Source organism: Ruditapes philippinarum, unplaced genomic scaffold (assembly GCF_026571515.1).
Source record: "Ruditapes philippinarum isolate M1 unplaced genomic scaffold, ASM2657151v2 ctg253_1_1_1_1, whole genome shotgun sequence".
In the NCBI taxonomy this organism is placed as follows: domain Eukaryota; kingdom Metazoa; phylum Mollusca; class Bivalvia; order Venerida; family Veneridae; genus Ruditapes; species Ruditapes philippinarum.
Genome location: NW_026860756.1, coordinates 74,565 through 125,514, shown reverse-complemented (window position 1 = coordinate 125,514; position 50,950 = coordinate 74,565). Strand labels below are relative to the sequence as shown.

General features: G+C 33.7%; 3 protein-coding genes across 5 annotated transcripts in view; 2 read left to right on the top strand and 1 right to left on the bottom strand.

The window, feature by feature from the left end:
- The window catches only part of LOC132713290 (hydroxylysine kinase-like), a 7,253-nt gene extending 2,214 nt beyond the window's left edge, over nucleotides 1-5,039 (top strand). For both annotated transcript variants that reach the window (XM_060695809.1, XM_060695808.1), the window contains exons 2-7: nucleotides 253-390; nucleotides 1,278-1,434; nucleotides 2,288-2,404; nucleotides 2,905-3,044; nucleotides 4,031-4,205; nucleotides 4,470-5,039. In XM_060695809.1, coding sequence (XP_060551792.1) covers nucleotides 268-390; nucleotides 1,278-1,434; nucleotides 2,288-2,404; nucleotides 2,905-3,044; nucleotides 4,031-4,205; nucleotides 4,470-4,930 — 1,173 coding nt within the window. In that variant the 5' untranslated portion in view covers nucleotides 253-267 and the 3' untranslated portion in view covers nucleotides 4,931-5,039. The remainder of the gene's footprint in view (nucleotides 1-252; nucleotides 391-1,277; nucleotides 1,435-2,287; nucleotides 2,405-2,904; nucleotides 3,045-4,030; nucleotides 4,206-4,469) is intronic.
- A 4,658-nt stretch (nucleotides 5,040-9,697) lies between these two features.
- Nucleotides 9,698-20,177, bottom strand: LOC132713302 (uncharacterized). Of its 2 annotated transcripts, none has more exons than XM_060695829.1 (3): nucleotides 20,063-20,177; nucleotides 11,398-11,498; nucleotides 9,698-11,082 (listed from the first exon to the last, which is right to left on the bottom strand). In XM_060695829.1, the coding sequence occupies exons 1-3, from the start codon at nucleotides 20,119-20,121 to the stop codon at nucleotides 10,394-10,396; spliced, it is 849 nt and encodes a 282-aa protein (XP_060551812.1). In that variant the 5' UTR covers nucleotides 20,122-20,177; the 3' UTR covers nucleotides 9,698-10,393. The 2 variants fall into 2 exon arrangements, with proteins under 2 accessions (XP_060551812.1, XP_060551811.1); XM_060695828.1 differs by lacking the exon at nucleotides 20,063-20,177 and adding an exon at nucleotides 15,863-16,022.
- Nucleotides 20,178-21,738: 1,561 nt separating this feature from the next.
- LOC132713289 (WD repeat-containing protein 1-A-like) lies at nucleotides 21,739-49,953 on the top strand. The gene is made up of 16 exons (XM_060695807.1): nucleotides 21,739-21,883; nucleotides 24,411-24,556; nucleotides 24,838-24,928; nucleotides 25,417-25,564; nucleotides 30,941-31,121; nucleotides 32,439-32,516; nucleotides 33,070-33,150; nucleotides 34,543-34,634; nucleotides 37,504-37,645; nucleotides 40,382-40,465; nucleotides 42,287-42,438; nucleotides 43,353-43,437; nucleotides 43,873-43,983; nucleotides 44,270-44,446; nucleotides 45,250-45,403; nucleotides 46,853-49,953. Exons 1-16 carry the CDS (start codon nucleotides 21,862-21,864, stop codon nucleotides 46,957-46,959), a joined length of 1,851 nt encoding a protein of 616 aa, XP_060551790.1. The 5' UTR covers nucleotides 21,739-21,861; the 3' UTR covers nucleotides 46,960-49,953.
- The last annotated feature ends 997 nt before the right edge of the window (nucleotides 49,954-50,950 follow it).

Genomic DNA, 50,950 nt, shown 5'->3' with positions numbered 1-50,950 from the left:
ATCATTAACTCTATAACATTATATCATTTTACAGGTTTCATAGCACATGTTTTAATGAAATCTGATCATGTCTTATTAATATACAAGCTGCTGAGCGAAAACTCATAAAACGTCCCGGAGTACTATAGAAAAGAGACAATGCCCCTGTATTGTTGCCTTGGAATCACCTTCATTCGTGATTTGCTGCATTTGTAGGTATTCTGCATATTTTTCTCTTAAACATTTATAATAAAAACGTCATTTTTGTTTTAGATTCGTGTTGAAATAATGACTGAATCAAACAACAACGAATCATCCAATATAAAGCTACAGGATCCAGACGAGGAACTGAAACCACGTGTGTCTAAAAATGCAATCCCCGAACTTGTACACAGACTGTATGGATTGAAGGTGAGTTAAACGAAAAAATGTAAATTATAGAAATAGCTGCTGCAGTAAAAGTATACTCTCATGACGTCGCTTGTTTTCTACGTAATATTATGAGGTAATACATTCATAAGAACAATAATAAATAGAGGATATTCAAGTTTTTTCTATAAATACATGATTTATTTTCATCGAGTGGTATGAAAATAAATATTTCATGAGTGGCGGTAGCCACGAGTGAAATATGGTAATTTTCATGCCACAAGATGAAAATAAATCATGTATTAATAGAAAAAACTTGAATTTTCTGTTTATTATGTACATTTTTCTCTTTTTTGCGATAAAATTTGAAAAACTTTCCCTTAAATTTTGTGTACTGGTAGAATTTAAAAGAAAGTAGTCCGGCAAGACACCAGTGAAAATACGGAAAATATGTTTCACTGCAGTGAAAAATAAATTTTTACAGTGAAAATACGGAAAATGAAAATACGCATTTTATTTCATCAATATTTCTCAATATTTCATTTATAAGTATATAATAAATTCAATACTCGTACACAGCTAGCTTCAAAAGTTTTATTAGACCCGGCTGGCGCCTCGTCCAATAAAGGTTTGACAACTGTGAACGAGTCCAATAGAATCAGTATTGTTCTCAACAATGTATGCTAATATCCTTATTTCGCACCACATATTTTTACATTTTGAAAAAGGTTTGTTACTTTTAGTACAATAAGGATTTGATATGACTTTTTTGGACTTTGAAAATGAAAACGAGACTAGACGGAGTGCATTAATGATTTGATTTGGATTTTATGATTCGGGCATTTATACGGTATGATTTTATTCATCCCGTTTAATAAATTTAGTATTACATCTACACTCATTCAATATATTTTAAATACATATCATAGGTAAAGGATATAAAAGAGTTACCAAGCTATGACGACCTGAACTTTTTCGTGTTAGCAGACGACAAATTTGAAAACAAGAACATTCAATCGGTGAACAAGGATGGATATGTCCTAAAAGTTCTAAACTCACTGCAGTCATCAAGTCCCGGCATCATAGGTTAGTACAGACTGGATATTGTTAATACAGCAAAAATTTTAATGCTGGTATTTGTATCAATACATGAGCCGCGTCACCATTAAACCAACATAACGCGTTTGCGACCAGCATGGATCCAGACAAGCCTGCGCATCCGCGCAGTCTGATCAGGATCCATGCTGTTCGCTTACAAACCCTATAACAAGTAGAGAAACTGATGGCGAACAGCATGGATCCTGATCAGACTGCGCGGATGCGCAGGCTTGTCTGGATCCATGCTGGTCGCAAACGCATTACGTTGGTTTTGTCGTGACGCGGCTCACATAACCTTTCAAGCAATAACAATATCTTATTAGAAGTAAAATGAAGCAAATACGAGTTTTCATATTGATATTGTTTCTATGTCTTGCTGCAGACGTTTTTCCTTTCGGATAGGGGACATAACTCATTGTTTCATTCAGTTAAAAATTTTGTATAAAAATTGGATTATAAAGAAAACTTGAACATAATATGAGACACCCTCGAGTTCTCTTCCTAGAGGTTTCCAACACAGTTGTTTGCATATGTGGAAATAATCTCAGAATCGCTTAAACCGAGGATCCAAATGTTCTTAGACAGACACCTTAACCTCTAGATGATTACTTTATATATTTAACATATAGAATGTCGTCCGTGTACATTTTGTACGGCATTTGATGCATTAATTTTCATAATAAAGTTGTGATCCATAATTACTTATACATTTCATCTACTATACTGAGGTAGTATATTCATATGACACAACTTGATTAGATTAGGTTAGATTCAAGCGATTTTGATTATTTTGTATAGCTATTTTTTATGTATTGAAATTTATCTAATGATATCTCAACAGATGCCCAGCATGCATTGTGTCAATATGTTCGAGAACGAGGGGTGGCCACTCAAGTACAGATACCAAATAATGATGGAAAAGATTGGAGTTTGGAGACGTTTCAAGATAGTGAAAATAGTGGGTGAAATAATATATTTCCATCATCATCATCATCACCATCACCACCATCATCGTCGTCGTTGTCGTTATCATCGTCGTCGTCGTTATGATGATGATGATGGCGATGATGATGATTATAATTATTATTATATCACGAAAAGGGAGTGGTCTACTCATGTTACGTGGTGGCGCACACGAAGTCTTTCTTCACAGGCAAAACCGGAAAGTTGCCACATATTCTTTACAGTGTCGGTTTAACCTAACGAAATACATATTTAAAGCACTTTTTTCATATTAATATTGGCTGTTAATAAAGAACTACATGTATGCATATGTATAAGGATGCCACGGTATCCTGGCGGTATCATGGCGTATAATGTCCGATTTTCAATCAATGTCGACGAAAGATTTCTTTAGTTCGTTTCTTCCTCTCAACAAAGTTCTTAATTTTTTTAAATAAAAGATGAATAAAAAAATAATCTTGTAAAAAGATGATTTTAATCATTTATAATTTGCAGCGCCATCTACAAAGCATGGACCTTATTTAGTTAGACTGGTGACATTCGTTCCGGGTAAAATATTCCATCAAACTCCATATGTACCTGGATCATTCTACAATATTGGCTTGTTTGTGGGAAGACTCCATAAAGCCATGACAGTAAGTAACTTTTGTAGATATTGCATTAAAGCTGCACGCCTCCAGATGAGCCAAAATATTTCAAGAAATTCAATATTTAGAAAAATGTATTAAGATCTTAAGAAAAGTAAAAAGATTCAATATTTAATTAATTATTTACATGTTATGTGCGATTAATGACTGATTTTGCAGTATCAATCACTATAATTCTACTGCGTTACTAACGCAGTAAGAGGTATTTATGTATATTTTGACCTCTTTTTGGTAATTTACGTGGATTGTAAGTGCCGTTTGCAATGTGTAAATTACTTTCTTTGTTCACTTCACAGTATTTTACTTTTAAATACATTTTCAAAATTTTCATGAAAATTAGCATGAATCTGGAGGCATGCTGCTTTAAGCAAATATTAGCCATTATTTGAACGATATTGGTTGAAAAAATACTCCATTTTTGCGGTTGCATAGCGATGCCAAAACCAGTGGTACAAATCGTAGGTGAAGACATAAAACTTAAATTAATATCTAAATCAATATCTCCATAATAAGTTGCAATACATATTCATTCAAATGGTGCATGTTATATAACCTAAGTTTATTTACATGTGCATTATATACATATGCAAGACAGATTTTTTTTATTTTGACAGATTATATGGCCTATTTTAAACGGTTGCAGTTTCATATCACTCAATCCGCTAGACGAGGGTTATATAGCTAACAGCCGTTTTTATAATCGGTCATATAACCTGTCGGATTTTACTATATTGCATTTTTTTTCTTTGAGGAAAAATAGAAAATGAGTTTGCATCAGTTATATGTACATGTGTATAAAAATATATACGTCCCAATTGTCCAATGAAAATTGCCGTAACAAACGTGCTGTACTTATTATAATACACTAACCGTAATATACCTCGACAATTATTCATAATAATACTTTTCCGAAGTTTGACGGAAAGGGCCGAGAAGACACGATTGCTAACTATTCTTATATACATGTGTTGTAGGGATTTCATCACAGTTTCTATGACAATTATACAATGATTTGGAGCTTAGAACAAATACCTGTTCTCAAAGACTTTCTTAAAGCGGTCACAAGCGAAGAAGACGTCGTCATTGTTCAAGAAGTTCTTAAAGACTTTGAAGAAAATGTTGTGCCAAATTATGACAAGTTTACGAAAGGTATTGTTTTTTTTTATTAATTTTTTTTTTTTTAAAGAATAAGAGGTCAACTTTTATGCAATTGTCTGTTGATATACAATTACATTTGTTTTTATTATAAACTTACACAACTCCAACTCGTGTTGATGAAATTTCGTCAAGTTTTCTATTACAGATTTTAACTATATTTTTATATGCGATATGGATCAATTATTATGTAATGTGTTGACTAAAATAATTCAAAAATCAGAATTTACAGACTGGAAAGTGCTATGTTAATTTCAGGAGTAATTCATGGGGATCTGAACGAACAGAATGCAATAATGGTCGAGGTACCAGGACAAGAAAATGTACCACTTAATGAACGTGTTCATGACGTCAGTGCCATGCTTGATTTTAATGACGTCACTGATTCATACACCGTGTTTGACGTCGCTATCTGCATTGCTTATATTAGTATTGACTGTCCCGTGGAAAGACAGGCCGATGTGGGTGGCCATTTTCTTGCCGGTTACTATAAGACATGTTCACTCAACGCGCATGAATTTGAAGCCTTAAAAACAATTATTTGTGCGCGTCTGTGTCAGTCTCTTGTTTTTGGAGCGCATTCATACGCCCAACAACCGTGGAACACTTATTTGTTAACTACGGCTAAAGGTGGATGGCCATTGCTTCACAAACTGTGGAAAATACCTACAAACGAACTATATTCAAGATGGACGGAACTAATACAACAATATAAATAAAATGAATGTACAGTATAGATAACTATCATCAGGGTGGGGGCATATATCATATATCCTGTATATATTTGTACCATTCTGTTATAAATGGTATTAAAATAAATTAACTTCACCGTTTTCTTCTTATTCGTATTAGCAATTACAGCTCAAAATTACTTTTTTGAGCGTGTAAGCAGTTCGGATCTTAATTTTGAGACTTGATTTTTTTACTAAAATGCACCTAAGGGCAGTAATGGGCTTGTGGCTAAGGAGTCTGCCTCTCAACCCAGTGATTGTTAGTTCGAGCCTTACTGGGACCAATACCCTGTTTCCTCAGAAAATACTTGTTAGTACTTGTTAGTCCCAGACAGCGTATATATATGCATGTATGAGACTAAAATTCATTTAAGTCTTTAAGTGTGAGAATAGAAAGAGAATATTGCCAATAAATTTCGCATTCACGACCTCTAATTTAGGAGTTAAGTGCTTCAAAAATAGCTATATATAGCGGACCTTTGTACACCTTTACCGGTTATTATTCTATTCTAAAATAATGGTTAATCATTAAATTGTAAAATGTATTATTTCGTTATTGCTTTTTTGCCCTACGCAGATTGCACACGCCCGAAATTCTGCATCCGTTTCTATGGAAATATCGTATTGTAAAACAATACAAGCTTCCTCTTCCAGGTTAGATATACATATACGAATGTATACTTCTTATACTAAAATATATCTATATAATATCTAAATCATCTTTCATGTTTTACAGTGAATAAAGAATAAAGATGTGTTTGATCGGGCTTGTAATTTCTAACAGTATTTATATGCTCCTTGATATTCATCCTCCTTTTAACCCAAGACGTATGGGCTTTCAGGATGGATCTGTTTGTTGGATAAGACCCGGTCCATAAATCCACTGGAGTTAAATACAAATTTCAGATTACAATAACCCGATTTTATTATAAGAAATATAAAAAGAATGTTGTACATTTTAGTTATCGTAATTTTAATATGTAAAATACAGCATATCGTACATTTAATGATATTACAACTTAGAATTATTTAGTCCATTACAAAACCATTGTTAAAGAAGGCAAATTCTTCAAATGTTGAACTGCAGCTGGTCATGTCTTCATATAAGGGTAGAAATTGTGAGTGAAGCTTTGCAAAGTTTAGTTCATCTTCGGTCTGATCGGAAATGTCCATGACGGTATTTTCTTTCTGCATAAAGGTTTCTTCTTCAGTTACTGCACATGTATTCTTTGAATCCGTTAGATCACCTGAAATGAAGGCCGCGTTCAGGACATTACTAGTGTTGTCTGCTGCATTGAAGAAAGCCGAGTCGATTCGATTACGATCCGTAGCCTCGTCGGAGATACCCGAGTTAAGGCGAGCACTGTCGACAGATTTTATATTCAATCGTGTATTTCCGGAAAATGATAGCGACCCATCAATTCTTGTTTGATCATTGATAAATGCAGAATTCAAACACGTTCTTGACTTGACGGGAGTAAAACATGTTATGTTATCAGCTATACATTTCTTTACGAACTTCTTTCTCAATTTCATGGTTTTGTAAAGTTTCAGTAATCCTTTAAGTTTACCCATTGGTTTATGTGTAAGTCGTTTTCTTGTCTCGGAAAGTGCATTGCATTCACAATACATAGGCTTAGAATACAGGACTTTTTCACGTTTCGAAAATTGATCAAGTTCTTTATTGATACATTTTTCACTTGAAATCTCTCGTTGTTCTTCCTTAAGGATTACATAACCATTACCCGCTGCTCCCGTTAATGGTGTCTGTTTATCGAGAGACAGGCAATTAATTAAATTGTGTCGGTCGGCTCCGGTAAGTCCCCTTTTAAATCGTTCACTTTCAACATCAGTAAATTTGTCGTCTGCTGGATCAGGTACTTCCGTTCCATCACCCGGCACGCGGACTAAATCTATATCCATGTCATCGTAAACTAGAGTACTTGATGAAGAATAACTTGTGTTCGCAAATTCGTCTTTGCCTTGAATATATCCCATATCTAAACACTTGCGAGAATCAAAATGTTTCCCCGCAACATTTTCCGGTACAGAAATTGTTCCAGATTCATGGAAGGCACAATCCATTGTATCTACATAATCATCAACATCACTTGTGTTCGAAACCTCGTCGATTTCTACATAGTTCAACTGCCTGACAGCATCACTTAAATATCTTTTAAGAATAGATCGCTTTCCTTTATTTTCGTCAAACAAATTCTCCACCTTTTCTTTTAGATTAGTTTTACGCATATGTTTCCCTAGGACACTATATCGTCCAGGCGTATCCATATGAAATGCTATGTTTGCAAGTTCCATATTTGTATATTTATGATAATAAGAGCGTTGAAACTAAAAAAGATATTCCCTTTTTCACAATAAGATATATTTCGAGGAACTGAACAAGTTCTGTTGTAACTTATGCCTCCGATAAATCTTATATACCAAACTAGCGTCCATATCCGTTTATAATTACATCATTATTTGTGTGAAAGTTATGATTTTCTGATATCTTTCTGATTAAAATGAAAGTTGTAAACGTTTCGTTAACTATCAGTATCAGATCAGGAACGATTGCACGATAACACGTTGACACGAGATAATACACGTGTTAACAATTACAATATGGTGTTAATTGACGCTTATCTAACATAGTGACACTAATATAACTGTTTACATTTGATCTTTTACATGATAAGAATATTAAGTGAAACAAATAGATATACGCTTTTTAATTTTATAATAAAATGATAATATAACTTTAAATGATTATCAAATATTAAAGGACATATAGAGGATATTTGTTTGTTTCAGTGTAAGATCGAAAAATATTTCACCGAGTGAACACCAGATGCAATATTTTCCACGAGTGGCGTAGCCACGAGTGAAAATATAATAGCTGGGGTTCACGAGTGAAATATTTATGAACTACAGTTATCACGTACATTTGTTATTATGATTGACTACATTTCCGCTGAAAAAAACATTCATTAATGATAAATATTTTATTTTTACGCCAAATATAGTTCGGCTACTGTGAAATTATATTTGGTAATCATTACTGTGAAATTATCAGAATATAATTAACCGTTATAATTCAGTAATCTACTGCAAAACATGTAATAAAACGCAATATCTTATGAAATATTTTCATAGAATTCATAAACGGTAAAAACACGTGGATTGATAGAATAGAAAATCCACAGTGTATGAAAAACGTTTTTTCCGTAACGCTACGTTAAATTTTCCATGCTGTTGTGATCTGTTCTGTTATAATTTTTTTGTTATTTTATTAAAACATAATTTACTAAGTACATAATATACATAAATGTTCGGGAACAAAATATCATGTTATTATTGACCATTTAGCAGTGATTTCGTGCATGTGCCATCCACTCTGAAGGAAATAATACAAAGAAAGTATTATTTTTCAAAAATGAATAAATTAATTGGTTAACTATAGGTAACAGATATATCATTTTATAAAATCTCGTGGCAATAAATTATTTCTCTCTTTCACGTTGTGTAATTGAACTTGAGAAGTTTAAAATTATATTTTGTCTATTAACTAAAGTACACCAGATGAAATTCCGGGTTTGATCTCTCAAAATCAGCGTGTTTCTAAATAATGTACTTTTTGGAATTTGTATGTGAGGAAAATATTCTGTTCTTATATCAAATAGATTTACGATATTGAATATACGAGAATCATTATTTGGATAAATAATTTATTGCTTGTTTTCAGGTTTTACACTTCAAGATTAATGCATTATATTAAAGATTGGACCATGCATATGGACAGCACCGGTACATGTATGTATTACAAATATGGCTATAATATAAGCCGCAAAACCCATGCTCTGGGAAACCACCAACTGTTAGATAATGCATGGGGTCCTGCATTATTAAGGTGGTTTATAGAATGTGCCAATACAATGCAATAATACTGCCAAATGGTACTTTTTTATGATATATGATCATAAAATACATCCGTTCCGTCTGCTGATGGTCTGTTCTGTTCGCAGTTCTGTCAGTACATATTTTGAAATTTTCCCTAAAATTGATGAATTTTGTCGTTTTGTTTATATTAAAAGATGGACATGTTCACTTATGATATTTTTTGTGGTATTTTTTTTTTTCGTTAGAAAGATCTTTTTAGTAAAACACTAAATATTTTGTGAAAATTTTTTTTTAAATGCTAAAGACTTAGAAATTCTTTGGGAAAAGGGGGTAAACAAAAAGCAAAGCTTGGGTTTGTATCAGGTCCCAGCCCAGTAAGGTCCGTCTTATCAACTAGTCATCTAGTTCAAGGAAATTTTAGTGTAAAATTTCAAGATATTAAAAGAATACACCAAATTAACCATAATTACAAGTATTGTAACTGGGAGAGGTATTAACCGGTCAAGGTTATCGGGTTTTAAAACGTAACTGATTTTCTTTAAAATTTTTTTTTAAAACCGGACAATAAAAAAAATAAATCTTCACGGAATAAGATATTTTATTAAAATTGGATATGAGCTTATGTAAGTATGCTAATAAATTTTATTCATTTCTTATTTGAGTGTGCAAGATAATCATTTGCCTGTCCAAAACGTCAATATTTTTTTTCTCAACACCTTCTTTTCTGAAAGAAAAACTTGTGAATTTGGTTGACGAAAATAAATGTAAATGGTCTGTACTTTAAAGATATTTATATCAGAATATTAGAAAAAAAAAACGAGCATTCCACGCGTGTTTCACAAGACCATTTTTTTGCGTTAGAGCTTACTGCTGAGCAGAAAAACGTTCAACTTATGCAACGGCTAATCCGGAACGGAGTCATACAAATGACGCGTTGACGGTTGGCTCAAAAATTTAGGGTTTTTTTCTTTTAAAGAAAATTCATACATAAACAAACAAAACAAAACTGGAAGAGAAAAAATGGCGAAGCAACACTCCTTAAGTACAGTACAGTGTGCAAGAACAATAACTCGACATTGCTTTTTTTAGATTTATTCCCCTTTATCAGATTTACTCGGGTTGGGGATCCAGAGCATAACTCCAAAAGTTCTCGAGTGATTTTTTTTTTTCAAACTTAATACACTGGCATAAATAAAACAAAATAAATAAACAACATATATACATTTGTATTCATGAAAATATGTGTTTAGATATTTTACACAGTTAACGTTTTCCGGAAATTTCTATTATAGCTAAGCGTTATAATATGGTACGTCGTATAATTTAAGACATTTGTTTATGTGTTTGATTTAAAATCTAACACAAATTAGCGTTTCATATCAAATTCTGAATAAATAATCAGCATTGAATTCTATCAAAGTTTGTTTTGTGCGGTATGATTTTATCAGATATTCACCTCCTTGAGCAAGATACGTTTTAAAGACAATGTAATAAATAGCATTTCTGAGATATAGTCCAAATATTTATATTTAAATTCATCCATTACTTTAATCTTCACTCCTTCCATTCACCCCATGAGTACTTGTAAACTCTGAGATCTGATTCGTCGTAGTCCTCCAAAATATTGAGAAGTGAAGTGCGCACCACTGTTGATCTGCGTAACTTTCTGACGCATCTAGCTGGGCAGCACTGGTAATCTTTGTTGGCTCGAGAAAATGACATGCGCATTAACACGCTTTTGCGCATGGAAACTGGCGTTTCGAAATAACGCTTTATCGGTGTGGGAATTCGACTGTGACCAGCGTTGCAAACACATGACGCAGGACATCTTACATTGTCGTCTGCTTCCTCAATATCACCATTCCAGCGATTCCCGGAAGTGCCTGCAACCGGAAGTATATCTAAATTAATGTTGTCGTCTGTTTCTGAATCAGACTTGAAGCCAGATCTCCTGATAGCAGACTTATTGTAAGATTCACAGTATTGTAATGCAGGTTTTGTTAATGTAACTCGTTGTTGGTGTTCATTTTCAACAGATGATGATTTGAACCGTTTTCGTGGTTGCTCCGAGTAATCAAAGGGAAATTTCCGTTTTTCACCGCGATTATTAACCGTGTTCGTGTAGCGATATTTCTTTTGCCGTTTATACTTTCGTGTCTCATTTTCGTTTTCTTCAAACTTCCTTTTAACACCTTTTGCATTTTTGTGGGGATTTTCACCGTAACGACAGGGACTGGCCAGACCTATAAAGATTTAAAGTGCGATATATTATATCGTTATAAAAAGTATACAATATACATAAATAATATGAATATATTGTGATGAAACTCTAAGTCCTTCTATTTTTTTCCAAAATGATGCATTTAGAAAAAATTGTATGATGATTTTATTTATTCTTTTTTAAATCAGTTAAAAAACAAATAAGAGAATCGCTTTATCTTGCAATATCTTCAGAAGCATTATTCGCCCATTCTTAAAGATTTATCGCAGTTTACCATGATTGTACTTCCTGTCGTTCGATATAAACAAAGATATATATCAATGTCTAGAAAACTTACCTGGTATAACTCGAGCAGAATCTGAATGTTTAGTATAATTTCTTTGTCCAGCTGATGTTGATGGGGACTCAGAATGAGTAATGGCAGCTACAATGTCGGTTCTTTAATAGATAAAAAAAATAATATCGTTAAAACGAATTTTTATTAAACGAGCTGAATAAAATTACATTATGCGAGCCTCTGGCAAGCATAATATTATGATATTCAATGAGGTCAATAAAGTTAGTAATGAACCTAGAAATATTATATTTATCACACATCCAAAATAAGAACTGTGAAGATCTACAGTAAAAAAAAATAATTTATTGACGCGTATATAGCGTAACGCAAATATTTAGCGCATCTTCACGCTATGTTTGTATAACGCAAATGACGACAAATTAAAATATTTTCACGGTCCTATTTTACGGTACGGGTATGTGCTTAATGCTTATGTTAATGTTTTATCTCTTTTAAAATAAACGCAATTAAAAAGATGTATAACAAGTACGCAATAGTTAAATATGGACAGAAAATCAGCATAACAATGCTATTTAGGAGCACATTTGTCTCGGAGCACATTTGTCTTACGTAAGACCGATGCGGTCGCATTTGTCCCGCGATCTCAAATGTCTACCCCAAAAAAACTAATTTGTGTGATCAAGTTTTATAAGGGACAAGAAAGCACATTTGTCTCATGTGTTTAAGGGACAAGAAAGCACATTTGTCTCGTGTCATTTTCTCTGAATAATTTGTCACATATTTTCCAACGGCAACATTTCTTTTTAGAATCGATGATCGCCCTTTTTTGTCATGTCAAGTGTAATCATCATAGGTTTGCTACTGTTTTTAATGAAATCTTAAACTTAAAACCTATTAATTCTAAGATATCTTATTCAAGAAATTTGATTGGCTGAACCTTAAGGTGAACACTGAAACATACGGAATCCCGTTCAAGATTTACAATGGTGAAAGCGCGATGGCACGAAGGTACGATGATGAAAACGCGATTTTACGATGGTGAAAACACGATGGTATGAACATGAAACTACTATTGTACGTGGTGAAACAACGATGGTACAATTGTTAATTTTTAATGTTGCTGTTTTGCACTTTCTTTAGGGATTGCTATTATATCTATTTTATCTTTTTTTCCGCGTCTCGCCGGAATCGACGCGAGACAAGAAAATCCTTCGTAAATAGTTTTCCCTTTATATTCTATATACAACTGACATTTTTCAAAGAGCTACAAAACATAGCTAAATCCATTTTAGAGAACAAATCCTTATGCCATTTGAAGAGAAGAGATATGACAAAACTGATATAAAATGATGAGGAAAGTAGGGGTCATGTTTCTTTTAAGAAGAATTTCTAGCGTCACACTTGTTACTGTAAAGTTACTTCAAAAGTTTTGCTATGAGGTAGAATTAAGAACCACCAATATTAAAATTGAAATTCCTTGCCTTTGGCTTTAACTGCTGTAGGTTTGACACTCAGTCGGGCGTCGAACTATTCATGCGAGCCAGCCCGTCCAGGGTCCTAATGCGGAATACCTATCCTCGTGCGCACGTAATAGTTATCGCGTGCGCACGCAATAAATACCCCTTTAGAACGAAATATATCGCGTGCGCATAAATAAGAAAATCCTATGTCCCCTTTATGCCACCATAGATACTATACCTTGTTGTTGCTTATATTTCTTATATTAAATCATTTATAAAACTTTATGCATTGGAAAGAAACGTGTCACAACGAATGGACTCTTTGCATATGTGTTTGGGTTCTGGATATTGTACTGGTAGAAATTTTCATTGTGACATGCAGAACAGGGATATTCCTTAAGTTAATAAATATGACTCAGGACGCGTTTGATTGACCGGAAGTGACATACAAACGGTATTATAAATACAAAAAAACACAGAACAATGACTGTAAGCCGGTAAACGGACGGTCATAATTATTACCTGTTTACAATTTTATGAAAAAATGTGAGACAAATGTGCTTCGAGTGTCCTTAACATTGTGTGTCGAACACATTTGTCTCATTTCCAAATGTCGCAAATATGAATGTTTACGAGCACATCGGTCACATTTCGTGAGACAAATGTGCACCGAGACAAATGTGCTCCTACAATGCTATCTTAAATTTTACATTTAATCAATGATGTTATATTTCCGATCCTTGAAGATCATTCAGCACGACATTATTGTTGTGTATACATGTCATGTGGTACTTTTAGTTCCTTCCTTTTGGCCTTTTTCAACTTGGGTGGTTCCAGTATTCCTACTTGAATACTGACAACTTAATCTAGCCATTTTTGTCAAAGCTATAATGCTGAAATTTCAATAAGTCATCTTCCTTATTTACTTATTTACTTCATGCCATGTTTGTATTATTATTTTTTGTTTTGTTGATTGTTCACTCTTATGCACTTAAGGGCCATGAGTTTTGTTTATAAATAAAAAAAAATGTATAATCACCCTTAGGATATGTTGCCTGCTTTTTAAATTTGTCTTTTGACGTCTTATCTGTGATATGCAGGCTTCATAACTTCAGATCCCCTTTCAAAATTCCATTTTATTTAGTTCCGCCCATTGTTTTCTCGTTTAGGGCACATGCATTCTTTTACTTGGGGACCATACGCCGCTTTTCATGGAATGGCACTAATGTGTCACATTGAAGGTTCCATGATAACCGCCGTATGAACATTTCTAAATTCAAAATTTTCACCACGTTGAATTCTGCATGCTTATGCCTAGGTCACAAATAAAACGGGCGCCGTCCGATTAAACGATTTTTATAAAATCGGCAGATTTTTTGATGTCGTGGACGCCGGGCGATTTTAAATCTGATACCTTGCGTGGTCATGAATGAAACAGTCGTCGGGCGATTTTTGCCGAGTAGATTTTACAGAAAGAATGAACGGATCAGGCGGTCGCCGCCCGATGTCCGTACGGAGCCTGTGCGATTTAAAAGTGAATCGAAAGGTTGCCGCGCGGGCGCCGGGCGACAATGACTTTACATTTAATGACATCTTAGATAAATCAGCTAGTTGTAATTATGCCAGCAAAGAAGTCAGCTGCCAAAGCTAAGGGAAAGGCCAAGGAGTTGGTCCGTGTTGTTGACAACGAGTCACCAACGACCAGTATCGAGGCCGTAGAAGGCGAAAATCAATCAGACATTCGCATGGACATTGAAGAAAAAATTCATGTTTACTAGTATTCAAAAGAAATTCACAAATATATTTTTGAGGCAATTACAACTTCTTCAAGCTGAAATTACAACAAACACAAGCAGCCCGGTCGCCGGATGACAAAACGATGACCGCCCGGTGCCTGTACATGAATCGTCCGGGTACCGGGCGATAATCGTTTGACTACTTGTCTCTATTCTGGCACCGGGCGGGGCCCGGCCGATGTCCGCCCGGACGCCTTTTAAATTGGACGCTGTTTTAGTAGAACAAAAAATCGCCCGATCAAAAAAATCATCGCCCGGTCGCCGCCCGGCGACCGAACGATGTCCGCTCGATGATATTTATACTCAATGACCCCAAAAATTATCGTCCGGCCGCCGTTAGCTTTTAAGTATTACTTAAAACTCGAAGGCGCCCGCCCGATGAGCAAAATTTTCAGCTGCTGCCGTCCGATACTCACTGCCGCCGGACGGACGCCGGCCGATATTGCGATTTTTTGGAGAAACAGACGCCGCCCGGCGGCATTTTCTTATTTGTGACCTAGGCTTAAAGCCGATGCTAGGGGCGTGGACGGTAACTTGCACTTTCCAGTACCGTCCATGAACAGGCTCAATGCAACATTTTAAATTTTGTCGTGTTAGACTTTCTTTAGGGATCCTGTATTTCTCTATTTTATAGACACGTTCATCTTTGGAGTAAAAGTCGTATTTTCCGACACGTGAACGAGGAATGCTCGTGGGTTCTTTTAAATCGTAATATGCTGGCAAATATGTGAAGTTAAATTCTGACAAAAATTGTTTTTTTAACACGATGCTATTTTCTACCTTTCTATGGAATAGCCTTTGCTATGACAAAATTGAAAGAAGCATAACAAGTAATTTCAAAATTGAATAAATCAATCGGGGATCGTAATATTTAGATAAATGTAAAAATGCACTGATGTTGGATGTTAATTATAGGTATAACATTCTTTGCAATATTCATGCGCAATTCAAATTTTATAAAAACAGTTGCATTTTTTTTTATATTTAGAAAATGTGTCGTCACAAACTACATCTCTCTGTTTTTATTACAAAGAAATGTTATTTTACGTCAATATTATAAATTAATTATGTATTCCATGTTATTCATCTTACTTTTGACAGAAATCTTATCAATTTAAAATCAAATCTGCTTCTATACTTATCACGAAACAAATATTGTTAAATGTTTTTCAAAATGTTTTTCAAAATTGAATGAAAATTAAAAGCATATAGATCTATCATCATTTATAAAATACACATTATTCTTACATTGAACGTGAAGTTCCCTTATTTCTTAATAATCCGTCAGATGATTTATCCATAATAATCTTCTGTAAACGATTAATAAAACTTCGTGCAGCTAAACTGTGTTCGTTGTTAAGCGCGTATTGTGACGTCATTACGTCGACGTTACGAAGACTCACGAATATAGACGGCGGAAATCAACGTTCGATTGAATATTGTTTTCGATTAAAAGAAATATTTAGTTGTCAATGCCATTGATAACGTACGAGAATTGAACAAATAATTTTGAGATAAAATATACACAGATTAGTATTGTAGCTGACTTGAACGAATTAGTTGCATTCACATCTGAATAAAATAATCAATTTTACAAAAGCACGAGGAACATGGAGCAGCTTGCAACCTATATACTACCTTGCGCATGATCTGTAAACGTTGACGGGAAACCATATAAGATTATTGTTAGCTGTGTATGAGCACATACATGTATATCACGGATCACATATGTCATGACTGTGACAAGTGAGATCACGTATGTAACACTGCACACAGTCTCATATTTGCTGTCACGATTGTGTATATGTAAATTAAGTTGTGTTTTTTTTTACAAATGTCGAGAATCAAATTTGTCACCTGTATTTTTTGTAACTGAGCTGATCAATGTTAACGGGCAAACGCGCAAAGCGGCACCGGGTATGTGATAAAGATTTGTGTTTTACAAATAAATGCAATAAAATAACGTTAGTACGCAATAGTCAAACATCGAAAATCGGCATAACACCGCTACCTTTAATTTTGTAGACACGTTCAGCTTTGGTGTAAAATCATATTTCCGACACGTGAATAAGGAATGAGCCCACGGGTTCTTTTAAAACCGTAATATACATGTACTGGTAAATAATCATGTTAAGTTAAATTATGATACAACTTATTTTAACTCTATGCTTTTTTTTCTACCACTTAACCATGACAAAATTGAAAGAAGCATACTCTGGTTTTGAAGACAAGTAATTTTCAAATTGAATAAATCAACCGGGGATCATAATTTAACTTAACATGATTATTTACCAGTACATGTATATTACGGTTTTAAAAGAACCCGTGGGCTCATTCCTTATTCACGTGTCGGAAATATGATTTTACACCAAAGCTGAACGTGTCTACAAAATTAAAGGTAGCGGTGTTATGCCGATTTTCGATGTTTGACTATTGCGTACTAACGTTATTTTATTGCATTTATTTGTAAAACACAAATCTTTATCACATACCCGGTGCCGCTTTGCGCGTTTGCCCGTTAACATTGATCAGCTCAGTTACAAAAAATACAGGTGACAAATTTGATTCTCGACATTTGTAAAAAAAAAACACAACTTAATTTACATATACACAACTTATTTTAACTCTATGCTTTTTTTTCTACCACTTAACCATGACAAAATTGAAAGAAGCATACTCTGGTTTCTTGATAAATGTTATAATGCACTGATGATGGGTGTTAATTAAAGCAGCATGCCTCCAGCTTCATGCTTATTTTCATGAAAATTTTGAAAATGCATTTATAAGTAAAATATTGTGAAGTGAACAAAGAAAGTAATTTACACATTGCAAACGGCACTTTCAATCTACATTAATTACCAAAAATAGGTCAAAATATACATAAATGCCTCTTACTGCGATAGTAACGCAGTAGAATTATAGTGATTGATACTGCAAAATCAGTCATTTATCGCACATAACATGTAAATAAAATTAATTAAATATTGAATCTTTTTACCTTTCTTAAGATCTTAATACATTTTGTCTAAAGATTGAATTTCTTGAAATAATTTGGCTCATCTGGAGGCGTGCAGCTTTAAAGGAAGAACATTCATTGCATTGAAATCTTATAAAATAGTCGCGTATTTTGTGCAAATATGCATTCACAAACAAGATCTATCTGTTTTTATTACAAAGAAATGTTATTTTACGACAATATTATAAATTAATTATGTATTTCATGTTACTCATCTAACTATAGATCTATCTGTTTTTTGTTACAAGGAATTGTAATTTTACGTTAATTATTATATTATAACTATGATATAACTTATTACATGTAACTGACTTACTTTTAATGGAAGTCTTTATATTAAAAATCAAATCTGCTTCTGAACTTATCACGAAATAAATATTCTTATTATTTTTTTACAAAATGTTTTGAAAACTTTGTGAAAATCAAAAGCATACATAATCTATGGAATGCCGGTAGGGACATGCCACTTTGCTTATTTGCCAACAACTGAATTGCTTATTTGCTAATTGCTGATTTGCCATTTTGGTTATTTGCTAATTGCTGATTTGCCAATTTGCTTATTTGCTAATTGCTGATTTGCCAATTTGCTTATTTGCCAATTGCTTATTTGCTTATATACATAAATTTGTATGCTATTGTCAGGCGACACGTCCGACTTGCGAAGTTCTTGTTTGATATGACATAACAAGTCTTTGTAGACTTTATTTCAAGGTCATGAACCTATATCATGTTATTATGTTGATAAAGTTTTGTTAATTATAACTTGTGTAAATTATGATCAATCCATCATTACCTTGAATATAGGTAGACAGACAGATGGATACTTTTTATTCAGTTTCGAAAAATATAAATTCAGTTTCAAAAAGTAGTTGTTTTTTAATTATCTTGAGTTTCAGTTTTAGCTCCACTATTCAGAGAATAGGGATGCTATTCTACCCACCAAGGCATTGGTTTTCTTGGTAACTTGTTTTTCTGTCATATCTCTGTTACTTTTGCTGATTTATGCTTACTGCAACTTTGCATAAACTTTGCATAATTACAAGCATGCATACATGAAGAAGCTGTCCCCGTAATATACTGAATGTCAAGGTCACCAATGAATTGTACTACGAAGCCTTTGTTTTTCTGTCATATCTCTGCCACTATTGCTTATATCTAACTGTAACTTCACATAAGCATTAGGTAGCATGCATACACAATATTCAATATTCCATTATACCCTAGGTCATGATCATGGTCATGGTCACCTGATAGCATGTAAAATGTTCAACATGAAGAAATGGAAAAGTGTGACCAAATTTCAAAAACATTGAACAAAAGCAAAATGTTGATGGACACACAGACATAAGTGATCTCAAAATCTTACAGAGCTAAAAACGAAGCCTATTGCTTAAGTGCAAAGACAAACACCCGTGTTTAGCATGCACCAAGTGTATCATTCGTGATACTATGTGTTCCTACCACTAAAATGAAGCCCTCCGTGACAAATCTCCTGAGAATAACGACATTTTATATGCCATAAAATAAGAAATAGTTTTGTTTTCAAGTTCTTTTATTTTCAATCTTTATCCAATAATTTCCAATTATATATGACCAATCAAGTGTTTATTATGCCATCAATCTCTGACTTAAGCTGCACAAACAGATCTATAGCTGCAACACAATACGTACAAACCATTCTCAAGCACAGACGCTGGGGGTAAGATCCTGCCCCCAACGTGATACGCCTCTGTAAACACTATATCAAAACTATTTTAATATTTATTTAAATACTAATTGGACATCTGTTACAACGATAAACCATTAAGTACTTTATTGAGACTTGGTGGTATATGGTATTTTTTCATACCGGTATATGTAAAGATTGTTTGAAAATCATTTTTAACGATGTCAAATTCGTGTTTAAATATTAAAATATTTTAATAGAGTGTTTACAGGGGCACGTATCACGTTGGGGTACAGGATCTGACCCCCAAGCGTCTGTGTTCTCAAGGACATGTCAGCCATCAGTTGTAGACATATATCTGCTTAGGCATCACTGCAACTAAATTCATTGACCAACAGTATTCTTGGAAAAACACTAAATGTACAAGAATACTGTTGGTAAAAGTTAACAGATCTGACTCAACTGGTTGTCTGTAGTCAGATTTTCCATATACTTCCGGCACAGTGTAAACTATTTCTTTTGCAAAAAGCAAATTAGCAATCGGCAAAAAAGCAAATACGTAAACCAGCGGCTAAAAAATAAGCAAATTAGCAATTCAGCAATTGGCAAATAAGCATATTTGTCATTAAGCCTATCAGATATTGGCAAATAAGCAAAACAGCAATTAGCAAATAAGCAATTCAGCAATTGGCAAATAAGCAAATTGGCATGTCCCTACCGGCATTCCATACATAATCAGTTAAAAATAATTATACATTATTCTTACATTGAACGTGAAGTTCCTTTATTTCTTAATAATCCGTCAGATGATTTGTCCATTATCATATGATTATAATCTTCTGTAAACGATTAATAAAAGTTCGTGCAGCTAAACTGTGTTCGTTGTTAAGCGCGTATTGTGACGTCATGACGTCGACGTCACGAAGACTCACGAATATAGATGGCGGAAATCACCGATTAAATTTAGCCATTGATAACGTACGAGTATTAAAATATGTTTGAGATACATTTCACATTTCATGTTTTGCAGAAATAAAATAATACATAAAAAAAAGAAGAAAAATCATTATACCAATATTTTCTTAGAAAAATGAGCTTTTTTCTTGTTATTCTTTTCTAAATTTCATAGCGAAAACTGATCTTCCGCTTAGTATACCAATCTAAGACATATAACTGTGAAAAGTCGCCTCCTTGCTTAAATATGTCATTTTCCTCTTTTCATTAATAAGGAGTCCTTTTTAATTAAAAGAAGAAAATAGCATATCTTCAAAGAAAGAGGCGGACAGCTATCTAGCTGTCCCTTTCTGTATGAGAAGGGGAATTCTGTGATGCGTGCATATGGTCGAACGGTCGAAAATCTCTTTCAAATTTAGAACGTTTTCACATGGAAGCGTCCTTGTGCAAAATCTAATGTCCTATAAAAAAAACTAACTTGAACTTTGAAAGCCTAATACGGACTTTGCCACTTTTATTAAGGAAGAGTTATTAATAAGGATTTAATTATTTTCATAGTACAAATGTAAATATTCTTAGAAGAAACTATAACTCATAATTAGGAGTTTGTAAATTACTTAATATAAGTCCTAGCTAATATATAGAGGATATTGAATGAGTATAAGTTCAATACTGAATTTATTGCACGAGTTGAATAAATTATATTATGCGTAGATCTGGCGAGCATAATATTATTTATTCAACTCGTGCAATAAATTCAGTATTGAACTTATACTCATTCAATATCCTCTATTTATCACACACCGTGAGAATTTTGCGACTCCGTAAATATGGTATTGCACGGCCGTGCATATATTTTGACGTGACGTCATTAGCGTTATACAAACATCGTGTAAAGACGCGCTAAATGTTAGCGTTATAGTACTATAGGCCTGCGCGTCAATGAAAAATGACTCTTTTTCACTTTAAACGGTCTTTATTTTGGGTATGTGATAAATAGAATTTTAAATTCATGTAAGTTCATTACTGAATTTATTGCACTCGTTGACTAAAATAATATTATGCTCGCCAGAGGCTCGCATAATATAATTTATTCAACTTGTGCAATAAATCGTCAAAATATATGCACCACCGTGCAATACCATATTTACGGAGTCGCAAAATCGGCACGGGTGTGTGATAAATAGTATTTATGCAGGTAGACCAAACTCCTCACAGCGGTTACGTCACGCTTTGCTACTTTAACTGTTACTGTACAGATCAGGGGAAGTAACCGCTGCGAGGAGTTTGCAGGTAGACCTGTAACGTTCGTATATCATGTTTGGAAAATTTAGTGTGCCCCGATCTATATTGACTCATATTATCGACCTGCCAAAAAATAACACTGATCATTCTTTAAATTTAAAACGAAAACATCAATGACACAGCCCTAGTATTCTATTCTAAATTAAACCTAACCTTTTTAGGTAATTTTCGGGCCTGTGTTAGACAAATCGAAAGTAGAATGTCCATTTATGGGCATCAATGTCACGCATGCGCATTACAAGTTTACTTCCGTGTTAAGGCCGGTGTACATTTCAAGAGTTTTGAAACTTCAAGTACGACCTAACAATGTCGGATAAGATAAAATTAGGTAAGTACAGCTATTTCAGTGTTATATTTCGAACTATAATATTAGAACTCAAGAATGTCATGCCATGTTACAGAGAAAACTAATTGATTTCTCACGGCTTATAGTTTGTTTCATTAACCGGAAGTAGGAAATCCTCAATCTAATTCCAATTGAAATTCATAGAAAATGCTTTACAAACAGTATCATATAATTAAAAAGTGGTTTAGTCCAATAATGATGTGTAGACCGGAAGAAAAAATTATTGTGGGGCATATATTTAACCAGAAACCGTCGGAAATGTTTTATCTAATTCGTCCTCGAATTCTCTCGACCCACATTGAGAGGTACAGGAAGTACCTGATCCTGAACAAAACGTACACATACTATAGTGTTTCTAAAACATACTTAAATACTTATTTTGTTTATTGGCCGTTTCTTAAAACCCTGTTATTTTTGTTACTCTTTAAAGCTAAATTTTTGTTAATGTCAAAATGTAATCCTCTTCTTTTGTTGTTATAATTTTCGATATCAATATATCATTGTCAAAATTTTAATTCAATGTTATTCACTGTCTGTATAACGTTTTGTGTTCTAAAGGGAATTGTCACTTCCCTTTCCTTGGCTAGCATGAACCCTTAATTTAATTTTCAGAATTTTAAGTTCATCTTCAATAATAAGTTGAATTTTTAATAACCAGAAACATAATGATACATTCCTTAAGAATGTTGTATTTGTGATATGTGAAACAAGTATGTATAACACCACTATAACAGTTAATATCACATATCAGCTTTCACTTAACTAGCTAGAATTTAATTTGATATATGGTCAATATTTAAACTATCGACCTGTATCATTAACTTGTATTCTTTCCAAACTACTGGAACACATTATTTGTCGGCACATCTTGAATCATCTGGATAAATACAAAGCACTTACGTCATTGAATCACGGATTCAGAAGCGGCTTCTCATGTGAATCACAACTAATTGTCACCACTCATGATCTTTTATCCATGTACGATAATAACGCACAAGTAGACACCATCATTTTGGACTTTAGTAAAGCTTTCGATACTGTTCCCCACAAAAAGCTTCTTCATAAACTTCACTCCTTTGGCATCAGAGGAAACTTACATACTTGGATCGCCAACTTCTTGATGCAGCGCAAGATGAGTGTAGTCGTAGAAGGCGAACAATCATCGTCAGTAAATGTGGGCTCTGGAGTCCCACAGGGTACAGTGCTCGGACCATTGCTCTTCTTACTACATATTAACGATCTTCCGGACCATGTAAAATCACAAGTGAGGTTGTTTGCTGATGATTGCTTACTATATCGCCAGATCAAGTCCCAAAAAGACAATCTCCAACTTCAAAAAGACCTAGACAATCTCCAAACCTGGGCATCTACATGGGGGATGAAATTTAACTCAAAAAAATGTTACCTGCTGATGTCGAAGTCAAAATCGATGCATTTCTACAACATTGATAACAACATACTTCAACAAGTTCAAGTCAATCCTTACCTTGGTATCACTTTCTCGTATGACATGAAATGGTCAACACATATTTGTAACATCTGTAAAAGAGCTAACTCATCTATTGGATTCTTAAGAAGGAACTTACGCCATTGTCCTAAACCATGCCGCAAAAATGCCTACCTAGCCCTAGTCCGCTCCAAATTAGAATACGGATGCACTATCTGGGACCCTTATACCAAAAACGAAATTGACAAACTTGAACGTATACAAAGGCAAGCCGCTCGATTTATTACAAATAACTATACTTCTAGGGATCCAGGATGCGTTACATCAATGCTGGAACAATTGGAATTACCAAGCCTCCAAGAGCGCAGAAGACTACACCGGCTTACTTTCATGTACAAGGTAGTGGAAGGGCAAGTACCGGCAATTAACATACGAGAATACCTAACTCCTCAGGGCACTAGACGATCTGTAAGAGCTAAATCATATAAAGACTATATAAGTGATAATATTGTGGAAAAATCTGTGTGTAATAATCAAAAGTGTTACAAACCAGTATATGTAAAAACAGAAAACTACAAAAATTCTTTCTTCATCAGAACAGTGTTAGACTGGAATAAATTAAGTGACTCTCAAGTGTGTTCATCAACAGTCCAACAACTTAAAAACTCTATAAAACTTTGTGACTAGGACACACTCCCTTCACCGTCTTTTAAAGCCAGATTTTGGTCTTTACGACATACCCTCACAGATACAGATACAGATATTTGGCTTAAATTAATTTGGTCACAGACATTATAGTTGTACACAACTAAATACAGTCAGAAATTTTATACTATGAGTATTCTATTTAGCCGTTGAAAAACAAATGTCATTTAGCATGTTTAGTAAGATCTAAACACCAAAAATACAATTAATATTAAAAACATTGTTGTTTTTTTTAATTGAAAAATACAATAATGCTAGAATGAAAAGTAATTAAGTGAAGGTAACTTTGTGTGGTAATACTGTTAGATCATTCAGATATATTTTACCTGATCAAATAACAAACTTTTTCTGCTACAGAAAGCACATTTGCCTCCTTGCCAAAGACAACGAGAGGGTTGCCTGTTGTTTTAAGTGGAGATCCGACAAAGAATTTGAACAAAGGATTAAAACCTGGAAATCTGCTGTATTGTAATGGAAATAATGTATATGTCAGAAATCTGAATGTAAGTATATAGCCTTTGAACTGTTTCTTTACTGTTTACAAGTTCCAGTCTGTGAAAAGTACATTCCTTAACTTTGCTTTGCTTTAATTTTAAGGAATAACTATTTAAATGATTTTGGGGTCTTGTAAATTATATGATGATCACATTATACCAAGATCATGTGACCATTCTTCATGCCCTGAACTCATAAGGCGTCAGTTTGGTTCAACAACTGATATCTCATTGATATCTTGTGATTATAAATTAAGCATGTCAGTTAATTATTTGCTCTATCATTTCAGGATGCCACACAATGTTTGGTGTACTCCGATCATTCTTGTCCAGCTACAGTGGCTAAGTTTGCACCAACTGGGTTTTACATTGCCTCTGGAGGTATTTTACAGAAGACTTTAACTTATGTTTTATATAGATTATGATAACATGCTACTCAAATGAATTAAAGTAAACTGTTCAAAGAGTAATTGCTATCACTTACTTAATTGTTTAAGTTTAAATTAAATGTAATGAAAACCTAAATATCTGTGCAGTCTGAACAGGCTCTATATCATAGCTTGATTATCTTCGTTTTTTTTATCTTGAAAGACCTATAAAGATTATGATTGGAAGTCCAAAAAAATCACTGTGGCTTAGTGCCATGATTCAAAGTGAAAACTACTAACCCCTTCAAAAATGGAAGCTCAACAAGTCCATTAAAAAAATCTACAAGGGTTAGATTTTAATTAAACAACAGTTGCTTTCAGTTTAGCTTTATTATATCTTAAGCCAATGAATTTGAAAGGGTGAAAATGATTAACTAAGATAACATTTTGAATAGAACATTGAATATGCTTGATTTCACATTATTGTTTTTTGCATTTTAGATAATTCAGGGAAAATTAGGATTTGGGACACAACAAACCCAGAAAATATTTTGAAATTTGAGTATCAGCCACTAGGTGGAGCAGTGAAGGATCTGGCATGGGATGGTGAAAGCAAAAGAATGGCTATTGTTGGAGAAGGGAGGGAAAGGTTTATGTTCTTTTCTAAATATTTTGTGCATGTCCATCTTGGTAGATCTAAAGATAGGTAGCTTAAATTAAAGTGTGTGGTCCTGATGTTAGGTCTGTGATTCTACGCAGATGCCTGCTTGTGCCTGAAATAACGTACAGAGGTACACCTGAGATTTTTCTCCTTTAGTATCAAGCTGGAATATTAACTGTGTAGGTGTGACTTAAAATCCATAAAAACAAAACAAACAAAACTGGCATATTTGCAAAAACAACTAAGAAGTGGTTACAGTGTCCAGCAGTGTAGAATTAGCCAGCTGAACATAACATTAACATTATTCATAGAACTGTAATACCTTTACTAACCTGTTAACTTTACACAAATATACTTTATGTGAGTGATTTTTTTCAACATTTTATTGAAGTAAAATTTAACATTTAAGAAGACATGTGATTGGTTGGAGCATAAGCAACTGTCCAAACATACTGTTATTGCTGGATTTTGATTATTATAACAAATAACTTGTACAGTGTTGGATGTCATTAACTTGAATGTTTGATTGTCAGACAGAAATTATGACGATTGCTAACTTGATTGACACACAAACCTGTCAAAATCAATTAGGTCGTGGCAGTCGAGGTCATGAATGACAATGTGAATATATCAATTTATATATCAAGACGTGGAAAAGAATGCAAATGCAAGTAAAATGTTTTATGGTAACATTCTTGCTTTGAGTGTTTTAACCTTAACCTGCTGAATTTCTTATGTGTCAGATCCATATTTTTTAATTATTTAGATATGTCAAGCATGTGTTTAAATAATGTTTGATAATGGTTTAAGAGCATGTTAGATGTTAAACAAGTGAAGAAATAGCACTGAACATGCAGTAATGTGTTGTATGGAACAGAATTAGTGCATTTATTCCATCTTGCTTAATGATATCGGAACTTACATTATGCTTGCTTCTATACTTCTCTATGACAATGAAAACCTGCGTTTTGCTGAATTCAATCATGCCTTATGATTACTGAATGCACTTTCATGTAATTGCAACCTTATGTGTTCCCTACTAAACCATCAAACTCACATATTTTAACATGCTTTATGTTTAATTGCATCTTTTATAAAGGACAACGTATTATGTGTGGTGTTTAAGATAACATTCTTTGCTTGTTCTTGATATTACTATATGTAACATGGTAAGTTTATGTCAGTACCTTTAATTTGCTATAAATCTGCCACTTATATTGTCGACATTATGTCACAATAAATTATTAATTTTGATCAATAATTGGCGAGTTTGATGTGTCTTAGCATTCATATGCTTCAATATATTCACTGATTACAAATATAATGCAGTACATGATCACTGCGCAACGACAACGAAGATGACAACGATAGCGATATTATAGTCGCATGTGACAGTACGCACTAAGCAGTTGGCAGTAAGCATAATGCGAGTTGCAATAATTTGTGTTCATATTATGACAGCAGGTGTCGCTTTGTCGGTACATCCCGTTATTTTCCGGATGATCCCGTATTATGGCACGTCGAGTAAACAAAGTTACGTCCCCTTTATACAGGGACGTATACAGAACAGTGTTAGTTGGAGCCTGACATGTAAAGGGGAAATTTACTGAAAAACAAGAGAACACGATGCGACAGACGAAAAGTGCGTGTTTTTAAAGATTCCGTCAGCATGTGGAAAAAAAATGTTATAGATTTCTCTAATAACTCATCCTACAAGTGGCAACTCACCTCTTATACAATTGTTAACACTTCTTTTTGAGCGTGTGTGATACTTACGGTGGCACAAAGGTTTTATTTATCTCGTGCGCACGAGATACTGTGTCGTGGCCACGGGTTACTAAGTCGTGGCCATGAGATAGTTAAGTCGTGGGAACGAGATACTTTGTTGTGGCCACGAGTTACTAAGTCATGGCTACGAGATAATTAAGTCGTGGGAACGAGATGACTAAGTCGTGGCCACGAGTTACTAAGTCGTGGCCACGAGATAAATAAATCGTTGGAACAAGTTACTATGTCGTGGCCACGAGAAAGTTTAGTCGTGGCCACGATAAAGTTAAGTCGTGCGAACGAGTTAATAACCAATCAAATTACACTATTTATATGAATTTTCCCTACTTTTCCTGTCCGTAAAAGTGCCTTTTATACAAGTTATTGAATGGTCAAAATTTTAGCGTCATTGTGACCCTGATTTCTGACCAAATTGCCTAAAAAATATTAGGTGTCATCTACTGATCTTTTTAGGTTTTATAAACTACGGCTTATTCTTTCTAAATCATTCATCAGACAAGGATTTTACATGTGTCAAGTTTATCTGACCCGTGACCTCAAACATCCTTATAGGATATCTACTGTCCATGGGCAATGTTCCTACCCAATAAAACAAACCAGGACTAAGTCCCTCTCAAGTTATGGTATAAACAATGTTAACAGGCCGTTGTACGAACAAAATGACCAAGTCTATAATAGAATTGTCCCAACAAAGGGCTATAACATTGTCAAAATTAATGTCTGATTTATGGGCCTTATGATCCTAAATACATGTATCAAGTTCAAAGTGAACACTTCAGTATTTTCAAAGATTAATGTTGGACGTAAATCTTTAAACAGAAATTTTCTAAGTTTAGAAAATTATTGTGTAATCTGATTTAATTATCTCTTCTGCAAGACATAGTTATCTCGTTCCCACGACTTAAACGACTTAGTAACTCGTGGCCACGACTTAGTACAGTACAAACTTGATTTTTTTTCTGTTATATAAAATAAGTATAATTTGGCTTCACACAAATATTGTGCTTTAAATCCTTTGCAGTATGAATATACATGTATAGTATTATTACAAAAAATATATGGAAGTTTCTTTTGAAGACATACACAACTTTACTTGACCCGTAATAAGGAAAGCAGATTCCTATACATTATGTGTATGTGTTTTTATTTAAATAAAACATAATTAGTAAGAATTTTATAGATTTCAATAAATTTCTGTGATAAAAATATGTTACTGAAAGATGTGCATAGTATATCATTAAGCACAAATGTATGTGAATGTGGTGGTGTGTGCGGGATGTCTGATCTATAATCAGACACACATTTGCCCAACATTTGAGCCGCGTCAAGACAAACAAACATAATGGGTTTGCGACCAGCATCGATCCAGACCAGCCTGCGCGTCCGCACAGTCTGATCAGGATCCATACTGTTCGCTTCAAGTAGAGAAACCGATAGCGAACAGTATTGATCCTGATCAGACTGCGCGGACGCGAAGGCTGGTCTTGTCGGTTGTCGGCTGGTTATGTTGGTTTTGTCGTGACGCGGCTCATTTGTAATTGACTATGCACATATTACAAAAATAAACAACTTCCTTCTTTCCTCATTATACATGTATGTCTTAATGTGTTACATACCTATTCGCCACTATTAGTGACTCTGAGACATTTATTAAGTTAAAAGGCCAATAACATTTGCTTTTAAATGTCCAAGTCATTCGATAAAGACCTTCGCAGTACCTATAGACAGGTGCTTAACAACTGGATGACAGCATAATATGTTTTTGTAAGGGAGTACACTAAGAAAGACTATTGCATGAAACTGACACGTATATATTCCATTCCAGCTCATGAACGTATATTTGGGGGTAGGTGCAGCCCTTAAGCCAGGGCCTGAATGCGCCACTTAAAGTGTAACTGCCCCATTGAATAACTGTTTACGAGCATATTTTTTCTATAAGACTGTATACATATATAAAATTATATTGCATAATCCTTTAATATTTGTATTTATATTCTTTCAACTGCAATTTACATGTATTAAGCGCTTAGTACGTATTTATATATACATGTACGCAGTATCTATACGGAAAATTCCGATGATAGGCGAATCGTGGAAACATTCCGTTGATATCGATAACAGAGTTCTCGCCCCTTAGCAGTTCACAAATCGCTAGACATAGTTTAAATTGTTTATCATAATGTAAGATAAGATGATCAAACATAATCCACAAAGCCTCAGACACCGAGCTTTATTAAGCATAAACACTGAATAATGGATATAAGCGAAAGCTAATAGTAATCACGCCATGCGAGCTATAAATCAAATAAGTCACATTTTAACAAAATCTATCAGGGAACAAAAAATAGTCAATTTTAAATGACTTCTACATAAAAGTAATACAAAAAAATTAAACCGTAAATGGTTTGTATAGAGCATGAAGAAAGGTAGCTTATACATAAAGGTATATGACGTTAACATTTTAGTATTCCAAATAACTTGTTCCAGTTTAATAGTTATCACTCAATGAAAGAATTGGTCACTACGAAATGTTTGAATGAAATAATGAAAAATGGAATCCAGCATAATGCAAAGTTTAAATATCATAAAGCAAGATGTAATCAAGCATAATGCAAATTTTAATGTCATGTAGCAAGATAGAATTAAGCATAATGCAAGTTCCAATGTCATCAAGCAAGATGGAATTAAGCATAATGCAAGTTCCAATGTCATCAAGCAAGATAGAATAAATGCATTAATTCTGTTCCATAGTGTTGTAAAGGTAGCAAAATGTAAACAAAATAGCATTTTGACTTCTATACAAAATACTAAATCACTATAATTATACCAGTTTCCAACATAAAAAAATCAGCATAAGATAGTTTATGTTTATGGCAAATGAGTTATTTTTGGAAACTGTAACAAGATACCTAAGAAAAAGATTATTTTGTTATTTTGTTTCTTGTACAAGAAAATAATTCACAACTGTAAATGAGTAGTTCCAAAGATTCAAATTAATTTTGAATTTCATGTTCATGTTGTTTTATATACAAGTTAAGTGTTTTAGTCTAGCCCAAGGTATAAGGTCAGAAACAGTTCTCTATATTGTATTATGCTATACTCAGTAGGTTGCTGGATAGAAATCATATTGGGCTGGATACAAATGTAGAAATATGGCGATAAAATATTTAAGGTTAACTTATTTTCCATAAAAAAATGAAAAATGTGCATTGTGGTATAGCTTATGTCATGTAACTCACTTACTAGTAATATGTATATTTCTTTAACATTTAACTTTTTTTCAGTAACTCTTAGCAATCAAATCTACCTATGTTAGTACATGTATGTGACCAAGATCAACAGACATGTACATGATGTGTGATCATAGTCTGCACTGTTTTCTATTTAATAAATACCTATTTTAAATTTTCCCTAAATACGATGAATGAGTTTGTCCAGATTGAAAGATGGACTAGTTTATTTAAGATTTTTAGTTTGGTAAAGGTCAAGTTTGATTTTTTAAAAACTTTGTGAACTCCTGGAGATATGCAGTTTTAACTGTCAAGTATGCACATAATATTTATTTTACTTTTTCAGCTATGCAAAATGCATCCTGTGGGATTCTGGGAGTTCCTGTGGGGATATGAGTGGTCATAATAAATCTGTAAATTCTGTGGCAATCAGACAAGAACGTCCTTTCAAAGCTGTTACAGCCAGTGAAGATTTTACCACCCAGTTTTATAATGGGGTACCATTTAAATATGTGGAATCGAAGAGGGTAGGTTTTTTTCTTACTAGTTTATATGCATCAGTTACTTGTAAACCCTAACAAACCCACATTCGATCACACTTGGGAGTGGCACTGCAAGTTGGAGGAAACCCCTGTCCTCTTCTCTAAGATTTGTACTGATTAAATGTAAAGTGATGTATCTTTGTGGCATTGTGACGTCTTAATCTGGTAATATTTGTAAAGATAAATTTTAGTATGTATGTAATTATTAAGAAACTATAGGTATTTATTCTAGAATCAGTTCTAATTCTATCATGTAAAATGTATTGTTTGTCAATATTGACCTGAGACTCAATAATTTTCGGGAGTTTTGTCATTAGTTTTGTGCAATGAGTGATTCACATGTATCAGTGTCAAGTTCTGCAAAATATGATAAAAAGTCATACAAGAAAAAAATTATTGATTCATACATACATCTACATTTGAAAATAACTGAAAGTCTAACACCTGGTTACCGAGGCTAGTAAGTCAAATGTAATGCTGTAATATTAAGTTATACGGTTATACCATACATAAAAATCTGTATGGTTTAATTTTGAATCTGACAAATTCTGACAAAAGGTCATTGAATATTCAAATGTCTTGGGTAAATATTGCCAAACAATAGCAAATGTTTTTACATGTTTTTAGCTCACCAGAACCGAAGGTTCATGGTGAGCTGTTAGTATCAAAGGTGGATGCTCCGGTGTCCGTTGTCTGTCATCATGCGTCAACAATCGTCTTCTTCTCTGAAACTGCTGGGCAGATTTACTTCAAATTTGGTCTGAAACATCCTTGTGACAGTCACACTTGAATTTGTGCATGTCATTTCAATTGGCCCCTTTTAGGGGTTAGCAGAGCTAAAAATAGAAAAACCTTTAAACATCTTCTACTACAGAACTAATTTATGGATGATCACAAAACTTTGTCTGTAGCATTCTTAGATACTCTTTTGTCAAGTTTGCTCATATTAATTTGATTAGCCCCTTTTAGGGGCCACTAAAGCTAAAAATAGAAAAAAACCTTGAACATCATTTCCTACTGAAATAATTGGTAGATGGTCAGCAAACTTTGTAGCATTCTTTGGTAGTCTTTTATCAAGTTTGCTCATATTAATTTGATTGGCCCCATTTAAGCTAAAGCTTAAAAGCCCCAGGTCATGGCATTTTTTCAAATTATTGTTTAAACATATTCTTAAAGACTATGCTCAAATTTAATATTAGAAATATTGACAATGGATAATTTCCAACACTGGAAAGCACTTGTTTCTGGTAAGCGACTCAAGGCCATCATGGCCCTCTTGTTATAACTAATGACTATTTTCAGGAACATTCAAACTTTGTGCAATGTGTACGCTATCATCCTAAAGGCGATGTGTTCATATCTGTTAGTGCTGATAAGAAGGTAAGTTATTGTATTCACTTCTTATTAACAGCTGAAGTTTTATAACTGGATTTGCCGCTTTAAGGTCCCAAGTTTGAATCTTATAGAGTTAATGAAGTTTAGACTTTTGGTTATTTAATGTCACTTTGAAACTTTGAGAATATATGAGCTGTGTCATGACAAAACCAACATAATGGCTTTGCGACCAGCATGGATTCAGACCAGCCTGCGCATCCGCGCAGTCTGATCAGGATCCATGCTGTTCGCTATCAGTTTCTCTATTTGTAATAGAGTTTGTAAGCGAACAGCATGGATCCTGATCAGACTGTGCGGATGCGCAGGCTGGTCTGGATCCATGCTGGTCGCAAACACATTATGTTGGTTTTGTCGTGACGCGGCTTAATTATAAACAAACATGTAGTCCAAGGTTTATCAAGTGCATATTTTGTAGAAGAAAAATAAGCCATGTGCAAACAGAATTTTCTGAAACTGGTGAGCTGTATTATTTCATGTACAAAATGTTTTGTGTCATGTCCATAGACAATAAAACTGTATTCACTACTTTATTTCAAAGGCATGTGTTTATGATGGGAAGACAGCTGAGTTTCTAGGTGTTCTTGGTGGAGAAACATCACATAATGGTGGAATTTATTCAGTAAGTAATAAATGTTTACTTGTTGATGAAATGGAAGGGAAGCTTTGTTAGCCTTTTAACATTAAACCTGCAGAATTTGTGCAATGGATTTGCCCTGCTTTGTATTTGGAACAGTCTGTTTGAAAATTAAGGGATTTTAATGTAGAATAGAAAAGTTGAGCTAGCAATAATTGTAGCCTAGTCAGACTGTATGGATTTGCAAGCTGGCATAGCTTTATACTAAGGGCAAAGGCTGCTTTAATTTTGTTTTCAGAAAGGTAAGCGTCGCTGCTACTTGTAGAAGGTGAAAGTAATAAACCTGAAACAAATTAGAAACTCCGTTTGAGTACTAAATTAAAAAAAAAAAACGTGACCAGTGAATGTCATGTTATTTGCAGTGCCTGGAAGTTTTCCTCATTTTGATCAAGTCTAAATTAATTTTATAAGTACAGGAAAAAAAGACCTTTTTTTTTTTGGTTTACCACTGTGAGGCATAATTTTATGGGAATTGACCAGGTCTTTAGGTCAAAGGTAAAGGTTCACTTAGAGGTCAGAGTATAATATTTGTCTGGAAGAAAACTTCTACAATGTAACTTCCCACAATTTTTCACCATTGTATGGTGGTGTGTCAAGCACAAAATTTGGGTCCTTTTGATCAGGTGCATGAAATAGAGAAAATTAGAACCCCCCAAAAAAGCCCAACATGGCAAATTGAAAATGTTGCAGGCTCAGTTTGATTGAGCATGTTCATGGACAGTACTGTCAAGTGCAAAGTACCGTCCACGCCCCCTCGCATCGTCTTAAGCAGAATTCAACATTTAACATGAACTGGTACAATTTTGAAACATCTGCAGATGTGCTGAAGTCACACATGGGGTCAAAAGTCAACTGAAAAAAGAAGGGTATACTAAATTTTGTAGTCAAGTCAATATATGCAAGGTTAAGGTCAGTAGGGTCACAAAAGGTGATAAATGTAAAGATTTTGTATGGAGTATATCTTCTATATAATAGTAGGGATCTTAGTATTTCAATGTTCCTGACACAAATGTTCACCATCATTAGATGTGTTGTACATATGAAAACACAAAATCCCTTGGTAAAAGGTCAAGGTCACACTTAGAACTCAAAGGAAAACACTTTGTCTTAATGTGAAATTTCTACTTTCATATAGGGATTGTTGTATATCGTGGCACAAAATGTTCAACATCGTAAGGCAGAGTGTGGTGCTGAATATTCAAATTTCCCTGGCTCAGGTCAAATGCCGAGGTTCAAGGTCAGATAAGAAAATGAAAAAAAAATCTGAGTACTATCTGCATTAATCATTTAGTCAACAGTAGGTATTCAATATTATGAGACTGACCATATGTAACATGCCTGTTTTGTGATAAATTGGCAGTTATGTTTTTATTTCAGGTTGATTTCAATGATGACGGCAGTGAGGTGTTGACAGTTTCTGGAGATAAGACTGCCAGGATTTGGAATGTTGCTTCCAGGGAACTTGTTGTGTAAGTTAACAGGGCTTTTTCTCCCCACAGGTTGAGCATATAGTGGCCGCTTTGTTTGTCTGTCCGTCCTTCCATCCCTCCGCTATTCTTGTCCGGGACATAACTTTGAAACAAAAAGAGATATCAGCATGAAACTTTGTAGGTAGATATATCTCATTGAGTAGATGTGCAGTGCACAAGAACCATAATTCTACCTTGCCTATTTTTATGCCCCCGCCATGTTACCCTGTTCCGTCATTCCGTCCTTCCGTCATTCTGTCATTCCGTCATCATCAGTTTCCGTTCATTATCTTAAGAACGGTTGCACACATTCAACTCAAATTTGACATATGGATATGTCATGAGAAAATACAGGTCAAGTTCGAATTTGGTCATGGTTCGATGATTTTTGGCAGAGTTATGCCCCTTTTACTTTGAAAATAATATGAAATTTCAGTTTCCGTTCATTATCTCCCCAACGGTACAACACATTCAACTCAAACTTGACATATGGATATGTCATGAGAAAATACAGGTCAAGTTCGAATTTGGTCATGGTTCGATGATTTTTGGCAGAGTTATGCCCCTTTTACTTTGAAAATAATATGAAATTTCAGTTTCCGTTCATTATCTCCCCAACAGTACAACACATTCAACTCAAACTTGACATATGGATATGTCATGAGAAAATACAGGTCAAGTTCGAATTTGGTCATGGTTCGATGATTTTTGGCAGAGTTATGCCCCTTTTACTTTGAAAATAATATGAAATTTTCAGTTTCCGTTCATTATCTCCCCAACGGTACAACACATTCAACTCAAACTTGACATATGGATATGTCATGAGAAAATACAGGTCAAGTTTGAATTTGGTCATGGTTCGATGATTTTTGGCAGAGTTATGCCCCTTTTACTTTGAAAACAATATGAAATTTTCAGTTTCCGTTCATTATCTCCCCAATGGTACAACACATTCAACTCAAACTTGACATATGGATGCGTCAAAGGAATGCGCAGGTCAAGTTCAAATTTGGTCATGGTTCAATGATTTTTGGCAGAGTTATGCCCCTTTCACTTTAAAAGTAATATGAAATTTTCAGTTTCTGTTTATTATCTCCCCAATGGTACAACACATTCAACTCAAATTTGACATATGGATATGTTTTTGGAATGCCCAGGCCAAGTTCGAATTTGGTCATGGTTCAATGATTTTTGGCAGAGTTATGCCCCTTTCACTTTGAAAATAATATTAAATTTATAGTTTCTGTTCATTATCTACCCAACAGTGTTACATATTCAACTTAAATTTGACATATGGATATGTCAAAGGAATGGGCAGGTCAAGTTGGAATTTGGTCATGGTTTGATGATTTTTTGGCAGAGTTATGTCCCTTTCACTTTGAAAACAATATAGATACATCTTAGGAATAAGCACTTTATGTTTGAATTTGGTCGTGGTTCAATGATTTTAGACAAACTTATCTTTCCTGAATGTTGGAAAAATTTTGAACTTTCAGTTTCAGCACTCATACTTTAGCCATTATTTTGGCTACAAATATGCAATATGCTATTTTTAAAACGTTAAGACTGAATAATTTCAGTGCCTTGAACATTGTATGAAAATGGTTTGTGTTAACATTGAAAAGTTTTAAGGGCTTTGAACTTAAAATGAAAAAAATAATTAATGCACCATCTGAAATTTTGGCTGCATGCGGGGGCATCCGTGGCATGATGACACATTTCTAGTTTAATTATTGCCCTTTGTTTATTTTTACGCTTTGAACTTTTTCTGGGACATAACTCTAAAACTACAAGAGATATCAACATGGAACTTTGTAGGTAGATAGATCTGATTGAATAGTTCAGTGCAATGCAAAGAACCATAACTCTGCCTTGCCTAATTTTGGAGTTATTGCTCTTTGTTCACTTTTCTGTGTCCAAAACCTACTCGGGAGCATCAACTGGTTCTTGTTTCATAGGATGGGGAAGCAGCCCTGCCTTTAATTTTTGAGGATAATAATACGGTATATTTGCAAAAGGGGAAGAAAAAACTTTGTTGTAAATTCAATTTTTGGGGGAAGCTGCCCTTACACGGCCCCTGCTATAGAAGAAAAGCCCTGGTCAAACTAAAGACACACTTTGTAAACTTAATCTTCCATTTTGTTATGTCTTAGCTTTAGTTCTACTGGCAAGCAGTAAACCCATAATCTGCTAAATTTATATGGATTTGCCCTACTCTGAATTTAGAAGTTTAAGGGATTTGAATATTTTCGTATAAAGCCTTGTCAAGCTGCACAGATGCTCAGGCTGGCCTGGCTCTACTCTTTCACTTTTGGTTCCAGGAGGGGTAAGTGTTAAGCACATAGTTGCCTAATTCTATACCAGTAATCAACCATTGTTGTTCAAGTAACAGGCCATTTCTCTGCAAATAGTGTTTGAATCAGTGGTAAAGGTTGGATTTCATTATACAAATGTACATAGTATCTTCAACCAAATCTATGTTACATTTTGGCATTCCATGATGTGATTTTAAAACTTCAATGCTCTCAGTATAAAAAAGAGCACTTGGTGTAACACTCATTTCCACAAATATTTGAGATATCAAGTGGTTTGAGCAAAATTTATACCTCAAGAGGGTGTTCCAAATTTCTATTTTACTAGGAATTATCAATTAACCTCTCGTCACTATTGTTTCAAACCCCACCAGGAGTCAAACTTTGAACACCCACCAAAGGTTTGCTACAGGTCTTCTTTAATTGTTTAAGAAACATATCTTCCCAGTTTTTACTTTCCCTCTACAAATATACCAATATTAAAATGAGTATAAATAAATTATGTGTTTTATAAAAAACATTCTTATTTATGAATGTGTTGATTTGCTATAATTTAGAGAATTTCCAATGGGAAATGATATAGAGGATATGCAGCTTGGATGTTTGTGGCAAGGGGAACATATTATTACAGTATCTTTAAGTGGATATATCAACTACTTAGACAGAAACAACCCATCAAAACCTAAGAAAATACAAAAGGTATACACTTTATTTTTATAAAACTATTTTGAGAAGGTACTTTTCTTGTCCCGGCATGAGAGGTGTCTGTGTGTGTGTGTGGTGAAGGTCATTTACTTCAAAACAGTTGCCCCTCACTGCTGTTGAATCAAATCCTGCCAAGGCCTTTAGATTCTTTCATGTGAGGAAGCTATCCAGCCAGCTTACAGAACATTGGGGGTTCTACTCAGGTGAAGGCTCGTGCCTGAAATGATGCTCAAAGGTACAACTGAGGTCTTCCTAAACCAAGAAAGTTTAAACACTGTCAGTGTGACTTGAAACTCAACAATAAAACATGTTCTAGTTTAATACCTTATCATTTACTAATGAGAAGAAAGATATTATTATTGTCAGTTGATATTTAAGCATTGATAAATGAAGGGGTCAGTGCAAGATGGTACCTAAGGTTATTTAACATCATTTTGAGAAAAATGACATTTTATGAAATTTCAGTTTTAATTGAAATATTTTAAAATTAATTCACTAATAAGTATTGTTATTAATAAAAAAACATTTGAAACCAAAGTTTTATGTTTTACACAATTTTTAACCATTTTTGTGTCGCCTCTACGGAGTAGTGGCGACATAGGGATCACTTCTCCGTCTTCTGTCTGTCCGTCTGTCCGTCCGTCACAAAACTTGTCCGGACTACTCCTCATAAACTACTGGTGCAATTTCATTCAAACTTTACAGGAATGATCAGTACCAAGTCTAGTTGTGCATATTGTCAGCATTTTCCGGTTCAATGATTTTTGTCAGAGTTATGGCCCTTTAATAATTTTTATTTTTAAAGTTTTTCCGGACTACTTCTCTTATACCATTATGCAATTTCAATGAAACTTCACAGGATTGATTTGTAACTCAAGTCCTTGTGCATATTGCACGGGTTTTCCGGTTGAATGATTTTTGGCCGAGTTATGGCCCTTTGATAAAAAGGTGTTTTTTTCTGTGTGTTGCCAGATACAAAAAAGCTTGTCCGGACTACTCCTCATAAACTACTCAGGCAATTTTATCCAAACTTTACTGGAATGATCAGTACCAAGTCTAGTTGTGCACTGTCCGTCTGTCTGTCACAAAACTTGTCCCAACATGAAATTGGCCATCATGAGGCGACACAGTCATGTGATCACTGATCACTCTTGTATTTAAAGAAAAGTTATATTTATCAAATGTGCTTATGCAAAAACGGTTCTAAATCCTATGGAGTTAGGACCTTTGTAACTTTTAAAACATTTGCATAAAGTATTTTAGCTTAAAAGTTACATATCTTTAAACTTTTCAATCAACTAAAAGGTTATCATATAACCCCTAATGTATTTGCAGATTAATATTAAGCTTAAAAAACTTAAGGCGTATCAAACAAATCATCAATTGTATAGTTTGTATTTGTTACACATTCTTTAGTTGATAAATTGATGAATATTTGATTGATTTATTAATTGATTAATTGACTGACTATAGGAAACAAAAACATTATAAGTTCTAAACATATATTCTTCATAGAAAGAAACAAAACTTTAACATTCAACCTTAACTTACAAATAAAAGTTTTGTTTTCAATAATTCAGAATATATATTCCATGTGCAAACTGCAAACACGGATAACTTTAAAAACAGTTATCAAAAACATTGCGTAAAGGAACTGTAACAAACATATTTTCATTAGACTAAAGTTACAAGTATTATAAAATACATCACCTGTAGCTGTATAGTTTCAATATCTCAGAATATGGTCTCGAAAAATCAAACAAAAGGTACCAGAACATGCCTTTGTCGCTAAAAAGTAAAATATTTATACAATTTATTAACAATAACTTCCCAAAGCATCCTAAATGCTTAAATTTTCCTCTTAATTAATTTTATGGTGATATGAATGTATAGAAAATCTCTAAACAATATCTATAAGACTTAAATGTCTGCATGCAAATTTTAAAAAGGGATAAATATGGTATATATGCAACAAAGGTACTATCTCCATGAACACAAAATTCACATAATAATATTTGTAATAATTTTCACACAAATGAACATTTCTGCAAATTATTTTGACAAGACATAGAATGAAACATTGTTGTAAATTTTCATGCACATATTGACATAAAATCAAAATATAATCACATTTTCATATATTTTTTTCGCCTCAAAACAAGAAAACATGGATAGAATTAATGTAACAAAAGTACCAACTCCACCTCTGGAGTTAGGATCTTTGTTAAGTTCCGCCAAGAACCATTTTCACCTTAAAAACAAAGAAGTGAGTAACAAAGGGAGGTTATTCTAATTCTAAAAAATGTTCTTTAAATCACAAAGGTCCTAACTCAATTTTACCCTTAATTGGAGTTAGGTACCTTCTTGCACTGACCCCTTCAAATGGTTAAGTGTTGGACTGGTGGTCTAGAGGTAAAGGTATTGGCCTCTAATCTTGGATATCTTGTTCTAGCCCTACTTTGATCATGTTTTCTTTATATGACACCAGTTCTAGTTAGTCCCATGAAGTGGTCTTAAAAGTGATTAATATAAATTGTCAGGATTGAACTTAAATAAATATGTTTGAACTTAAACATAAAAATTATATTTCTTTGATCATTTGTTATATTGGAAGACTGCAGATATAAAAGCGAACTGTGCGGACAATAATCAGATGACAGGGATGTGCCAGCTGAGCTTTGTCGGCACTGGCAACAGGCTGTGGGTTAATTTGATTGTTTTATATTTAAGGGTCATAACAAAGCTATAACTGCCATGGCACTGACTGCAGATAGGTCTACTGTGTACACTGGTGACCAGGAAGGAAAAATATATATCCTTTAAAATATGTAGTCAATAATTGCTGAAAATTGGTGTTAAAACAATTTATTGCTTAGCACTGGTTGGTTCCAGGAACGGATTCGGGAGTGTTTCAATAAGCTTATAGCTTCCAACACAATCAAACTAAAATAAATTTGTATAAACTAAACAAAAATTGCTATTATCTGAAATTATTGTAAAGGTTAAAGGGGAGAACTGTGTCCTAGTGTTTAAAGTGTCTGACTGTCCACCCAGGAGTTGTAAAATTAAGTCATACTTTGGTCATAACCATATTTCCTTGTAAGACACCAGTACTGGTTAGTTCCAGGAATTGGATCAAAAATGTTGTAAATTGGTTGGAAATATTCGTTTCACAGAAAAATGTTTATAAACAAGATTGTGTAATTACATGTACTGACAATTTCTATTGAATTTTAGGTGTCCTTTTTTAGCTCACCTGTCACAAAGTGACAGGGTGAGCTTTTGTGATCGCTTTTCTTCCGGCGTCCGTCCGTTGTCCGTCGTCCGTAAACTTTTACTTTAAATGACATCTCCTCATAAACCACTAAGCCAATTTCATCCAAACTTCACAGGAATGTTTCTTTGGTGGTCACCTTTAAAAATTGTTCAAAGAATTTAATTCCATGCAGAACTCTGGTTGCCATGGCAACCAAAAGAAAAAACTTTAAATATCTTCTTCTATAAAACCCAAAGAGCTAGAGCTTAGATATTTGGCATGAAACATCTTCTAGTGAGTGTCTACTAAGTTTGTTCAAATAAAAGCCCTGGGGTCAAAATTGGCCCTGCCCCAGGGGGTCATTGATTTTCCCTATATGCATATAGTAAAAACTTAAAAAATCTTCTTTTAAAGAACCCAAAGAGCTAGAGCTAAGATATTTAGCATGAAACATCTTCTAATGGGTGTGTACCAAGTTTGTTCAAATAAAAGCCCTGGGGGTCAAAATTGGCCCCGCCTCAGGGGGTCATTGATTTTCCCTATATGCATATAGTAAAAACTTAAAAAATCTTCTTTTAAAGAACCCAAAGAGCTAGAGCTAAGATATTTAGCATGAAATATATTCTAATGGATGTCTACCAAGTTTGTTCAAATAAATTCCCTGGGGTCATTGATTTTCCTTATATGTGTATAGCAAAAACTTAAAAAATCTTCTTTGAAAAAAACCAAATAGCTAAAGTTTAGATACTAAGCATGAAACATCTTCTAGTGAGTGTCTACAAAGTTTGTTCAAATAAAAGCCCTGGGGTCAAAATTGGCCCCGCCCCGGGGGTCATTCATTTTCCTTATATGTGTATAACAAAAACTTAAAAATCTTCTTTGAAAAAACCCGAATAGCTAGAGTTTAAATATTAAGCCTGAAACATTTTCTAGTAAGTGTCTACAAAGATTGTTCAAATAAAGCCCAAGGGTTAAAACTGGCCCTGCCCCAGGTGTGTCATTGTTTTTTACTATATGTGTAAAGAAAAAACTTGATCAGCTAGACCTTAGATGTTTAGCATGAAACATCTTCTAATGGGTGTCTACCAAGTTTGTTCAAATAAAAGCCCTGGGGTTTAAACTGGCCCGGCTCCGGGGGCTTATATACAGGTGAGCGACTTCAGGGCCATCATGGCCCTCTTGTTTATAGCATGTGATATAAAATAAAATCTGTATATCATTGAATAACATGGTAATAGCTGTAAAAACAGCTGAGCACTGTGCTGTCAGGTTTTTAATATTCTCATGATAAATAGTTAGAATTTTATCAATCATAACTGGTGTGTACAGTATATTAGATTTTTGGACTATGTTTCTATTTTTCTTAACTTGTCATACATTATTGGGATGTTAAAACTGGCGACTGTGATATTATACAAGGCAAAGGTCACACTAACAAAGTATCTGATATGGTTATTGTCGGGAATTCATTGGTTTCCATCAGTATGGACGATACTTTGAGGATTACAAGCATATCAAGCAATCATTATGAGTGAGTTTATGTTGCATATATATTTGATGCCAATTGTGTAAAAATTGTGTATTGAAATAAATATATTTTTATAAAACCTACAAAGAAGCGGCATTGACTGAATTAAAAATACAAAAAGGCATTTTGTAAATTCGGAATATACGAATATACCTCAAAGTCATTCTTTATCATTCATTTCTCTGTGCTGTGTGTTTTATTTAAACTTATTTTCCATTTTAAAATAATATAAACCTTGACCTTGCTAAATTTATATAATAGATGTCCTGCTTTGAATTTGGAACTTTCCATTGATACTCAAATTGATTTGAATAATCAAGTTTAATCTGATATATTGCAGCGAGTAATTCGGAGGCTAGACAATATTGCCTTTATTGGTCAGTTTTTGTGTTGCCTTGAAAAGGTGACATATAGGGGTTACTTTTGTCGGCGGCGTCAGCGGCAGCGTCGTTGTCGGCGTCGGCATCCCCTAAAGCTTGTCCGGAGCATAACTCAGTCACTATAAGTCTGATTGACTTCAAACTTGGTATGCATGCTTCTTTCAATAACCCGAAGTGCAGTGCACAAGGACCGGTACTCTGCAGTTCTTATTTTTTTAGTTATTGCCCTTTGTTAATTTTCATACTTTAATTTTGTCCGGGCCATTTCTCTTCAACTAAAAAAGCTATGGACTTGAAACTTCATAGGATGATAGATCTCATTAAGAAGAAGTGCAGTGCACAAGAACCGGTACTCTGCACTTCCTAATTTTTGAGTTATTGCCCTTTGTTAATTTTCATACTTTATTTTTTCCGGGCCATTTCTCCTAATGTATAAAAGCCATGGACTTGAAACTTTATAGGATGATAGGTCTTATTAAGAAGAAGTGCAGTGCACAAGAATGTATTTTTAAATGCTTATATTTTTCTTCATTTCAGTTCAAATTCCATTAAAATGCCTTCCCAACCACAGGCTGTAGCTGCCACATCTGATGCAACAGCTATTGTAGCTTGTTTAGATAGTGTAAGTATCTTTTCATTTGAAAATTTAGCTAGATTTTCTGCCCATTTGATATGGCAATGGTTGCAATATTGAGCATTGTTGTAAATACAATTTAATTGTACATGTACATGTGCAGTGGTAATGTTGCTGGGAAATTTACCTAAATGTTTCGCCATAGTCTTTTAATGCCAGATTCATTCATATTAAGGATGAGAATGGTTTGATTCCCCTCTTGATATAAAGTATACTTGGATTGTATCTTTAGCTTGACCATTCAAATAACTGGGAGAGCTATTGCACTCACTTATCAATTTCAAAGACCAGGTCTAATTTTTACTATGTGTATTTTATTTTGATAAACCAGTTTTGACAATATTTAATGTTCTTTCATGTCAAGATTTTTATGTATGTAGGAGAGCATAATTTGATTTTAAGAGATTTTTTTCTGTATTCCAGATTGTAGTTGTTCAAGATGGTGCTATGGTGTTTCAGCAACAAGTCATTTTTAATCCAAGCAGTGTAGATATCCATCCAGGAGGTAATAGGGTTGCCTTTGGTGGTAGTAAGGTAAATGCTTACATCTACATAATGCTGTGATTTATCTAACAGCAGCACACCTCCAAAAAATCAGTCATAAAAGGGCCTTAATTAGGCCTCTATTTTATACAAATTTTGATGTCAATCTTTTTTCAACATTTATATTTCTGTCTTAACTTTGTAAGTACCCCTCTTGTCTTTTCTTATTTGAACATTACAGGTAACTTGAATGTTTATACATCATTTCTGTTTGTAAATACATGTATACTATAAAATGTACAAATTTTTACTAATGTTTTTTTTAAAATTCTTTCAGAGAATTCATGTGTTTGAATTTGATGGAACAGGGTTGAAGGAACAAAGGAAAGAGATAGATTTTGACACTGATGATGTAACTCAGGTCAGATATTCCCCAGATGGTAACTACCTGGCAGCATCAACTGGTAGTAGAAGATATGTTTATTTGTATAAAGTGGAGGGTGATGAATTAAAGGTACATATAAAAAGTTTTTTTTATGGTATTGCCATAAACTGGTCTGCGATGGGCTTCTATAGAATAAGTGGTTAAAGGTACATTATGCCTCGGAACCTAATGAATTTTTACTTCTTTAAAAAGGGCAAACATGAATTTTATAATGTTAAAATAATAATTTTATGCTAGTTACTGGAAGAAAGAAGTGATCAGTGTGAAGTTATTTGTCAGTAAAGTAGCAGAATGTAAACAAAATAATATTTTGACTTCCATACAAAATACTAAATCACTATAACTGTATCTATTACCACAAAGCAACAGATAAAAAGGTGGTTCAGGTACTTGGGCAATGTTAACTTTGTGGATACTATAAAAGTTAAAAAAAGCTTTTGAGAAGTAAAATCAAAAATATGTCTGAGGCATAATGTGCCTTTTACATAGCTGAGCAAGATTTATGTGCCTCTGCTCAGGGTTTGAATCATGTCCTTGGACTTTGTCATATGAGGAAGCCAACTAGATAGCTTTTCAAAGGTTTGTGATTCAGTTAAAGTGCCCGCAATTGCCTGACATAATGCACAGAGGTGGACCTGAAGTCGTCCTCAGTCAGCTAAGCTACAAGTCTTTTAAATTTCAGTGCTAAGATGTAAGTTTTAGCTTTGGTATCATGGTTTAAAGCTTGATTAATCATTTCAAATATCATTTCAAATATGAAATTGTGATGTATTTTCTATATCCAGTCTTTATTTTGGGTTGGACATTAACATGAACTTGACTGTATGATTCCTGTTCATTTTTACAAGAGTTTTCTTTTTTGAAATTTACAGAAGGTGTATAAAACAACAAAACAGAATGGTAAGATATTTTGTGTGTCTTGGAGTCCAGATTCGCAGCATTTCGCCACTGGAAGTTTAGATGGTAGTATAGCTGTCTGGTGCCTAGATCCTAAATATGACAAAAGCAACTCTCATTTTGAAAAATGTAAGTTTATGTCAGTCTTATATACATAATGTACATTAATTTTGTAAATTTTTGCTGTGAGCCACCCTTTTAAACTGTCATAGCGTACTTTTAATAATTATGAAAACTGATTGTTAAAAATAATTATGGGAAAATGATTATGGGAAAATGTTCTACCTGTCTAATTAAAGTTGAGAATTCATGGCAAATGCACTTTTACATACTTGTAACATGTGACAGCCTTTTGATATACATCATTACATGTAAACCAAAGTTAAGATTTTAGTGTATTTGTCTATGTAACTATTGATGTTATAATCCTAACTTAAGAAAGTATTATGTCATTGCAAATAAAAACAATTAGTAGTAGTGTGGTGTGTCACAGGTTGAGAAACTTATGTGACCTGAATGGGACTTGAACCCCTGTCCCCTGACAGACCAAAATACCATGGCATATCTCTACAGACTGAGTCATCTGGCAGTCCACACGATATATTTACTATAAATGATCAGTTCTATATAGTACAATCCCGCATACAAAAGATGGGTATTATAATCAGGTGCCTATTTGTGCACCTGAGGTATTCCTTTACCAGTAAAGCTGGAAATTTGCCATATGACCTTTACAGTGCTGGTGTAACTCAAAATCCAACAAAATAAAACAAACAACTAATGAAAACAATAAAACATTGTAAAACATTTATCATAATCTTGTACACCTTGGTTCTTTGTGTGTTTGTGTTTGAGCAATTTATGTGATAATCTTCAGTTTGATTTGAATTTTTTTTGTATTTTCAGTTGCAACACAAGAAAGCTCAGGTACAGAATATATCCTGGACATCTGATCGTGAATTTATCTCCTCCAGCAGTGATTCCTGTATCAAACAATGGTCAGTTCAATGTTAGTGGGAGGCTTGTTTGGAACTGGAGTAGGTGTAAACCCTTTGTTAAAAGTACAATAGCGATAAAGTGCTACATTGATAAACAGCTGTTATGTTGTTAAAATGAAAGCGATGTACAGTCCGATAATGTGTAAAAAAATACGTTTCGACATTTTGAAGATAAAGTCAGTTAGGATTCAAATGAGAATAAAAGCTAACGGGTCTGACTAAATCTTACTTAATAACATAATGAAAAAAGGTAAGGAAATATGAAAGTGTTCACGGAACAACCGTCCTTGTTCGACTAGTCAATAGATGAAAATGTATCGAGTAACGTTGCGCTTTAGGCGCGACTTGTCAAAAAATATAATTAAAAGCACCCAACAGGCAAGGTCATGCAAAAGCTGTAATTTAGGCCGTAGCGACTTAACATTCGCGGAATTCGCGGTTACTACATATCCGCGAAAGTTTGTCTCCGCCAAAAATGCCGACGTTGTGAAAAACGCGAAATATTGTATCCGCGAACATTTCTAGGAATACAGTATGTGATAATCTTCAGTTTTATTTGAATTTTTTTTTGTATTTTCAGTTGCACACAAGAAAGCTCAGGTACAGAATATATCCTGGACATCTGATCGTGAATTTATCTCCTCCAGCAGTGATTCCTGTATCAAACAATGGTCAGTTCAATGTTAGTGGGAGGGGCTGTTCATTATTAGGGGGAGGAGTTAAATAAATGACAATTAGAATATATTACAATGTTTGTAGAATGAAACGGTTGCCATGGATTGAATATTCAGAGTGATGTTGTTAAGTATTTTAGTTTAATGTAAAATAAATCTGTGAAATCATGGTTTGGGTTTGAAGTTAGTTAACATCTTCATTTACTAATATCTTCATTTGTCTGGCAATAAAAGAAATGAAATATGTTGAATTTTACAACTTTGCAGATTTATTTTGTTAATACTGTTATAGAATAATGATTTTTTTTTATTCCTTTGGTATTCCACTGTATAAAAAATATCATATATCCCTTTTAAGAAGGCACCATTTTGAAAGTTGCCAATTATTGTAATGACTGTTTTAACAAATAATCAAATTATTCATATTGGCTAACATCTTTTTTTGTTTGTTAAAGAGCACTATTAACAATAGAGCATTTTTTTCTCTGCAAATTTATTTTTAATTTTTAATTATGGTAACAAAAAAGAGGTTGACTTAAGTTTGACCTACTTCTATAAATGCAATATGTATCATATAGCTGTTATATACTGTCTTCATTAAAGAAGAGCCTTAATAATAATTAATGCATTTTGTTTAGATAAATTTGAAAGTGCTTTTTATTTTGTATCTTTTATAGCTCTTGCTGTGTCTTAATCATTATGACATTTTTGTCTAGAAAAAGGGGGACACAACATGTGTTCCCTAACGCCATGAATAAGATTAATTAATCTATTAATAGAAGTTTTTTTCTCTTTGAAAGAAAGAGATGTTAATAATGATGTGTGTAATTAATAAAATTAATGGATGAAGTTGTCTATACCTTGTAGAAAAAAAAATCTTTTTACAAAAAATGTCTTTCATCTTACCTTTAATATATGTAATCATTGTTAAAACTACTGTTCAATTATCCTGCTGATTTAATGTCATATGTTTGTAATGTCCGGCCTGTAATGTCCGGCCTGTAATGTCCGGCCTGTAATGTCCGGCCTGTAATGTCCGGCCTGTAATGTCCGGCCTGTAATGTCCGGCTGTCATTCTAGAATTGGCCATTGAAAGTTACGGGGATTTCAATTTTAAAACACAACCGAGACAAAAAATATATAATAAGTTTGTTTCTTCTTTCCGGCAAAAAAATCTGTTTCTGATCTTTGGTCAATAAGAAAAAAAGGGTAGCTAGATAGGAATTTTTTTTACATATATAATTTTCTTCATATGTTATTATATATTTAAAAAAAAAAATAAAAAGATTTTGGAAAGTAAAGTTCTTATTCTGCAAAAATCAAGAAGTCTACATACTGATGATCAAAAGTTTTGTAGACAGGGTGATCCGAAACCTTTTTTGTTTTTTGACACCTCGGCAACCAAATTGTAAGACTGCATAGAAGAGATGGCTAGACTTTAAAATGTCATTGTTGCCTCCAGCTTTGAGAGAGGTGATTTATATTGTTATACAGATGTTTATTGTCCTATGATGAATGATTTGTTCAGCAGATAAGTGCTAAAATTTGTTTTGTTATAGCTATTTTAATATCTATGCATCTTGTGCAATTTTGCCCTACTTTCATGACTCTGAATTATTTTGTGTTGTAAAACATCCCACAGAACAGTCTTCTTTTTTTTCGAAATAATTTGAACATGAAAACCAGTTGCATTTAATTTATGTGTAAATGTTTGTGATAGCAAACAGTTAATGAAATGGATGTATATTATTACATGTAATGATGTAGAACCCAACAAATTTTTCTTAACATTTAATATGTCATAAAGTGTGCATTTTTTTAACAGTCTGGAGATATAGTTTGTTCAATTATTTTGATGAACATAATAAGTTCCCTATTTGAAAACTTTGCATGTTGAATTTTATTATCAGCTTTGATTGTATGAATATAAAAACTAGTTTGAAAAAGTGCTGATCCATTGATTATTAAATATAAGCTGAAAAAGGAATCGGTGTGAATTTTATGAACACAGATTTAAGAACCAGTCAGATTTAGTTTCTACGTAACGTTTGATGTTATAATCATTGAACATTTTGAAACTTAGGAAAATATTATGTCATTGCAAATAAAAACAAGTTCTCATCCATTATTGAAAGTAGGGCAATCAAAATCGTTGTACGCACTGCTCATCCAAATTAACCAATCCGACTTGATTTTGATAAGTCTTTCAGTTTTAAGTGTTTTATCCAGATTCTCTGAATGTATTGTTTGGTAGAGATTGAATTTCAAGTTAGGCTATTGTTTGATTATCAAGTTAGGCAATTGTTGTATTCAATTTCTGTTTTATATAGTAAGTAGAGTAAAGCTTCCAGTGCAGCTCTGATGAATTAAATGCACAAGTATCAATTGGGCTCAATTTCATAACATCTCCAAACATCAGGGAAGGTAACTTTCAAACATTAGGGGAGATAACTTGCTAATATAGGGGAGTTAATTTCCAAGTTTCATCACTAACTTTATACTTGACATACTAAATGTGTTCTAATCTGATCTCAATAAGATTGAACTAAAATAGACAGAAAGTTGAAATTACTGACACATTTATATATAGTTTTTGTTATTTCATACAGAAAATTAAGAATCATTTTATAAACTAACACTTTATTCCAAAACTGGTTTGTTCATGAAATTTATATGAAAATGAAACTAACACTGGTGTGTATTGATATTTTACAAACACATTAATCGGCTTAAGGTAAAATATTCTGATTCATTACGTATATTCTTTTTCCTATATAATTGTGTACTTTTTTATTATCTTTTTCCATGAAAAACTTGGCAACTGTACACACAATTTAGACAAAATTGCTTGTGAATAAGTAATACTGATTAAACTTTTTTTTTTATTTTACACATTCTACATTTATTGCTTATGAAAATTAATCAGCACCAAATAGATATTTGTTTTTCTTTGAAAATTAAACAAATTATGTAGTCTATATAGTAAAATATAAAACATTAAAAACTATTCAATTTTGTTGTGTTTTGCTATACCACCTTATGTTTGTATTAGTAACCCTAATAGTTGGTTGTTTGGTTGATTTATATTCATTTGACCATTTACATTATCTCCATATATATATGTGGTTTACATAATCCATCGTTTACATATCTTCATAACTTGTATAAACCCAATGACTAACTATATCTCTGGTAAACATCTTCTCTCTGTGCTGTTGACATAATTCAAATGGTTTACATAATTCATGGTTTACATAATCCCAATAGTTTACAATATCCGTGGTTTACGGAATCCAAATGGTTTACAGTATCTGTGGTTAACATAATTCATAATCTCAATGGTTTACATTTTCTCCTTGGCTTACATAATCCCAATTCCACAAGAAACCATTGGGGTTATGTAAATCACAGATTTATTGTCAAACATGGAGTTAATAATTATGAAAATCGCGGAGATGTATGAATTACTTTATTACTGGTCTATATTATCCCAATGGTATATATTATCTCCGCGTTTTACATAATCCCAATGGTTTGCATTTCATCCTTTGCTGACATACTACCAATTTTATGGTACACCATCGGATTACGAAAACCATGTAGTCTACAAACTTCTTTTTGATTATCATGAAAAAATGACACACGTGGAGGCGTTGTACATGAATATGTAGAAATAACTGCATTTTTATGCCCCCCTTCGAAGAAGAGGGGGTATATTGTTTTGCTAATGTTGGTCGGTCTGTCTGTCTGTCCGTCGGTAGACCACATGGTTTCCGCTGATTATCTTGAAAAGTATTTATCACAAAGTCTTCATATTTCACATAGTGATTGGTCATAACTAGTAGATGACCCCTATTGATTTTGGGGTCACTAGGTCAAAGGTCAAGGTCACAGGGGCCTTAAATGTCAAAATGGTTTCCGCTGATTATCTTGAAAAGTATTCATCACAAAGTCTTCATATTTCACATAGTGATTGGTCATAACTAGTAGATGACCCCTATTGA

What these genes read in the sequence shown, in the direction of transcription:
- LOC132713302 (XM_060695828.1), bottom strand. Translation starts at nt 15,993, where the DNA reads ATGACGTCACAATACGCGCTTAACAACGAACACAGTTTAGCTGCACGA. An exon ending in AAGGGAACTTCACGTTCAAT is followed by an intron (nt 11,499 to 15,862) that starts GTAAGAATAATG and finishes TATCTATTAAAG; the next exon opens with AACCGACATTGTAGCTGCCA. An exon ending in TTCTGCTCGAGTTATACCAG is followed by an intron (nt 11,083 to 11,397) that starts GTAAGTTTTCTA and finishes AAATCTTTATAG; the next exon opens with GTCTGGCCAGTCCCTGTCGT.
- LOC132713289 (XM_060695807.1), top strand. Translation starts at nt 21,862, where the DNA reads ATGTCGGATAAGATAAAATTAG. An exon ending in TTGCCTTTGGTGGTAGTAAG is followed by an intron (nt 43,984 to 44,269) that starts GTAAATGCTTAC and finishes AAATTCTTTCAG; the next exon opens with AGAATTCATGTGTTTGAATT. An exon ending in CAACTCTCATTTTGAAAAAT is followed by an intron (nt 45,404 to 46,852) that starts GTAAGTTTATGT and finishes TTGTATTTTCAG; the next exon opens with TTGCACACAAGAAAGCTCAG.